Raw genomic sequence first — 71579 nt, forward strand, 5'->3', positions numbered from 1 at the left:
AGAACATTCATACAGTGATAGAAGATACTTCTCATGAAAAATTAAATAGTACACAAACAGGAATGCAGCACACCCATGTGTATTTAGCAACCTTTTTCAAAAGCTGTTCAGCTTGTGATTTTGACTTTTAGAAATGAAAGGCTTAGTCTGTGTGATTTAAATTGTTAGCCAACAGTGTATATGCCTTCCTGTATTCATGTAGTATTGCCTACTTCTTCAACCCATTAGGCAGCCAGAGGCATATAGTATAGTGTCCTTTTTCAGCATTTACAGTCTGTAACAAGACTGTCCTCTGAGGTTTGTATGACTAAGCTTAAAAAATGAGTTTGTCAGAAAATACTCTTCAACCTAATGAGGCCTTTGTACCTACTGCAGAGAACGTACGACAATGTGAGAGAAATGCTATGGAAACATTTGCTGTCTACTGAATGTATTGTAGTTAGGAGTACACAGCAACATCACTACACTTCTTCCATTACACTGAAACAGTCGTTTCAACAGAGTAGTCCTTTCCTTTGGTACAACGCCCTGCCTTGCTCCTTATGGTCCTCTTAAGCATATAAACTAACAGAGCGTAATTGACTGCTTTTGCTTTTAACAATTCACTCTCCATACAGCCAGCAAACACACTGCGTTCTAAGGTGCAACATCCGATTCCCTTTCAGTCAGATGCTTGAAGATAGCTGCAAAGCTGAGGAACTACAGAACAGGAGACCTGGGACATCCAGGAGACAGAAAGGAGGCTTCAGCTGTATGTGTGGGCATGCAGTCACCAGTGAAACACTACGGGTGTGGAGCTTCAGGAGAGCATCTGCTTGGATAAAATGAGTATGTTCAGATTACCCACGCAACCTTCCTATGAGTGACGCACAGGGGCAGAAAGGATCTAACCGAATACAGGACAGTAATCAAAGTACAAAATCAAAAAGTTGGTAAGAAAATATCTGTTTACTTATCATTCAGATGCTGGAAAAAGCACTGGTTATACACTTAGCTAAATTATAATGTTCTCATGTCTTTTATAGGTAATTTCTCAGTACTTACACAGAACAACGTCCACTGTATGTAGCTGAAGTCAGATTAGATTATTTCCTTTCTTTGCTTGCCTTACACTTCTCTGAAGCTGTCTTCTGTGCCTCTCTGCCTCAATCAGATAAACTTCTTAACCTATTCCTATTAACGAGACAGTAGGGTGAGCTTCAAAACGGAACTTTTGCTGCCTGCTGATTAGATTGCTTTTAGCAAGGGTAGCATGTTGTGTAACTGAAAAAGCTGGCAGATGACTTGGAAAACAGAACCTTCACTTGAATTCTTAGTGAATGTTTGGGCTCACTGTGTTTGGAAAGCCTTCCTGTTTGTCATTAGTCCTGTGGTTGCCTAAATACTGGAAGATAGTTAATTGTGCATTTCGATGCCGTTGACTACTGTCTTAGCCTTTTGTGTTTTACTTCAAGCTCAGGCTCTGAACACCCAGAGATGCTTAAGAATCTCAGTTTTCATTACGAGGAAATGTTTTTGATCCTTGTGACTGCAGAGGAAAAGCTGAAAAGAAACAAAGAGGAGCAAAGCAGAGAGAGTAAGTAAACAAAACTCCGGGTTTCCCCACTTTCTGACTGTATAGCACCAAAAAACCCCGACAAACCAAAGCCAGGGAGTTTGGTGACCAATTTTCTTGAATTCAATTGCAATTTTGCAAATTTTGCAACTTGCAATTTGCAAATTTTCCAAATTTCAGAGCAGAGGTTATGTAGCACCTGTTCAAAACACGAAGGCTATTAAAAGGCTATTAAAAGGCTAGCTCTATCCTGAAATTTTTTTTTTCCCACAGTGGACATTTGGGCAGCCTGATGGATCACTATTCAAAGTCTGCATGAGAGATCCTTGGTCTTGTACGCACTTCTAGGCTCGTTGTAATACTAACTACATGGGCAATTACCTAAAGGCTATGTACCTCAGGTATCTCAGGGACATCTCAGGTACCTCAGAGAAGTAGGACATGAACTTGATGTCGGGGCCAACACACACAGGGCTGTTTACATTTCCCTGGGACTGCAGAACATTTCTGGAGAGTCTTAACCTGCTCTTTAACTGACTGAATGCTTCTTGTGTTCTTTCTCTCTCCAGGACTTCCCCTGCCTCCCTGCCTTCAGGGAAAGTACACCAGAGTCTACCGACTCATTGGAACAAGTAAGTTTATTTCTGACCACGCAGAGATACAAATCTGGATACACGTGCAGCAAAATGCCCCTTTGTGAATCCTGGTGAAAAGAACGCAAAGGAGACGTAACACAGTCACATTGCAAGCAGTTACCTCTTACTTTGACAGAGGGCCTTGGCAAAAAAACCCCAAACCAAACCATGCCAAAACTTGACCGTTAGTCGATACTGTAAGAAGAATACAAAGGCTTTGCTGAGACTGCCAATTAAGCATGCACTGGGTAAGATGGGGAACAACTGAGTTGTATGCATTTACAGCTAAATCCCAAGTTATTCATCAGTGTATGAATAATTATTTTCTCCAGCGTGCCTTGAGTTTGTCTAGATTTAAGAAAATGCTTCGCTGTCCTGAGCAGCTCCTTCTTATGGAGTGTTTTATAAATTCCTGGGCACGTAGCCTTTGTGAATGTTTTGGAGAATCCTGAAGTCCAGTAATCAGAAGCAAGCGAGGTGGTACCGCCAGGATACTGCAGCCAAAAGCAGGTATCAAGCTTGTCATTCCAGGCATAGGGGAGGTCATGGCAGTATGGCTTCTGGACTGCAGCTGACTGTATGCCTGTAGTCTCACTCAGAGAGACGCATACTCTTTCTTAGGAGTCACTCTTTCCTAATATTCCCTCCTTTTCTTCTCCATCTATATATCCTACGTTTTTCCTTTCATCTCCTCTCTTTAGCTTGTATTTAATGTTTCTGCCCCATAGACAGTACCTCGCTCAAACAATTCTGAAACAAGGAATTGGTGGGCCTTCCTGTGCACATTCAAGTGTGAAAAGGGTGAACCTAAATTAATCCTGAAACAACTCTGAAGACCAAAACTCTTTCATGTAGCCTGCTTTAGTCTTTTGTCTGTTTTAGAACAGGGAGTTTTACTGACTACAATGAAATCCACAAGATAAATAGAGGGAGATTAAACCATGATTTTTTTTTTCCACTGTCGAATAGATGGGTTAGTTCTGCTGTACGCAGGTTCACTGTACGCAGCAGTAGTGTCTATCATTCCAATGCAGCTTATCGGGTCTGTAGTTGTTCTTATTTTAATAATAAGCATATAAATTCTTTAACTTGGCAGATTGTTTGGGATCAACAGAGAAAGACTTTCTTTTTCATCTCTTGGAAAATAATGTTGCTGTCTGGCTGATGAGCACTAGCTCTCCTTTCCAGCATCTTCACACTACGCCAGACAAATTAGACAAGGTGCCAGATCACCCCGTTCCATCTCACCGTAAAGTTTTCAGTAACACAAGAAACACTGCTTCGTGTATCTTCACATCGGGAAGTACAGGTGAGGATGTGTACTAACAAAGTACAACTGCAGCTCTCTGAAAATTTAGCTGGTATAAATTTAGCAACAAAACAGGCGCACAAAAAGACAGAACTTGAATTTTTAAGCCAAGATAGGGAGGAATTCATTTAGTTAAAAGCATAGTACACTTTAAACCATTTTTGTCTTGGCATAACAAGGGCGTAATTCCAGTTAGTGACCTTTCACATAGCTATTCCATGGCTGAACTTTATTTCTTAAACATAAGGCCAATAAAGTCAGTCTCTAACAGCTGCTCAGATTCCATAGTGACAGAATTTCACAGGTCTATACTAAAAAGAAATATGGGCAGTACAAGTGCTTGGGCCTTGGGAGAAAAGTGTTCCCCTGAGACTGACCTGAATAATGAAGCTTCACCTTACTTCCCTGGGAAGCAAAGGGGAATCCTTCCTCTTGTCAAGCCAATCAACTTTGTAAAAGTTTTTCCTATTGCAAATAGCAGCCGAGCAGCACAGCGGCTCTTCAGAAGCTTTCCCATTCTCGCTTTGTGGCGAGGGAACACTGTGTGCGTGGTCGGTCTGCACTCGCCTGTGAAGGGTATGGACTTTCTCCCACAGACACAGCAGATGAGAGGATTTAATAGCCTTACAGGCAGAAAGACTAAAGAAGCTGAGAGACTAAGGAGATGTACTCATGAGGTAAAGACTAAAGGACGGGACAGACAAAGACTCAGAAGAAAAGACAATTCTCCCTCTACCTTCCAAACATAATTCTGTTTGCAGCAAAATTATTAATGCAAGCAGTACATTTATAATTATTTGCTTTTCTCCCATTGACAGGTTTCCCAAAAGCCGCTATCATCACTCATCTAAGAGCTCTATCTGCCTGCTTAGCATTTACTCAGTGTGATGCAGTTTCTCAGCATATTCTGAAGCTCACTCTTCCCTTGTACCACATGAGTGCTTCTCGGCATCAGTGGATGCACTGAATTAGGCAATCTTTGCCTTCTAGTGAATTTTCATTAACTTGAGAATGCTGTAACATTCTGTTGTTTGGCAAGTATCTCCGTTTGGTGAGTAACTCAAATATTATGTCTACCAATAGACTTGTGTCATTTTCTCATTTTTATCACCTTCTACGGTCTGCAAACAATATCTAAGATACATGCCTAGTTTTTGAAGCTTAGAACAGATGCCAATCGTTACATAGATCCACCATAACATGACTTGAGGTCTGCGTATTGCTCATACCACTGCGTATGTTCTGCAGGTTTAACTTAGAATCATATTTGTATCCTGTACCAAAAGTCTAAAAGGGCATTCACATAGGCATCTCGGCAGTCAGGCTTGATTTTTAGTGTCAGAAGGGACAAATGCATTGCGGAAGCTTTAACTAACCTTCAGAAGAAGGTCAACTAAATCTGTGTTGGAGCTTTTTGAGTCACATATTTGAGTAACACCTACAGAATTGGATTCTTTATATTAAAGGGAAGGAAAGGAAGAACGACGGAGCCTCCCCTTTTGATTCTGATAAGGGGGGTTATTTGTAGAGAGCTAGCAACCAGGTGTTTTTTCAGGTATGTCCTCCTGTCCTGTCCTTAGAGTCTTGCCCAGATGCTGGTTTTTGGTATGCTAAGTATACACCTGGACTGTTTTAAAAGCCATTTCAGTGCTTTGTTTCTTAGGGAACAGCATGGGCAGGCATGCTGGGCTACAGCAACTGATCCCAAGACTGCTGCTGCCTAACCAAAACACAAAAGGGATAGGAAAAGGCACCTTAAAAGTGCAAGGAATACACCCCTCGTGTACTCCCCACAGGATGACCTTCTGCAACAGGACATGAGAGCATCATCTGCAAAGAGCAGGAAAGGGCCCCACATTACATCTTCTGAAAGTTTGAGCAGACTGTTTTGTGCTGTTAGGGGATGCCGAGAGGCATTCGGCAGTTTTGCCTCTCCCTAAATACTGACAAATTGCCTGAAAGGCACAAATTTGACTGCGAACAAGATGGGAACCTAACGGAGAAAGCACACAGAGAGAGTATACATTTAGAGAGAAGTGCAATTTTGAGAGAGTTTAAAGAATTGAGGAAAGCTATTTTTTCACTAATAGGTTACTGTACTAAGTAAATGTATCTTCAAATGCAGTTAGCATAGGTTATCTACGGTGCCTCAGGACAGCAGTGCCCTCTTCTCGGAAAAACCTTTGGAACAGACTTGTCTTTATGGTTCCATTAGATGGAGAAAATCTATATGGAGCTCTAGGGTCTATATATGTGGAAGCGATTAAACCTGTTTGCATTTATGTGTTCTCTGACTAAAGCTTTTTTTAGCTAGCTTACTACCAAAGATACTATCAGTACTAACTGATGAACATCTACACATGTGTAAATTCTTATTAAAGCAGATAAAAACAATCTTAGAAAAAACCCTCAAAATTACAAAAAAACATATCGTTACTTTAAAAAACATCTTAGGGGAGGATAATAGGATGAATGCTGAACTCACAATTTTCTGAGTGGACAGATAATTCAGTCCCTTCTGAAAAAACCAGATGTGTCTTGAGAAAGAGTTCATCCTAATCAAGAGTGACAAACAAAAATATGAAATTCTCATGCAAAATTGGATTTAAGATCAAATCAATCTTGAAAATTTTTCAGCAGTCCATATGTAGGCTCTTTCTAATATAACTTGCAACCATGGTTGACTGATTTTGTGAAAACCAGACAGGCTGAGAGTTGTTCTTCTCAACCTCCCTGACTTGACTCTAGAAGAAGAGCAGGGGCCCAGGGACAATGATGCATAGAACCAGTGTACTCCGAGGCTCTGAGATAGTAGGTTTTTCACTTGACTTTTGCTAGCTTTATTTCTTGTTTGCAGAAGGATATTAGGAAGAGGTTTCTAAGAGCATGCAGGGAGTGATTTCAGTTTTGCATTATTTGTGCTCTGGTTTGGTTTGAGGTTTTTAGGGGTTTTTTGGTTTTGTTTTTTTTTTTTTTTTCTCCAAAACTCGTCTTTCCTTGTAGAAAAATCTGACTTTATTAAAATAACATCAAGGGATCATTTAAACAGAAAATCTCAGCAATCTGTATTCATAACACACATTTAAAATATTTAGTACCTGTCTTTATTGAACTTTTAATCTTATCATTACAACTTTTTAAATAATTACCAAGACAAATTCATGCTAGCTATTCAGTTTGAAGCAATCCCACCTGGTAATGACTGAACATTATTACCATCTGGCAGCTATTCGGTGCCTGTGTGAAATGACTTGGTGGTCTAAGCGTGGATCCTGTCCTAAGTGCTGCCAAAAGAGAGAAGGAGCTGGCAAACTTATTAGCAGTCTCAGCTCAGAAGCCAAAGACTAAATGATCTGGGAGCTGTGGAAATGGAGTAGCAGTGTGAAGAGGAAATCAGGCATGTTACAGATCATGTTACAGATCAAGACGGAAAAACAAGAACTGAAAAGTGGCCTGTTTCAGCAAGAGAAGTGAAAGAAAATGTTGGCTACATTGAAAACACCGTACAAGTAATAACAGTGCTTGAAAACAGTGTGTTTTGAGCTTTTCCCTTCATGTAAGCCACCTTTTAAATGAGATTATTTTATATACCACTTCTGCTCTCGTACACTGACTATCGTGTGTAGACCAACTTGTTCATGAATTGGCATTTGAGTCACTGCTGTATAGCAAATGCTTACACAGAAAAATAACACAGGAAGGCATTTAGCGTATTTGTATTTAATGTCTTAAATGAAGTTTAACAGCTGGAAATGAGAGGAGAGCCAGTACCATAAAATCAGCCAGCTCTCTGCAGAGCATCGCCAAGTGTCCCATGAACTAGAGATTTTGTGATCAGCTGCACCAATGAAAGTTAAAGAAAATTCTTATTTTGAAACAGAAACTTCCAAGCTCGCATGTGGCTTTGATAGAGAAATGAGTAAGAAATAAATGCTGCATTTAGACTGAGATTTCACTGTACCTGTGAATCAGATCATTCTGTCTAACTGAAGACATTCCATAGTAAAATGGTATGATTCATTTTACTCAGTAATTGCATCCAATTTTCACTGACACAGGCTGAAATGGAACATTGCATTTTACTTGAATTACTTCTTTGTTAGGATGTTATGCAAATCACTGCAACTTTCAAGCATCAGAAAATGCATCTGGTGAATGAAGGATTTAATCCAGAAATTATAGCTGAACCTCTGTACTTCATGCATCAGCCTGCACATTCTGATATTCCTTGGACAAGAGAGCTATACAAGAATGGGGTTTCCGGTGAAATACGTTTATAAAGCATACAAATAAAACTACAATACAGAAAGTAAATGTCAAGTATACTCCTGCAATCATTTCAACAAAAGCCAGGATGCACTATTTGTTCTAAAAACACAAGATAATTTGTTCTAAAAACACAAGATAATCAAATTAGTCTTAATGTGATAGAATTTACCTCTTCATAAGACAGAGCCACAATAGTTACGTGCATTGTGTAAGCTGCGCTGCATCTACTCATATTACTTCCAGTGCTCACACATGCAAATTTTTATTTTACACTTCTCACTGATTCAAATTATTTTTGCCTAAGCCACCAGTATCTTACCTTGGCTGAATATTTCACTCCTTTAGATCATCATACTGATTCTGCTTTGAGAACGCATAAATGAGTAGATGAATAATGTCATAGGCAATAATAAAATATAAAATGGGCAGTCAGAAACAGAAGCAAAATACTGCGCAAGCACTGCATGTAGACTTCAGTTCAATGTCTGTTAATTATATTATGTAATATTTAATCGCAATATTTTATGTGATGCTCAATTTCAGATTTTTATGGAAAATAAACATTCTATGTCAAAATACAGTTGTAGTATTTAGTGGTCGTGATTTTTCACAACTTACACCACAACTAACACAGATTAAACTCTCCCCAAAAATTCATCCCCGCTGACACATGACCTCTTCCTTTACTTGCTGATTGTCATATTCCTGAAATAGAGTTCTCATGAAAACAGGGCAGAAATGACTATAACTTCCAGCTTTTGCTGGAAGTGAACACCCAGAACCTGTTACAAGGTGAGGTGACCCCTGAGGCCTCTCCTGCCCACGCCCCTGGGGGGTCCCTCACCCTGGAGCCAGGCCTTGGGCTGACCCATGGCCTTGTGAGGAGTGGGGCCCGGCTGTTCCCCCCGCGCTGAGTTACCGGGGTGCCTCTGCCCGCCAGTGCTTCGCTGCTTTTTGTTTGTGCAGATTAGCCTTTAATCACGTCACCTAACATTCTAGGGAGTTCCCAGGCGTGCCTGTAGATTTTATAGGATGATAGAAAAGCCATAGTCATACCAGCTGTAGGAATACTATTGAGTGTGTTTGCAGGTAAGAGAACATCATTATTTCTTGGTCTAGGTTTTTTTTTCTAGTTGTCTCAGTGATGAACGCTGAACGTATTGGTTTAAGTCTTTATATGCTCCTGTGTGTGAGTGTGCACAAAACCCTGCCTTCTTCAAATAAACCTAGGGCTCTGTCAAATTGAAAAATAGTTGAAAGGCTTTCTGTTATGATTTCTTTCTTAAACCTTTGAGAGGAAAAATGTTAAGGGTGACTCTGACATATCCGACTGCCTCTTGTTAAGCTTTAGGTCTTGTTACAACCATCTGTGCTGGATCTGAGAAGCAGAAAATGTCTTCAGGGGTTTCATCTCAGATGCCCCAATTCAAAAGCCAGTTACGGGAGGCGTCTCATGAGGCCTTGCTCCACCAGCCCAGAGGACTGCTGGAAGGGAGGTGCTCCTTAAAACGAGCCATGAAGGAAAGGTGATGGAAATCCTCCTCGTGCAAAAGGTCTGTCTTATCATGAGAAGTTGTCAGGTGAACGGTGGGGATGACTTGTTCAAGGTTGACTGAGGAGAATACCGTCAGACAGTTACAGGATTGCCCAGCTCTGTGGCTCAGGGCTGACCCCTCAGCAGCAGGTGGCCACAGCTCTCATTGCATGGCCCTGCATGGGCCTTACGCATGCATCACTGCCCTCCTGTAGTGACATTCTTCACGCTTCTGTCACCATCTCCATCAACTGCTAATGGAAGTACCTCTTGGTAAAGTTAGTGTCAAGAAGTAGAAGAATCTGGTCGTTTTTCTGCCTTTTTCAGTGTGAGATGTAGTTTGGGGTATTCCTAATGAAACCTTGGGTTGTAAATTGAACAAGCCACCTCTCATGGTCATCACAGCTTTCCTCACATAGTAGAAGTGATAGTACTCATCCTCCTTGCAGAAATACCAATGTGAACAAGATCAATGGTAATAAAAGAAGTGTATCTTGAGTTCCCTTTGGCTTCCTGTGGATAAATGCCATCCTCCTGAAGGAAATCTTTTAATATCCCTCCAAATGAGGTCACAAATGGAACGGAAAGAGGAGAAAAACTCTCCTAACTAGATTTTAATCCCAGGACATGCAAGGTCAAGCTTGGCTGCTTCTCTGAACCAATGTTGAAATAAAAGGTGGGGGTTTTTTCATGAAACTCTAAGTTTATCTGAAAGGTTTTGCTGCAATAATTTTTTCAAAGGCTATTAAGCTCAAGTTGTCCACAAGAAAAGTGTGGCGGAGAGGAGCTTTAGCTTTGAAAGCTGGTTGGCTGGGTTTTTTTTCTGAGGGCTACTTCTTGGTGCCGAAGTGGTTCAAGGCTTACCTGCCATGAGTTGCACCACTATCAAGTCATGAGACTTACAGAATAAACTTGCCTAAAGGAGGGAGAATTCCCTTCTTAGCTCAACATACATGGTTCAGATTAATATGTTCTTATTTCCTTCTTTCTTTCCCTAGGAATTTTCCTCTGGCAAAATTGAATGCTTCAGTGGACACTGTTTGAAATCAATGAGAAAAAACATGCCGCCCTGTTCAGACTCTAGCTTTGACAAAAGCATGGAAATATTAAGTGAAAATGTCAATTGAAGACACTTTACGAGGTATTGTATTTCTAGATGTCCAATCTCTGTTCAATTCATAGTATTAAAAGGAAAAGTGAAAGCATGCACAATGAGTCATGTCATGATAAATCTACAGCTAAAAATCTGCGGGGCAGTATGATTATGTTAATGTCAGTGTCAGTGTCTTAGAATGAGAATCACTCTTCTTAGTAAAAGTCTTCTGCTTGTATAAAAAACGTGCATCTTTTCCCAACTCCTTTGAGATCTCTGCTCCGCTTTGGTTACTGAGATGTTATTTGCACTATTGAGACTTCAAGATTAGCCGGTTAGGAAAGTTGTGTCCCTACCGAACTGTCTGCATATGGTACGCAGCAGACTTGGGACCTGAATCCTCAGTGTGGTCCACAGGCTTTTCTTTGCATGATGTGGAGCACTGGATTACAAACTTGGTCAGGTTCCCTAGTCTTGATGGGGAACAGTACAATACAAGGCTTCTATGCAATATTCTAATACAATAATTCTTTTCTTCTTTCTCTCCTCTGTTCTCTTTCTTAATGTAGGCGGTTGGCAAAGCCAAAGTCAGACCAAAAAAAAATAAGAATATAAAGAAGGTAAGTAGTGGTAACTCCCTAGGATTCCTTTTTAGTCTGGTTTCTGAGAAGGATTGTGTTTGGTCACTCCATCTATTTAACTTGGCCACAAAAACTGCTGAACTTATCAACCCAAAGCAGCTGAAGTTGTGAAAATAGATAGTGAAAAGATAGTGAATTTCCTACGAGTTTTAGGAAAGAGGTAGGTGAGAATAGAAGGATATGCTATTAATTCCTGTCAGGCTAGGGGAGAACACAGCTTGAATTCCAGCCTGCTCTTAGGCACTAGTGCCTGAGAATCTGTTCCTTAGCTCAGGTTTCTTTGTGACACGGATTTTCTGGAGTCTGCAGGACACAAATTAATTGAAAATCGTTCTTGCAAATAGGAGGTAATATTTGAGTTAAAAAGTAATTCAGTCATTAGGCGCACAAACCCGCTGATGTGGGGAAGGTGTCACTGAAGTTCAGTGATTCACCTTGGAACTGAATCACTGTGCTGAGTACACAAGCAGGCTTGGTGCTGTGAGGCTGCTTGCTGGCAGCTGGGAAAATGCGTTATTTCCAGCCAGCGTCCTGCCAGCCATGGATGGGCTGAACGCAGGAAGGGGCCTGAAATGCGCTTTGTGTGTAGTAATTCAAGTTCTAATTGTGCACTACTTCCTCACTGACCTCTCTTAACTGTTTTAATGATAGTGCAAGTAACAGACCCGTGGCAAAGGATGCTGTGTGGTAAATACTGGGCAGATCGTTTTTAAAGCAGGCAAGCGTTTGAGTTCTTTGCTATTTGGGAGTTTATCTTGAGACGTTTCTTATCTTCTAGAGCTTTTGTGTCAGGATGCAGAAAATGAGTGATGCATGCTTAAACAATGGACTAAAACCACGCATCTTAAGAAGAGACTTCCCACATAAATATTTTTTTAAAAAAACTATTCGATACAATTTGACATGGATGGAGTAAAAACACCTTAGAGAGAGGTATTTGTTGCTTTCACTTTTCCAGAAAGAAGTAACTGGAATGAACTTGCTTCCTGCATGGAACAAAAGCTGCGTGTTTGTTTTCATCAGATTGGCTTCCCAGTCTATTAAAAAGTTGCTATACAAGTCATGCTTTTAGGTAGGTAGTTTAAACATAATTAATTAAAGTTGAATGCTGTGGTGATGACAATAACTTCCAATTCAGTATTTAAAGAAAAAATCAAGCCACTGCAGATTTTTTTTTCATTTTACTAGAGCAACGGTGAAATAAAGGGAATAACGTATTTTCTGTCTCAAAATATTTTATACATTAACGCATTGTAGTCACCAGAATACTGAAGACCGGAGCTGATGCAAAAGCTGCACAACAAGTCCATGAAGAAAACGGGGATTTGGAGGTCCGCTGAAGCTGCAGACTTCAACAAAGTCATTACACCATTACAAATCAATCTGTTTTGTTCGACAAACTTATAACAAAGTAAGTGGGTTTTTTTCATGATCTTACAAAGCTACTAAAATGAGCCTTACTAGCAAGCCTTTCTGCTATGGCATCGTATTGGCTAGGGACTTTCTCCTTCTTTTGACAACAGAAAAAGGTATTGTTATTGCTGGCAGCAAGAGCTAAATGTATTCCGTGCTCAGGCTGAGACTTCCCTACGTGCCCTTACGTATACGGTACATCCGTGTGACAACTGCTGGGCTGCAGGTGCCTTCCATAGTAGAGTTCCAACAGGGTGGTGCAGCTTGGAACTTCTGGGTTGTTACTGGCAACCTCTGCTAACATTCCGTGGTCATTGATCAGGTAGGGTCTCCTCCTCGTCCTCTGCCTGCACTGGTATGTCCTGTAATTATTGTTAATACATTGATTTGTGTAAGGTGTGGGCCTTTGTACTTCGCAGCAAAACTGTTTAACCTGTTTTTTGGAAATAGGTGCTTGTGGCTGCTTAAGACTTCCAGGTCTGAGAGCATGTGCGGGAGGATGTATTTGGAAGGTGTTTCATGTGTAAAGAATTTGGGCACAGCCAATGTTGAAATTTGCCACTGGTGTCTCTGTTTTGGGATTGCCAGTTGCAGAGAGGTCTTCATACGAGAGCATCTTTTATGTACTTGCCCTCTAAATGAATTTTCTTAGCATCAGAACTGCCTTCATTTTTAATTAACTTTTCTTCCATGCTTATGAATGTTCTTATAATGCTTGGTTGAGTTAAGATACTGAGGAAAGTTGGATAAAGCCAAAGTGAAGTAGTCCCAGTGTTTCTGCCTGTCTGTCCATGGCTTAATTCTCTTTGTGAAGCCCAAATGGACATTGTTTTCAGAAAGGTTTGCCAAGTGTAACAGCAGTGGGATGTTTTTTCCAGCATGTATAGTCATGGAAAACCAGTACAAAACTTAGATTACAGTTAAGAGAAGAACAAGCAGCCTGTTGTCTGAGGAAGGCTGTGAACTGAAAATTACTTAATGCTATCATGCAGAACAACTTAAGTGCTATTATAAACTGCCATAATTTCTTTCTGTTGTCTTACTATGATCTTTAGAATTCTTATTTTTCTCTTGCTTAAATGGATTTTTTTTACTGTGCTCACCGAGAGGGAAAATAAACCTGAAAACAGTGTATTTTTGCAAATCTCAAACGCTTGTTCTTAAATCTATAAAAACCTTGAACATTTGATCTAATTTTTAAGTAGTGAGAGCTTGCATTCATGTATGTGCTGTGTTGACTGGTGTGGCTATTCGTAAGTGCTAAGAGTTGTTAAAGTAAACCCAGTTTAATGCCTGCTGTGACCTTTTTCCTTTATTTACTCACAGACATTAAATAGAAAACAATTTGAACACGTATTTAACTATTTAGGAAGTTTAAGCTCATTTGTAAGGTTTTCTGCATTCACTTGCCATTGTTATAAAAGCAAAAACCTTCTAGCTGCATCCTAAGTTAGAAAGCGCTTTTCTCTTTCTCCTTAATTCAAATCAGGTGTCTTCCACTAAACTTTCGGAAAGACGATTTGAAGGGAATTCACAAGGATCGAATGAAAATTGGAGCAAGTCTGGCTGACGTTGATCCAATGCAAACAGATTGTTCAGTAAGTATTTTTAGTTCATTGTGTCAGTGAGATGTTTCCAGTGTTTATGAAAGCTTTCAATAACGTGCTGTCTACAGCTACCTTGGTTTACAGTTTTCTCTCAAGCAGTTTGAAAATTGCCCAGAGCATTTCCTTTGTGCTGACATACAATTTCTGATGGAACCTTATCAAGGTTGCAGCTTTCTTTAACATACAAAATGTGTTCTTTTGAATTTCTCTTTAGGTACGGTTTGATGGTGTGGGTGGTCTTTCTGACCACATTTCAGCTTTAAAAGAGATGGTCGTTTTTCCTTTGCTTTACCCAGAAGTCTTTGAGAGATTCAAAATTCAACCTCCAAGGTAACAGACATTGTTTCATAGAATCATAGAATGGTTTGGGTTGGAAGGGACCTTAAAGATCATCCAGTTCCAACCCTCTTCCATGGGCAGGGACACCTTCCACTAGAGCAGGTTGCTCAAAGCCCCATACAACCTGGCCTTGAACACTTCCAGGGTTGGGGCGTCCACAGCTTCTCTGGGCAACCTGTTCCAGTGCCTCACCACCCACATGGTGAAGAATTTCTTCCTTATAGCTGATCTCAATCCACCCTCTTTCAGTTTTAAAGCCATTACCCCTTGTCCTGTCACTACATGCCCTTGCAAAAAGTCCCTCTCCAGCTTTCCTGTAGGCCCCTTTTGGGTACTGGAAGGCTGCTCTAAGGTCTCCCCGGAGCCTTCACTTCTCCAGGCTGAACAATGCCAACTCTCTCAGCCTGTCTTCATGGGAGAGGTGCTCCAGCCCTCTGATCATCTTTGTGGCCCTCCTCTGGACTTGCGCCAACAGGTCCCTGTCCTTACGTGGGGGGCCCCAGAGCTGAACGCAGTACTCCAGGTGGGGTCTCATGAGAGTGAAGTAGAGGGGAAGAATCACCTCCCTCGACCTGCTGGTCCCCCATTTTCATGAGAATATTCAACTGAGGTATCAATATGTTTCCATGCTTCAAAATTTTCAGGAGTGTTGATGGGGTTTTTTAGCAGTAGTCAAAAGTAATTTCTTAAAACTGGATAGAATCCAGAATATATGTAGGTTCAAAGATGTACTGTGTGGGGAGAATATACTTTGAAAGTGTCTTGCCTTTAAAAGGCAGGGTTGGAGTGTTTTTGTTTTGAGTTCTACGTACAAGTCAACTTCATTAGTTTATAAGCAGGAAGAAGGAATTACCTACTGGTAGTCAACTGTAATTTGTTTCTTGGAAGTCCAGTTGTCTCTCCCACCGACTCTCTTTTTTTTCAAGTGCTCAAGTATCAAGTTTACAATTGATAGGACTTGCAACTAGAACCTTGCAGCGTTTGTTGCACTCAGTTATGAAATGAAATTATTAGAGATTTAATTGTTAGCTTTACATATTCTTGGTCAGCAAAACTCAATCATGGTATATTGAAATACGACTTTTAATCCTTTGCTTTCAGTAACTTTAAAAGTATTACAAAGAATGACAACAAAATCTGTGTTTTGCTTCTTTATTCATTTAAATTCTTTTTGAAACAGCAGTGTATTGGCTTTTCTAGCTGATGGCTATATTTATCTGGAAATGCAGAATACCATCCCAGCTTTAGACTTCCTCCTCGTTTATCATCAGCAATGGGAGACCAAGTCCACTAACTTAAAGCCTTTTACGGGAGAATTAAATGCTTTACTATCAAATCTTGCCTTTTGTGAAAACAAGAATGCATGTGCCGTGTATCATTGAAGAATGAACTGGTGATTCATAAGTTAGCCCAGTCTTAGATTCTGTGCTGAAGTTTGTTCTTGTTTGGCTCCACTGTGCTGTAACCACCCCTGTTAGTTTGTCAGCAGTTTTGGAAGTGTTGTTCTGGGACACTACAATCATTTCTCAAGGTTCTGTACATCTGCATGATCCTCTTTATTCATGTTGTTTACTGCCTTGTTGAGTTGTGTAGGAACACAAAACTTCCATCTGGTTTGACTTTTCTCACGCTTCAGCTGTTACCGCTCTCTTACACGTGAAGTGTAAGCTAGAGAGAAGAGTTGTGTGTTGTAGGGATGAGGGTTGTAATAGGTACTTTGCCATGATGTTTTTTTCTTATGTGAATCTTTGGTATTTTTAATTGCAGAGGCTGTCTCTTCTATGGCCCTCCAGGGACTGGGAAGACACTGGTTGCTCGTGCACTTGCTAATGAATGTAGCCAAGGTGACAGGAGAATAGCCTTTTTTATGAGAAAAGGTGCTGACTGCCTGAGTAAATGGGCGGGGGAATCTGAACGACAGCTTCGTTTATTGTTTGATCAGGTAAAGTGGAAATGTGCCACGTGCTCTGTCCGAGTTGTAACTGTAGTTTTCTGTGGTCAATATTTTTAAGAACTCACTCTTTTTTGGGTTTTGTCAGTTCCTTCCACTGAAACGGGATTGTCAGTGTTTCTTTTTTCAGTGGGTTTTTTAGGGGCTTGAAATCTTGAGATGTATTGGGAAAGATTAATAAAACAAATGAGAGAACCTCGCAAAGCAACACACCCCCCCTCAAAAAAACATCAAACAGCCACAAAAAAGGTTTCAAGAGGCAAGAGACGGTGGCTTTAGATCAGAGGGAAACAGATACAGGCTGCAAGCATGGTCATTTAAATTCATAACAGAAGCTTGCTTCCAGAACCTCTAATTGAATTAAGTCCTGGCTCTGTTCTCGGTGGTTGCCAAATAGCTGTAAAAACTACTGGTATGATTTGTTTCCTGTCACCCAGTCTCAGTGGGTTGACATAGCTGCTGTCTTCTGTTACTCGTGCCACTTACTCCGTTAGCTCCATTAGTAGAGATCCCTGATGCTAGCTGGAAAAATCTAGCTCCAGTGACTTTCCAACCATGACGTTTTTCACGCATTTTCTCTTTAAAATTGTGCTGGTTTACTTATGTCAGTATTGCTGTGTTTTCGTTCTAGGCCTACCAGATGCGACCTTCAATTATTTTCTTTGATGAGATAGATGGTCTTGCTCCTGTGCGGTCCTGTGAACAAGACGAAATCCATAGGTAGTACATTTTTGTACCTACATAGAAGCTGCTTGATCTTTGTGAAAAGAAGACCACAACCTATTTAACTTCATGTGACACATTCATTTGTCCTGAAAACTAGTAATTCAATGCTACTAAACTTCAGATGGTTTTTAAACAATAATTGAAAACAATTCACTAAGCTTGATAGCAGCACAAGACCTGTGTTACCTTGTCTGGTTTTTTATGTCTTAAAACGAGTCTTTCAGTAAGGAGCATCTCATCAATAAAAGCTTGTCCTTTTTGAGTGGTCATTGGAGAAGGTCATGTAAAACGTAACAAAATTTACTAACCCAGTGAATGAAAATTATATTTTTCTGTTAGCTCTATTGTATCAACACTTCTGGCACTTATGGATGGGTTAGACAGCAGAGGAGAGATTGTGGTAATTGGAGCCACCAACAGGCTGGATTCTATAGATCCTGCTTTACGAAGACCCGGACGGTTTGATCGAGAGTTCCTCTTCAGCCTGCCAAATAAAGAGGTCAGAACTTAAACTCAACCCTAATGCTAATGTGGCAAAGTCCCTCTTTGTAACAAAATCACATAACAGTGCAGTATCACGGAGCAGTTAAAGTCGAAATCAGTGTTGTACAACTTGGACAAAAGAGTGATGTCTGGAGAGAGCTGCGTTGTGCTGTGGAGGGCAGACCTGGTACTGAATATATATGACTAAGATGATTTCAACAAGTAGGTAGTTCTAGAATTAATTTTGGTTTCACTGTGACCAGCCAAGAAAAGGGGATGCTGCTAGTCACCGAAATGTTTAAGTAAGGATCAATGCCTGAATTAGCTATAAATTACTGCTATCTCATCTGGAAAATGAAAGAAATGGTGTGCACGCAAGAATTCCTTTCTGCTAACAACAACTTTTACCAAGGCTGGTGCTGGAGCAACTTAAGATTTTTCATTCCCAAAGCGGTTCATGTTTGCTTACTTATTTAATCCAATTAGGCACTTTCACCCTGAAGCGCTCTTGCTCTCAGTTCTTGGTTTATGAATGGATAGTGGACGTACCTGTGTTGGACTGTTCCCAGGCTGGGTATCCTGGGCGTTACCTATAAGTATTTGGGGATCTGACATTCTTACTGGTACTCGTTAACAGCGACTTGGACAAAGATGTGAAGTACACTGCACAGGTGCAGGGCTTGGGAAGCTTCTAGTTCAATGGCAATAGCTAAGCAATGAAAAAATAGGTATATAGCAACAAAAACATATTGGGGGGACGATCGTGTGCAAAACTGGAACCCTGTTTTTGTGGTTTTTCTCTGGCTACCGCTGATACTGCTTTTTCTTTTAGTAGCACTTTTTGGAAAAAGGATAAAATGCTTATTGGAGTGAAGGCTAATAAAAGTGCACTGAGCAGTGTAGTTAACACACACATTTGCCTCCAGTTTCTATCTGCTTTCAGGAACAGGAGAGGAGGTGCCATGAAATGGATATAATACACAGTTCCCTACTGTGGAAGAATTCTAGAAATCTGCCATAATTAATCTGTGTACCAGGAAATACTTAAATGAAAGTCTTGCTAAGATCAGACACGAAGACAGGCAACATTTGACATTTTCTGGATCAATGACAGGAGTTTGAGTCATAATTATTGTTCTTCGTAGTAACTGTAGCAATTTGAAAGGTAGTGCTAGGACTGTCTTCCTTGAATGAACTGGCAGAAAACCAAATTTGATGAACTAATGAGCCTGTCAGCATGAGATTTTGCTGAATTGGAGAGAAAAAGTATTTTTATTAATGTGAGGTGGTTTTGTGTTTTGTTTTTTATTTTTAAGAGAAAACTTAGGACAAACCAAAATGCAACCATTTTGTTTCCAGGCTAGAAAAGATATTTTCAAGATTCACACACGAGACTGGACCCCTAAGCCACTGGACATGTTTCTTGAAGAGCTAGCTGAAAAATGTGTTGGTAAGTTTGAAAACAAAGTCAGTCCCTGCATGTGACTGAGTCCTAAGGAATCTGAGCTTGTACCAGGCAGCACCCGAGCTCTTGTGCCTTGCTGCAGCGTGAGGCAGCTGACAGGCCTTGGGAGCAAACAAAGTTAGATGCTTCTTTTCTTGTCATTTTCTTCTTGTCTCTCAGAACATTAAAGAGCTTTGGGGCCTCTTCCTCAGGACTAAAGTTCTGATTAGGAGGCCGCTTCATAAGCGCAGGGTATCAGGCTGCGAGCCACGTAACAAAACTTCTCTGCAGTTCGGTAACGCTTTGGATTATCTCTTAGCCTGTTAATTTTTAGCTGCATACAAAGTCTTTCAGTGTTGCACTTTGGAAACCTTGGCCTTGACTTCTGTGTTGCCTGAGACTGACATAACATTTGATTCTTGTTTTGTTTATTAGGATACTGTGGTGCTGATATTAAATGCTTATGTGCTGAAGCTGCCCTCTGTGCTCTGCGCCGCCGCTATCCTCAAATATACAAAAGCAGTGAGAAACTGCAGTTAGATATTGCTTCTATTAAAATAACAGCGAAGGATTTTGTCATGGCTATGCAGAAGACTGTTCCAGCTTCACGGAGGGCTGTGGCTTCACCTGGGCGAGCACTATCACCTATTTCAAAACCACTGCTTGAAAACACACTAGCAAGAATTTTACAAGCCTTGCAGAGAGTATTTCCCCACGCAGAGCTTGCTCTAAAGAAGGACCAACAGCAAGGTATAACAACAGTAGCCGCTTCTTTAAACTTCTGCCAAAGCAAAAACTTCCGATTTGTGCAATCAACACACAGAAACCTCTCAGCCATAATGACAGTAGGATTTTATAATACGCACATGCACGCCTTTATTTCAGGAATATCGTGCATAGTTTTTATTCTGGATTCTAAACTGAAGTGCTGGATGGGAGCTGTGAATGACTCGCAATACATAGGAGAGAACTATGCATTCTCTCCTAGAGCACCCTGTTTCTCACAGTAGCTAATATCGTGTTTATCATTCATAGAGATGGATTTAAGGTTTAATGTGTGAGGCACCTCTTTCAAAATAAATGTTTAAATGGGGGGAGAGGGCATTTTTACATGAATGCTTCTAATTCCTGTGAAGAATGTCAGAACCACAATACAACTATAAGTGGTTTAAGCTAAATAGTGTTACAGCTATCGTGATTTTTAACCATAGTCTCTTAATTTGAATGTTTGTGGATCACACTGTACGCCTGCACATGAGATCAGAATGTTTCAGTAACGTATACTCTGGGGCTTGGCTTGCATAGCATATGTGAGCTCACACTCCTGACTGCATCAACCCTGACCAAGTTGTCTGTCGGTTGGTGACAGCAAATAAATTGATAAACTCGCTGCACTCCTGATTAACGGAGATCCATGAATAGTTAGTTATTATCCTAATCCCTGGAGAATATCCTATCAGTATTACTCCCAGTAGAGCTGGTAGATTGTTTGCATTGGTGAAAGAGGCAGAAACCCACCAACAATATAAAAGCAGAGAGGCTAAGGGATTGGTAATTGCATCCCGCCTCCGTTGTCGGCCTTTCATGATCTCTTCCTTCGGGGATCTTTGAGGAGCCTTATTTAGAAGATGTGTTGGTCTGTATATTCTGACTCACTAGTCCTAGACAAAGGGAAGTCTGTGGCCACCACGTTCACTTAATTTCCCCACATCCAGTGGGGGAACCTGCTCCAGAAGGAAGTGGCCTTGTTGGGTTCTTCAGGTGCCTAGGAACTACAGAAGTTCCTAATCATCTTTATTCTAAGGAAGAAACCTCCTGTTGTTTTCACCAACAGAGAGAGAATACCTTATGCAAATCATGCGATGTAGGACAGCTTTGTAGAGACTTGTGCAATCTCCTTAGATCTGTGGTAGGATAAACTCTTCAGAAAATAACATTCGGCATGTGCCCTCAAATGAAGAAATACAATATAAGGGGTCTCCAGCACTGATTTAGAAGCTGTATTAATGTGAGAGCAAGATATGGACTATTCAGGAAAGTTAACAAACCTCTCTTGTCTTTCAGACAGTTTAAATCATATTTTAAGAAATTATGCTATTGACAGTGATGAGGAATCACCATCAATCTTTGAAGATAAGCCAACTCCTGAAATGCCTGGTAGACAAAAGGAAAAATTCCTCAATTTTAGCAGGTACATATTTGTCCCTTTATGTTTGCATTATTCAGATGGCCGTGTCTGTAAACAGTTTTGGTGTGAGGGGTGGTAGATGAAGTAGTAGAGGGGAGGGGTGTGGGGGGGTGATCAATATTTGCAAGAAGTAAGCGTGAAGATCCAGCTGGGTACTGAGGTTCTAATGGAGTACACTGCCATAACCCATCAAACTGAATGGCCCAGCCCTCTTTTCCTAAGTCAAAGTGGTCCACAGACTATTAGAATGTGTTGATTTAATCCATGGCATTCCTTGAAAGACTCAAGACCAAAGAAACGTGCTGCCTGTCCTTTTAGCTAAAAAAACCCTACAGATTCATGTAGACATCTTTTGCCCTTCTAATTTCCAAGATTGTTAAACCAGTAGCGAATTATGTAGCAGAAACAGAACTGAGAAATGGTTTGTTAAAACACTGTGAGAAAAACTTAAACAATGTCTGCATTTTGTACCTTTAACTGACTAAGTTTATGTTAATTTTTTAACATTTTAATGTGGAAGTCATATAAGCTGACAGTTGAAAAAACAGATTATTGTCGTCACTGGTGGGTCAGTTATTTTTCTCACTTCCTATTGCTGCGCTGTCCAGAAAATCTTCTGACCTGCTGAGCTTGGTTAGGTCTCTAGATCTTTGACTTCAGCCAGCAAAGGTACAATAGTATTGTGGTGGAAAAAAACGAATGCTCTTCACAAATGTGTTTCATGCTAGTAAAGCAGGATTACTAGGAAATTAATAGACAATTCAAAGATGAAACATTAGAATGACTGAATAAAATGAATATACATCTTAATACATATTTAGTGTACTGCTGTAATTTAACCAGTCCATTTGTGTACTTCTTCAGATACAGCTAATGTGTTTCAGTGCCCACGTTAATTTTTTTCTAGAAATGTTGTTCTACTCCTTCCTTCCCACTATCTCCAGTAACTATGGCCAAATTTCAGCTAAACTAGACAGATGTAGAGATCTCACAGCTACTTAAACTCAAGACCTACTGAAAATCAGTGTCTACGGGCAGTGAGGAGATCCAGATTGGCATGTGCTGAGAGAGAGAGTTGTTATTCTCCCCCATATCGGGTTACTGATGAGTTGTCACATGTGTATTTAGCTGGACAGCCCCCCTGTATGATTTAAGAGCCGTTACTTAACCCAGCCAAAGGAACAGCAGACATGCTGGGGATTGGTAGGATTTCTTAAGGGAGGTATGGTACAAGTTTTTTAAAAAGAAAATGGGCTTTGACAGTGTTCCTGATCACAGACCAGCTTATTATTTGCTGGAACATGGAGAGTATTTACTGAAAGGGAAAAAAAAAAAGAAAGAAAGGTGTATAGGAAAAAACCTTATCCTCTGTGTGCCTATTCATCACCTCATTTTTAAACTTGTTTTCTTCTTCCTGTTCTAGAAATGCTTATTACCAGCCAACATCTTGCAGGCCACGGTTCTTACTAGTTGGAGAGCCAGGATACGGGCAAGCTTCTCATTTGGCACCTGCAGTAATACATGCCCTGGAAAAGTTTCCAGTCTATACACTAGACCTATCTGTTCTGTTTGTTAGCATCACATCATCGGAAGAAACATGTGCACAGGTACCTTTTTTTCTCTTTAATCTCATAGGATTCATGAACTGTATATAAACTAGTAAAGTAAGCAAAATTCATTGTTAATGGAGGTGGCCTGGTTTGAATGTGCTGTTAGGTTTACTTCTGTCTGAAAAGCCACTTTTCTGCTAGATCAAATGATACCAAATGAGGATGTTACATGTGGCCGTATCTTTCATTCCAAAGGAATGGAAAGTGAGGATGTTGCTAGCAGCTCGGGAAGCCGGGAGGTGCTGCTAATAAACCCCTCTTTATAGCAAGAAGTCCTCCCCATCTCGGTGGGATCCAGAAAGTTGTTTTCATTGCTGCTTAAGAATCTGTGCTCCCAGTAGATGGCTCTGCAGCAGCCTGACTGCCTGTCATGCACTTTTTGTAACCTTCATTTTCATTATATTTGTAAGGCAATCAAGCTTTTGGGGAAAAGAAGTGTTTCTTTTTTTATATATACCTATACAGCTTGTACTGCTGCAGTATATGCAGTAAAAGCGTTAAAATTCATGGAACGCTTACGTTTGTTTTTCTTATACTAGAAATTAAATATAAGCAGATTTAGTGCTGTTTTCCTTTTTACTTTTAGGCAGGAAATCCGTTTCGTTGTTTGACATCACTGTATTAAAATATTTTCACATTTAGTAGCAGCATTTGAGAGCTCTACAAGTAAGGATGGACATGTTACATGACTGGAGACTCATTTGTCACATAAGAGGAACAATTCCTTTTGTGTTATGTGATGGTTGCACCTGCGGTCATATAACTAGCATGTCTAGTCACTGCCCGGATATACCACGTGCACTTCCCATCTTGTGACAGGAACTCCCTGAATATTGATAATCTGAAAGGGTGCACGGAGAAATTTGTCATGTGAAAGGACTGTTGCCGCTTCCCTCATGTGGTAGATGCATGTCCTCTTCTGTGATCGAGGTACCATCTGTAGGCAATGGCTTGTGGTCTTCCAAAGCACGTAATCTGGTCTGATTGATAATGAGAGGCTGTGAGTGATTTAGCTATTCAGGCAGCTATTCAGACTGGTCACCTCTTATAAAATGTACGTGAAGTTATGAATTGTAACCAGGCTTCTTTCACAGTGTCAGCCCTCATCTTTTCACATAGGTCTTTGCTTGTTCAAACTGTGCTTCAGAGTGACTTGGATATGTGCGCACTCTGAATTGAAAATGGTGCAGTCAGAGTCGTGTAGTGATTTACCCAGGCTAATACATCTTGCTCAAGGGTTAGTCTTGTTTTTTCAGGCACACCACCACAGCAGCTGAGTTGTAAGGCTCTTTAGGCATTACCTTACACCTAAGTAGTTTTGAAATCAGGCAGAGATTCAGGTCAGTTTCTGTCTGTGTAGCAATGTCCATATTTGAGTAAAGTGAAAATTTTGCCTTATTGTTAAGGAGTTGTTTTTTGTTGGATTGTTTTGATGTTTTGGCTGCATGTGCTCCTATTTCATAAGACAGTTTGACTGACACGTAGTTATTTATTAGCCTGTTCTACATGGTTTAGTTTTCTTATCCAAGCTTTCATTTTACCAGTTGATGCGAGAAGCACAAAGAACAGCACCAAGTATCATTTATATTCCACATATCCATTTGTGGTGGGAGGCTGCTGGAGCTACATTGAGAGCTACTTTTACAACACTACTGCAGAACATTCCAGCATTTGCTCCAGTTTTGCTGCTTGCAACATCTGATGTGTGTCATGCAGATCTCCCAGAAGAGGTATTTCTGTTGATACTCTTCTTACTTTTTTTAGTCAGTTTTTTGTTAATTTATAAATCCTTTAAACATTGGAGTACTGTGCACTCTTAAGCAAATTCATACTGTTATTACTCAGGCACCCTAACCAGGTCTCTTAAAATTTGCTTAGACAAAACAATGCTTGAAAGCATTTGCCTAAAGTGTTTTCTGAGTAAAGAGATTGACTTTGACCCAACTTTTTTCCCCCTTCGCACACACTCATGCTCATTAGACAGACATAAACATTTACTTCAGACAATAATTCCAGTGACTTCAAGATTGCCAGGTATGTACTTAGTCAAGAATATACGGTGCTTGAAATGTACATGGGAAAAAGATACTTTTACTGAAAAGTGAAAGGTAGTTTTACAGAGAAAGTACGATGGTCACACTCTTAATGATGGAATGTAATTTCAAATTTAAATTCTTTATTAAAAATTTCAATTTCTTTCTTCATATCGGTGAAAGCTTTACAAATCAGAAAGCTAAGTTCCAACTTCTGTTTAAGTAACTTGGAAATCTATTTTTAGTTGTATTTCTTAACAAAATTCAGTAAGAGTATGTGCTTAGCTTTCTAGGTATCTGAGAGTGTGCATTAAAGGAAGGTGTTCAAAATGTGAATATGCTGCTCTGATTATTTTGTCTCATTTACTGGGGGGGAGAGAGGGGGTTGCCTAGATGTGTTTATCATCAAACGCTTTCAAAGGGCTTAACTTTCTACAGAAATTCTTCTACGGTTAATAAATTCTTTCTAAAATAAGTATTGAAATTCCTTCCATACTTTCTGGTAGTAGAGATTGAAAAATGGAGTAAAACTTGGAAGTGTGCAGCTTTAGACACCTCATTTAAATTAATTTAAAAAAAACCCACAGCACCTTACCAAAAAAGCCCACACTTGTCTCCTGAATCCTGCCTGTTCCTTCGATAGCTGCCATAAAGATTCAAACTAAAGGACAGCAAGGCAGGTAAATACAAAATAAGCAGTCTAGGAGGTGCTGAATGTCAGCACTTTATCAGTGTATCATAGGGTCCCTTCATTGAGCTTTAACTCTAGAGGTGTTCCTTAGAGAAGATACTTTAATTTGCCATGCTAACCTATGAAAATCCAGCCTTTTAAGGCCAAGAAGATACCTTTTCACAGTTTGTCTTATCAAGGTGATTATTCAGTTTAATCTGGAAAGGCACTCATCTTTTTGGAACAGAACATGAATTTGTGTGACCTTACATCTGAAATATCTTTTCTCCTCGTGCTTTAGATAAAAGAAGTGTTTATTAATGATGATGAAGTGTTCAAAATCCAGTTGCCTAATGAGGAAGAAAGAAGAACATTTTTTGAGGACTTAATTGTAAATCAAACTGCTAAACCTCCTGCATCAAAAACTAAGACAGGTGAGGATATTCTACATAGAAAACTTTGCTAACTGTAAGTTAACAGCTCTACAGCATTTGCTTTGGTGGTAATTTTCTATCAATAATTTTTCATAGGCTTGTATTTGAGTACCGTAAATTGACTAAAAGTTTCTGATTCTTTTAAGCTTGGCAGACATTGGAAGTACTGCCTGTAGCACCACTGCCTAAGCCTCCACAGCTGACAGAGGAAGAAATAAGACAGCTGGAGGAGCAGGAGGAGGATATATTGCGTGAACTTAGGATTTTCTTAAGGGATGTGACTCGTAGACTTGCCGGTGACAGACGTTTCAGAGCATTTACAAAGCCTGTCGACCCAGAGGAGGTAAATTAGTGTTGATCTGTAATACCATTTTATCTGGGTGTATTCGTAATTTCTGCGTGTTTATATTTCTCAGAGTTTGTGTGCTCTTTATAGGAAGGTTTGTCTTTGTTTTTAGGACCGTACTATTGTGATTTTTCAAGAAGCAGGAAGTTTTCTTTTACTTTTGCTGACTCCTTGAGGCCCTCAAATGTCTGTTATTTGAGTTTCACTGAAAGCCCCGGGTTCCTTCTGCAATGCCTTCAGAACTTTAGAATATTTCAGTTGGAAGGGACCTATAACGACCATCTAGAGCGACTGCCAGTTAGACCAACTGCCAGTTAGACCAACTGCCAACACAGTTCACTCATGAAAAGGCTTTGACATGTAGGCATGTTACAGCACTGAAAAGCAGAGAGATCTCTTTCTTTATAATTATAAACAGTATCTATAGGACTGTTTTAATAAAGCCTAAAGCTCTTTAATTGACTCGCAGTAGTTTCTGTGAGAACAGGAGTAAGAACAGCAGTTTTTAAAATAAATTCTAAGATTCTATTCTCTGTTTCGTCTGGGGCTCCTCCGTATAAGATCAACCATAAGGGCTGTGTGGTTTCTTCTTCCTCCCATACGCTTTCTTTTTTTTTTCTCATGTAATGTATTGAATAAGTCTAAGCCAGGGGCATATACTTGGAAGTCAGCTGTCGTTTTAATAGAGCTTTGCATTTCAGCAAAGTCCTGTTCCCCTAAACATCCACTGACTTGTCTTTCCCTTTACTTCTAGTTTCTGAGATGTAAATAACCTAAACAAACCTAGATGTCCTCATCTCTACTAGTCATTAGGCTCCTTTTATGGTCTGAGTAAAGAAATCGGCACCTCTCGGTCCAGTTATCTCATGCAAAAGTAGGTGCCTAGGACAGATACTTCAAAGGTGCATTCCTGCACCTTTTTCTTCCCGCCAACAACAAAGAGAATCTCGGGTGACTCTACTGAGAAAGCTTTCTTTGCTGTGATTTTCTGAAGCAAAGTGAAATGAATCCCACTCTGGGTGTCTGCTCCCTTCTCTGCCCCACACGTGCTTCTGACCTCCCTGCTTCTTGTTTTTCCCTCTTCTGGTCTGTCTCTTCAAAGCCAGTTGAAATAGCCCTTCTATTTTCAAGCAACTAACTGGTTAATTTCCATATCTTTGGATGTGTCATAAATATTTGGGGTTTTGAAGAAGTCCTTTATTTTACGTTATTAAAATAATTAATTTTGGTAGATACTCTGTTAAATCTCTGAACACGCATATTTCATTTGTAGGTACCTGATTATGACGCAGTCATTAAACAGCCCATGGACCTTTCGGCAGTTCTCTCGAAGATTGACTTGCACCAGTACCTAACAGCAGGAGATTTTCTAAAAGACATCGATCTAATCTGCAGCAATGCTTTACAGTACAACCCAGATAAAGACCCTGGAGGTAAGAATGTGTTTTGATCCCTAATTTGGAAAAATTAAAAATGTATAAATTGATAAACGTCATCTGTGGACAGTAGACTTGGGATTAGATCATTTTAAACATCCACAGAGAGCATTTCTTGCCAGGTTGTAAATGTTGGAGCATTAAACTACTTGGACAAGAAATTGTGATAGAAGTGTTGATCAGTAACTAGTGCTTTTGCTTTAATGATTAACTTTTATGTTGTTATGCTGAAAATATTCACTGAGATAACCCTTCAGAACCTATCTATGAAAAGAGCAAAATCTTTCGATAAGTAATCAAAAGAAAGGATTTCATCGGCTGGTAGAAAAGACTCAGTTCTGACTGTAAAATTTCAGATCGTCTCATTAGGCACAGAGCTTGTGCTTTGAGAGATACTGCATATGCCATCGTGAGAGAGGAAATGGATGAAGATTTTGAACAACGCTGTGAAGAAATTCAAGAATCTCGCAAGAAAAGAGGTATGGTTTTTGACGCTAATGATTTTAAGACTTGTCTCAGTATTTGTAACCAACAATGCAAGACACAATTCTTTGCTATCTGTTCTTTATTGCAAGGTTGTAGCTCTTCAAAGTATGCTCCGCCTTACTACCGTGTAATGCCAAAGCAGAACTATGTTCCTGGCTGTGAGAAAACAGACCCAAAGTGTAACGAAAAGATGAAGATGCCAGCAGTGCCTGTAGATTCCAGTACACCGTGCTCTGAAGGCAAGTTGCATTTTATTCAGACTTTCCTGGAGAAGGTGCTAAAGTCACTGATACCTTCTCTGGTTTTGTGACATAACAGGTTTCTGTGATGCCTGGTTCTTCGTGCCGGAGGCGTTCAGTGTTTTTAATTTGCTTCAAAACGTGAGATAAATCCAGAGGTCATTCATTCGATAGAGTTATGAAGTTCAAGTACAGTGGATGGTTTACATTGTAAGACACTGGACTTGATGACCCAACTGACATTTAACGGCTCCTAAATTGCTCTCTCTTGAAGTCAAAAATGTTGTACATGGCAGTTTCTGAATACTCAACTAGCTTTTAGTTACGAGAAACAGTATTTTTCCCTTCCCTGCCCTCAAATGCTAAAATCTATGCCACCTCTTAGTGTGATTTCCAACTGAAGGGGGAAAGGGCAGAAAAATAGGGGAGCAATAATAATAGATATGTAAAGGAAAGACAATTATTTCCTCACTTTTCCTGTGAAAAGGACATGAAGGAACAAAGGGACTTGGGTCTCTTTCGGCTAAAACGCATGACATGGTGTGAACTTTCCTGGTCTCCATAACAGGACTAGGAATTTTGCCATTGACTTCACCCATGCGCTTTGTGCAGTACTCCGTCGATACAAAGAACGGTGGGTTTTTCTGGAAGGCAAAAATGCTAAGTTTGTTTTAAACAAGGTTAACAGAAAGCGTGTGAGGTGTAAGTCTTCACAGGCAAATTTTTCTCCAGCAAATATTCCCTTAAAATTGTCTCTTTAACTCTGCCCAACATGTGTTTAGCTTCTGAAGTTTACAGCTTTATAACCGATTTGAAGAAGGGCTCATCTCCAAATGCTTTTCTGTTCATCTATATTAGTTCACGTAGTAAGACAGTAAGCAACTTCACCTAATAACTTTGCTTTCTGGTAATACTTCCTATATAAAGTAAGAATTTTCTGCTCATAAAATCTTGAAGCTGATGGTTTTGTGAGTGAAATTCTGTAGCTGGCTTTTTAAAATCTAATAGCAAATTGACCTCATTAACTTGCAACTCTTTCTCTAGACATATGTAGGGAGACAGACAATGTTACCTGAGCTCCTTTGATAATTTTCCTTGTAAGTCAAGTAAGATGAGGATGCTGGATTTTGAAGGAAGAACTGTTCTGGTAATGTTTTGGCTTACTTTTTCTGATATCTCTTTGTAGAGATGTCAAAAAGGAAACGCAGAAAGAACAAAGCGTCTTCAAGTATCGCAGCAAAGAGGAGGAAATTTTAGTTCAATAAAGAGAATAAAGTTCCAGAAGACCAAAATGAAGCAGAGAGTGCGGAAGAGTCTCCAGAAGAACATGTTTCTAACATGGATTGCACGGAAGTTGAGTCCACACAGGATTCTTCTATGGAAGAAAATGGAAGCGTACTTCAAGAACGACAGAAAAATGGGCATGAAAATAAATCTGGGTCAGAAAACGAAAGAGAGAGGGTTCTCCTTGTGGCTAAATCTGCTTCTGAAAAGAAAAGTGTCATGCTTTCTGAACATTCAGACCTAAGAGAGGACAGTGAAATGCCAGATTGCCAAATAGCAGCAAGTTCTGAAGACGGAGATTCAAATGGTAAGTGAAAGGTCAAACAGGTCCTTTAGCTCCTTTTTCTTCCTGAGGAGGATTACACTATTTATTAGGAGGGGGGAGGGGGGGGGGGGAGAAGGGGAGGGGAGGGGAGGGGAGGGGAGAGGAAATATTTCCAGTCGGAAGGGACCTACAATGATCATCTAGTCCAACTGCCCAACCAGTCGAGGGCTGACCCAAAGTTAAAGCATGTGGAGGGCACTGTCCAAATGCCTTTTTTTGGGGCACTGACAGGCAGGGGGCATCGACTACTGCTCTAAGAAGGACTGTTCCAGTGTTTGACCACCCAGGAAATGGTGGGCATAGCCCCAGGAAAAGGGGGAGAAAGCAGCACGGGTGGGGATAGCAACGCCACCTGCACTGTGAGAAACACCAAGACTTTTTTGGCAATTTTCAAGCCTTTATTTTCTTTTACTGCCTGATAATTAGACTTAGAGGGCTGGCAGCCCTTGAGGGCCGGCACATGCCCCAGCTGCTGGCCCACCCCGGTTTCGGCAGTGCCTGGGGCATTCTTCTAGTGCTGCCGGCGGGGTGGCCTCTTCTTGGCTAGAGAGGAAGCCTCGGGGCTGCCAGCCCTCCTCTTCGGGGGTCGCCGTGGCCCCCCAGGGGAGTGGTCCCTGCCCCGGCTGGGAGTAGATGGATGTGCCATGGCCTCCTCGGGATCCTCCGGGGCCTCTTCTTGCTCCCCAGGAATAGGAACGGGGACAGAGGGAGGGCTGCCAGGACCCCCACGAAGGGCAGCTGCTGAGGTGCTGGGGAGGTCGTCCACATTGGTTCCCTCGGAGCTGCTGGAGGGGGCCGGGACAGGTGTGGGAGACCCTCCTCGGGAGGCAGCGGGGCTGGGGGCAGCCACGGGGCTGCCCTCCCGCTCCCCGGCAGCATGGCCATCCTCCAGACCCAGCAGACGGTGGGCTTCCCCACTGCACCGTCGCACAGCAACATTAATAAGTTGGTGCACAAATGTTGCCGCACGGTTTTGGAGGGAGGCCCCCAGCAGCTGGACCAGTAGGTCTTCATCCAGCCCAAAGAGGACCAGGAGGGGCATGACGAGGTCCTCCACGATGGCCACCAGCGAACGCCGGTTCCCAAAGATCCGTCCCAGCTCCTGACGCACCCACGTCAGAAGGGGCTGGAGGAGAGCTGGGTGGTCCCGGAAAAGGGATGCCCAGGTGTTGGGCTGGAGGCCACCCAGAGAAGCCCTGGACACCATCCCCACAGGCTGTGGTAGTGTCGCTGCAGGGCTGTGGGCAGCTGGATGGCCAGGAACTCCTCCTGCCTGGTGGCTGACGACGGATGAAGCCACAGGTGGGACAACATGCTCCTCAAAGTTGTCGTCTGCCCGCACCGAGTGCACGATGGAGAGGATCCTCCTCTTGCAGAGGGGGCACTCGGGCTTGCTCTCAGCCCACCGCAGGATGCACCCGTAACAGAATTGGTGGAGGCATGGCATCACATAGGCGGCATTGTCCCAGCTGTCCAGGCATATTGGACAGCAGTTCTCCAGCTCCGTGGCCATGCTCTCTATGTGCTGCGGTGGGCTGGGGGGAGCTGGCGATGTCAAGAGGCTCCCTCGCACCGGTGCTGCAGCAGCGGGTGTCACACTAGAAAAGGAAGAGAGGCCACGGTCATTGGGTGGCCTGGCGAGGGGTGGAAGAAATGCCCAGGTCCCTCAAGAAGGAAACCCTCCCAGCTCCCCAGGGTGAGGTGTCCCCGCACAGCTCACCTCTGCTGCTGTGAGGGTGCCTCCTGGGTGCCCCGGCTGCCTGAAGCTGGCAGGGCCGGGAAAATCCTTTGACGGCTCTGGGGTTGGACACGAGAGCTGCAACAAACAACTCCCTGAGCACGACACCAGCACCAAAGGTCTCGCTTAACACTCCAAACCTCGCGAACTCACTCAGCTGGAGTGCTGGCACGAGCTGGCTGGGTGCGACTCGGCGCCCAGATATAAGCAGTGGGGGACGCCTGGTCACAATCCATCGCTTGGGAATATCACAGTCCGTCACTAGGTGACATCACAGTCTGTCTCTCCGGGACGTCTCAGTCCATCCCTTGGTGACAACAGAACCCATCGGTTGAATCGGGGATTCAGTGACATCAGAATCCATATCTTGTTGATGACACTGTCCCAACGGGCCATCCTCGCCCAAGGCGCTCACCCTGGCAGCGCTGCAGCCCCAGTACACACATCTGGGGTTACGGCAACACCAGTGCCCACTCCGTCCCCCCACCTCTTATCTTGTGCTCGGCATCGGTGTTTCACACCAGTTACCGAGGTCTCAGCCATGTCTTCCCAGAGCCCTGTCAGGTCGCTCTGGCCATGGCAGATGTCTCCAGGCACATACGACAAGAGGGTTCATTGGGTAACACCCCGTGCCTCCCTGGGAGGCTGCGGGACAAAGTCCCACAGGCTCTTCCCACACCCCAGCATGCTGGCCAGCCCTCGGGGCTCCCCTGCTTCCTCCCACAGGGATCAAGGGCAGCACTTGGCTCGCTCTCACAGTTTTTCTCCTGTCTTTCTCCCGTAGCCAGAAGGCACAAGGGTGATGCCCTCTGCTCAGCACCCATCAGGCCTCATGCCGGTGCTATGTCCCATGTGGGATCCTGGACAGGAGGGAGGCCGACATAGCAGAGGGGCTCAGGGGAGGCAAGGAGGGTCTGTGGGGCTGGGGCTGGTTCAGCATGGACCAGAGAAGGTGTTGGGGCACCTCACAGCACATGCTGGTGCCTATGGGGAAGGTATCAAGGGGATGGGGACAGGCTCTTCCCAGCACTGCCTGGTGGGAGGGTGAGGGACGGTGGCATTGCCTGAAACTAGAGAGGTTCAGGCTGGAGGTAAGGGATCAAAACCAAAATCCCTGTGAGGATCATGAAGCACTGGAGTGGGATGCCCAGAGATGAGGTAGGATCCCTGAGCCTGGAGGTCTTCAAGACCTGAGTGGCCACAACCCAGAGCACGGCGGTCACAAGCCCGTGAAGGGGGACTCGCCAAAGTCCCAGAAGAGAAAGCACTGCCTGTAGGAAATACAGCAAAGGTTTCCAAAGGTGCAACAGCTTCCAGAAGCTGCAGTGTCAGAAGCCACTTTCTGGTTTCCTTCGATTCAGCAGCTTTCACAAACATTGATTAAAAATAGAATAGAACAGAACAGAACAGAACAGAACAGAATAGTTCCAGCTGGAAGGGACCTGCAACTATCACCTAGTCAGACTGCCTGACCACGCCAGGGCTGACCAGAAGTTAAAGCATTAAGGGCATTGTCCAAATGCCTCTGAAACAGTGACAGGCATGGGGCATCGACCACCTCCCTAGAAAGCCTGTTCCATTGTTTGACCACCCTCTTGGTAAAGGAATGCTTCCTAACATCAAGTCTGAACCTCCCCTGATGCAGCTTTGAACCCTCCCCACGCATCCTGTCGCTCCCTCTCCACTTCCCCTCCTCAGGAAGCTGTAGAGAGCAATGAGGTCGCCCCTCAGCCTCCTTTTCTCCAAACTAGACAAACCCAGAGTCCTCAGCCGCTCCTCATAGCACATGCTTTCCAGCCCTTCCACCAGCTTTCTTGCCCTCCTCTGGATGCATTCAGGGACCTTAACATCCTTTTTCAACTGTGGGGCCCAGAACTGCACACAGTACTCAAAGTGAGGCCGCACCAACGCTAAATACAGCAGGATAAACCCCTCTTTTGACCGGCTGGTTATGCTGTGTTTAACGCACCCCAAGATGCAGTTTGCCCTCTTAGTGGCCAGGGCACACTGCTGACTCATACTGAGCTTCGTGTCAACCAGCACCCCCAGATCCCTTTCTGCAGGGCTGCTCTCCAGACACTCTGCTCCCGAGCTATACTTGTGCCCGGCGTTCCTCCATACAAGGTGCAGATTGCCCAATGCTCCAATCTATCCAGGTCCCTCTGCAAGGCCTCTTGTCGCTCGAGAGAGTCAACAGCACCTCCCAGTTTGGTATCATCAGCAAACTTGCTAATGGTGCGTTCAACTCCTGCCTCCAGACCATTGGTAAGAATATGGAACAGAACTGGCTCTAGGACTGAGCCCTGAGGAACACCACTGGTGACTGGCCACCAGCCAGATGTAGCCCCATTCACTACAACCCCTTGAACCCTGCCGTTCAGGGCCATTATTTGAACTTAGTATTTTAACAAGATCACAAAAGTTATCTGTCTCTCCCATCTTCTCCCACGTCCAGTTAAACAAGTGTCCTCTAACTCTCAAAGAAAGGACATAAAAGTAGCAAACTTCCAATAAAGGAAAGAACACATAACTAACGTGAAATAAACAAGGAATGGAGAAATATGACAGGGAATTAAGTAATACATCACAAATACAAATAAGCTTAAAAATGTTGACATAAAAAATGTTCTTTTTTCAATAGCTATTGCTCGAGCAAGGCACTCGAAATTTCTTGCCAATTATGTTTTATTCCTCTGTCTTAAATATACATGTATAGTTCTAACTTTTCACTGACTGTTTTTGAATGTTTTACTTTTTTATATTATCTCTCATATTTTTCCCCTCCATTACTCTGCTTCCTCAATAATTTATTTAATTGATTCTTTTCGTTCAGTTTTCCTTCCTTCATTTCTTTTCATTCTCCTTCCTCTGGGTTCTGGATAATCTAGATCATCTGTGTTTCTAGTCTTTTTTTTTTCCTCTGCATCCATTTGGTGATGAGTCAATGCCCTAGCTGGAGCAAAAGGAAATAGGCTATCCCAGGCATATTCTTACGGAAGTTGTCTAAGAGAAAGCATAGGTAACTACAGTTCTACATTTTTAAGCCTGTGCTTTGTAAGTGTCCAACTTACGTATATTTAATTTAATGTTACAAGTAACCTATTGCTACTAGAAAGTAGTGCTCAGAAACAATTTAAAGTCCGTTTATGGAAAAGCTTTACAAGGCAGCAGCTATTCAACAGAGTCATCGAATCTATCAGATATATTTAAGTAATACTTTCCTGTCACATTCTGATTATCTATTCTCAGGCATGCAACTTTTTGCATCTTAATCCCGTAAGATTAAGGTGGGCAATCTTATTTGCTTACCTTACTATAATCATCTACTTATAAAAATGCACTTATCATTGGACCCTTTAAAAGGCAGGATTTCACTATTTTGACACTCACCTGCACCCTCACACACCCGCCTCCCCTCCATTTTCAGCCAAGATCATCAACCACTGCTTCAAGAGGAGTCAGTTAAACCCTGCCACTGAGGCTGAAAGCAAGCTGCCTAGGACCTTCCAGGAGATCTCCAAGAAAATGCATTAATAAAAAGAAAGAGGAGGACCTTTGCACTGCTGTTTTGAGTTTCTCCCTCAAATGACACTGGGCTTCCCGGAAAGAACATGTTAACAGTTTTAGGAGATTGTATGTCTTCTCTGTGTCAAACGCATGGGAAAACCATAGGCAAAGCCATGTACTTTTTTAGTGTCACCTACCATAGTTTCTTCTGTAGGTTTTATTAGATCCAACAGCAGTAAGATTCAGATTTTTTGGAATGATTCTGATAGCCTTTGATAATTATTTTCTCTAATTGTAGATAGTAAGAAAGAACCTAGCAAATTACAGAATGATTCCCTGATTGTTAGCCCACCTGTGGTAAGGAATGGCAAGCCCTGAAATCACATGAACAAAGCTAACGAGAAACCTTTAAGGACATGGGAGGCATGAAGTAGATCCTGGAAATCTTGGCAATCTGCTGCCTGTGGGCTGAGGGGTGCTGAGGATTCTCAGGGCTCAATGAGGAGAGTGGCAAGCTAGTAGAAACAAATGTGAGGGGTTGCTTTTTTGGGGTGTTGGTGGTTTGGTTTGGTTGGTTTTTGCCTTGCTTTTGCTGCTCTCTACGTTTTAGTCTAGGTTTATGTAAAATTCTGTTGCTAAGCCAGGATAAGTCTCCTGGGTCCAGGACCCTTCAAAACACCTGTCTTGCCCCGCAATGTGTTGCTTTCAGCATCTAGCTGTTGTTTTATTCTGTTAATATGATAAGACACAGATGAGATTGATAGAAATACAGAGGAAATGGGCAGTACGTAATATGAATTGGATGTTTAAGAGGAAATACTTAATGGCAAAAGCTACAGATAACAGGGGGAAAATTACATGTCATCAGTAATTAGAAAAATCCTGGCAATATTATAGACATGACTGTCCTTTAGGGGGAGAAAAAGTAGAGATGATATGCAGTGACAGGGTATTGTTCACTCAAACAAAACCTAAAGAGATAGATATTAAATATCACCTGCTAAAGTAGTTTTTCAAATCAGACGTCTCAGACAAGATGTACCTTAAAGTTTCAAGGTGGTTAGCCCTGGTAATTTCTGCTACACTGAAAGAGTGGGGAAAGCCCAGGTATGTGGGAAAAAAATGAAGTCAATACTGCTAAAAGCTCGTCAGAGCACACAATCCAGTGGATTACAGGTTTAACCTGAGAGTTAACTGAAAGTAAGCAATGTAAGAGATGATATAGGTTTCAAATAATGACGACTTTCTCAGTGACATGGTTAATAGTTAATATATATTACATATACTCTACGTAATTAATTCTAATTGAAGTATTTATGTGGAAAAGTTACTTTGTCGAGCCCCATATCTTGCAGAACTGATGGATAAAAGTAACTGCATGTGTCATATTTCAGCACCTATAAGGCATCTAATGTCACACTGTGTAATCAAAAAGATCAAAAGATTTAACAAAATGTAGTATCCATGAAGCATAGTACATGGATTAAAGCTGGCCAACTGAAGGATCTCAAATTCCGTGTTAATGGGACTTTTTTACTGAATGTTACTCTGAAGTTTATTTTTCCTAATGAAGCCCTGCAAAGACCGGTACCTCCTAAGGACTGGTACTGATACTGTCACAGCTCATCAGGTAACAGCCTGGATTTCACGGGATCAGAAGCTGCGTAACATCTAGATACAAAGCATCTATGCCATACAGCAGGATGAGAATTGTACTTGGGAGAGCACAAATCAAAAAGACGGCGGGAGGTAATCATATCAATATACAATTTCTGTGTGAGCCTGCACACAAAACTGTGGCGACAACATGGAGATTCCAGCACTGTTCAAGTGGCCCAGCTGAGGTTCCTGAAGATATAGCTTACAATTTAAGCAGCCTAGCAAATGGAAAGCTGGGAGAGAGAGGAGTCCTGTCAGTATAGTACTGACTAATTTCATTTTAAAAAGGGCATAGGGTCTTGAATGAGACTAAAAGTTTGATGATACCTGTAATCAACTCGAAGAATGTTACAAATGTGGGGTAGAAATATTCCAGGATACAGACTACAAGTTCCCTTTTTTGAGGTGACAATGCAAGTTATAATGTACTTATTTAAACTGTCCATGAGCTGATGTTTATGTCCTTTGGACTATTTACTTTATTCTCTGGACACTTTTTTTAGTTAATGTCTTTACTTCGCCTTAGTCATTCTAATCTGGTATAGCTGCAGTTTTTTGATGGGCTTAATTAGGAGAAAAGAAGATTTCTTTTTCTTTAAAAAGAGATAGTATTGTAAAGTGACCAAAAAAAAAAAAAAGAGTACAGATTCAGGAATAGTTCTAATGTCTGAAATTAAATACATTTTTGGAAAGTGTATTAGATCTCAATGTGATAAAAGAATACAACCACCAAAATAGTTTAGTATAGACAAAGTGCGAGGAGAACAGGTAGAGAGTGAAAGATGCATCACATAAAAAGCCAGGGTCTGAACACGAATAGATTTGTATTTCCTCAGAAGACGTTATTTCTTTGTCACACTTGGAATATGGCTCTGGATTCATCTAGCAGCTGACCAGCAGCATCCCTGTAGTCCTTAAGAAAGTCTTGCCGACCTAAAGGGACCTTGCCTTCCCCAGTAAATGAAGTTTCCTTCCTGTAAAATATTGCAGGTCGTTGTTAGGTGAGTGATAGGTAAATAAAAAAAGTGATTGCCCTGTCTTACTACCAAAAAAAGTTTCTCCTCCACTGCAGGAGGTAAAGCAAAGGTAAAAATCGCCAAATTAACTTTACATTTGTGTATAACAAACTCAGAGCTATGTTAGCTCTATGAACTTCGACTAAAAGGATGAAAAGATTGCTCTGAATACACCCAAACAGGGATGAAGTCTGTCCTCCCTGGACTGTATAAAAGAGAGACCATTGGGTATAAGGATATGCTATCAAAAAAGCGCTATTAAAATCATTAACTTGAAGACACAGAAAAAAAACCCCAAAACCTAGCATTTAAGTTATTTACTAAAGCAACAACAATAACGCTTTAATACAAACTAGCTATCATTTCTTTATGTACTGCCTGTAGAATCATAGAATGGCTCAGCTTGGGTAGGAGCTCAGGAGGTCTCCAGCCCAACGTGCTACTCACAGCACAGTCAGCTCTGAGGTCAGACCTGCTTGCTCAAGGCATCCCCCATCCAGGCCTGAAGCCTCAAAGGATGGAGCCTGCACAACCTCGCTGGACAACGTGCTCCACTGCTCGGCTGTTCTTACGGGAAAAATGTTGTCCTCATATCCGTATCAGGGATCAAAGCAACATTATGCTAATAATCTGCATGCAAATAATCTCTGATCTGGAAAGCGCTTACAGCCTGCTACTGTAATTCTCACAGCGAGTTTAACACACGTTGTCTCTGAACGCAGAGGACCAAAGCTGCTTATGCTGGTTTGGACAGAAAAGGATCATGGCAGCAGACTCCGTGAGTCTGAAGCTACAGTTCGCAGGTGCAACGGCAGCACAATCCTTCCGGTAAGAGCTGAAGTCCACGTCCGGGATCGAAGCACCGGTGTACAAATCAACTGAAGAAAGACAGTCTCTGGTCTGGAGAGTTCCTGGGGGCTGTTACTACAAATGAGAAGAGGGAAGGATGCTTAAACTGAATGTGGGCCCTCACGGGAAGCCAACAGTAGTAGGGAACCGTACCTTTTAAAAGGATACGGTGTGACTGGAGAGTCGGTTCCTCCCTTTCCTTTTGTGGAGAAACCCAGTCTTGCAGGAAGCAGGTAGCTATGGGCATCCTTACTTCTGAGGGACTTCTGAAGAGCACGATTTATCAGAAGTAGCCCCTGCCCACCTCTTTTGTTAATGCCTGTTGTGTCTTGTTCCGCTACTGCACAGGCCTCTTTCTTTAAGAGGTCAATACGGACTCTTGTCTTTCCCTTTACAGTCAAAATTTTCAGTGCTGCTCTCTCGATTAATGCAAAGACATTTTCTACCCAGATATTACTATTTGTTACTCATAAACCGAGAAGACTGTGATTTGATTTGTCCTGACCCACCTAAAAGATACTTAGGTTTATGTAATGATCATTTATTGAGAACTTTAACCAAATTTCCTCTTCAGTTTTATTTTGATTAGTGTAATAAAGATGACCAAAAGAGCTGGCCAGACTTTTTCAAATACTGAATTGGGAGTCCATTAGAGCACCTCTTACTGCCCTATTTTTTTACTTCTTTCTGTGCATGATGAACAGCCTCCTCGCCATCACTGTGTTTTTAGGTGCCAGAGTTTCCTTACAAGTAAATTTAGTAGACTGACTTCAAACTCTCTACAAAGGAGGAAACTACGAATTCAAAATATTAAATGTATAATTCCAATTAGAAATAGTGATTCCACATTGTCAGAAAAAAGATGGTATTACCCAAGGGGAAAACTGAGGAAAAGATTGGACACATGGGTGTTCTTACATTGTTAGAAAAGCAAGACTGAACTAGTTTGTAATAGCTGCTAATTAAATTTGCAGTGCTTAGAAAAACATTTTAATTTGCTTGTTGAAGCATAGCCATCACAGCCGAGATCCAGTACACAGCACGGAAGGATGAATGTTTTGAACAAAGAAACGATGTTGAAATCTGCCTCCTTTCAGAATTGGACTGTGATACGCAGAGGTGACTTTTCAGTTTGAAAAGTTTATAACAGGTTCACGCAAACAAGCACATTCTGCCCTTCCTCTATTATTCTAGTCATTCCCATCTCTGGCTGCGTCTATGAATTTTCTCAGCCTGCGAAGATGGATATTGGATGTTTTCTACTGTCACATTCACATATATCTGCCACTACCAAAAGTCTCTTTGAGGCCTGTGCCAACGGAAATCAGTGGAGAACGTGGCTTAGTTTTAGCTGCTGGTCAGACAAGCTCTGTCACGGTAGTCTTACAAGTCTTTGCTCTTATTGTGTGCAAAGTACTTTCTAGGCTAAGGTAAATATCGTCACATTTTCTTTGTTTTGTTTTCTTTGCTCTAGCTGGGAAGTTGATACCAAGTCCTTCTAAAAAATATTTACATTTTACATATATAAAACCATACTTGCATATTTGCACATAGCTAAAAATATAAATATACTTTCTTCCTTAGCAAAGGAGAACATCTAAGAGAATAAAGGTGTTCACATTTTCATGTGTGCATGTTGAAAAAAAATCTGAGACCCAAAGGCTAGGCTTCCTATATTGTTAAAAAATATATAGCTCATAGATATGATGCTTGAATTAGCAAACACAGGGTTTTGATTTTAAAACGTCAATGACAAGTTAAAAACAGAGTCTCTGGTCAAAGAGATCTAGGACTAGTTTCCTCTGAATGCAAAACACATAAGCAATCTGTGAAATGTTCTACTGTAGGCTGAAGGGGAAAGGGGTGTAACTAGCATTTCCTTTTCAGCCTGAAAATTTACAGGAATGCAACAGCACATCTGTATGGAATTAGCATGGCTTCTCTCCCTAATACGTTGAGATTCATGTGACTGCAACCCTAGAGCCTACGATCTTGAGTCCAGATTTGTTTTACCTAATAAAAACAGCAGGGCTGACTGTACCTTAGGGTCTAATATTTAAAAAGACTAAAATTATATTTTTAAGAAAACAAAAATAAAAGCAGGCCATTTCATAGCATTTTTAAGCCCTTACATCTTTAGATAGCTGTTTAAGAGGCTGTGTGTAGCAGGCTATATACCAAACCATGTATCTAGAGTTGCTGGCACTACAGCTGGATTGGAGACCATCAGTACACTCAGAGAAATCCTCCTTTTTGGAAAGCCACATTACAAACATCTCTGCTGACTGCCAGTTTTCTTATGGAATTTGCATCGGTACATGACCCATTCTTTTTCCTTCCATTAGTCTATGTGAAGGGCATGCTGTATATAACATGCCATAATTACAATATGCTGGCATCGTGCTGCTGAAATAAGTCAATGCAAAGTTTTGAATTGTTCTTAGTATATGTAGTGCCATCACAGATTTTTCACAGAATCACAAAGGTTGGAAAAGACCTATAAGATCATCACGTCCAACCATTAACCCAACACCACCGTGCCACAATGATAATATATATTGTAGATATAATATTCTATATACTACTATATATTTTACTTCTATCATAGAATATATAATAGATATTTATTTCTCTATGTGTTTTGAGCATGGACCTTTTTGAAATCTCCTGCGTAATGATCAGAGTCTTATATATCAAGATTCTGCTGAGTGGAACCTTACATAGATTTGGCACCCATCTGTTTCAATTTGCAGTCGAGTGAAAATTACCAGCTTTGCATTTCATAGGTGTGTGCCTATATAAAGGAACGGCCATGACAGCAGTTTAGCAGCTTCACATTTGCACGTGTCTTACAGCATGCAACGAATCAAAGTCCACCTCTATTTACATTCCAAAACCCTATTTTAATTTGGTAAAAATGAAGTTTGGTTCTAGTATGCAAAACCAATGATGTCATGTCCATCAGAGAGGAAGAACACAAAAAAACGCAGCAGAAAATTGTTGTTAATTTCTCGTTAAGAATTCTTTTTGATTCGATAACGCCACTGCTTAGTTTGGGGCTTATCAGAGGTTCTTGGGACTGCAGTCAAGGTCGCTTTACTTCGGTGATTCCACAGGTGAAGTAATACTTCCTACGAAGAGAGAACAAAGGCTTTAAGCAGTGACACAGCCAGAGTATCACCCGGTACAAAACTGCACCATTGACGAGAATGGTGGAATGCAGGTGAAACTTGGCTGCAACTCTTAAACACCCTCCCAGCTCACCCTTTTAGTCTGTAGTTGACACTTTATCTCCATGTGGGCATGCAGAAGCTTTGACATGTAGAACAGACCGTGTTAAACTTGACCCCAGTTGTTCAGATTCCTCATTTCCCGACTCCCGCCGGGCCCGACGCAGGCGGCAGCGGGGGCTGGCGCCGGGACAGCGGGAGAGCCGCCCCCGAGGAGGGGCCCCGCCGCGGAGCGCCGGTCCCGCCGCAGCCCCCCGGAGCCCCCCGGAGCCCCCCGGCCCGCGCTGAGGGCGGCGGGGCGGAGCGGAATGGCGGCGGGGGGCGGGCGGTGCGTCTGCGCGGCGGGCGCGGGCGGGAGCCCTTCTTCGCGCGGGAGGGGCGGGCGCGGCTCAGCGCCGGTGCCGGCGCTCACCCGGGGCGGTCCGGGCCGGGCCGGAGCGGCGGGGAAGGCGGCCTCGTTCACTTCGCGCCCCGGAGCCGGAGGGAACCTCTCAAGCCCCCCGGTCCAGCCGCTGCCGCGGGCAGGGACATGAGCCGCTCGGGCGGGCCACGTCCCCTCGCCCCCCGCGGGGAGCTGAGCTCCGCGCTGCCCTCCGCCCTGCCCGGGGCGAGCGGGCCTGAGGGGCTGCGGGGCTGCGGGCAGCGCTCGCCCGGAACGCCTTCCCGCGGGGGTTCGGCTCCGCTTCTTCCCCGGGTGGACGGCGTCGGGGAAAGGTCTTCTCCGGCACGGAGCGGGGCGGGGGGGGGCGGGCGGAGCAGACGCGGGCCCGGGGAGCGGCTGTTTCTGCTGCGGAAGAACCCCCCCTCCCCGGCAGTGCCTCGGCCCAGGTACGGCCCTGCGCCTCCCTCGGGTCACCCGCCGGTTCGCTCGGGGGGGTGTGCGCAGGAGCGGGAAGCCCCAGTTCGAGTCCTGTTCATACAGTCACCGTTTGATTATTTTATTTCGTTTCTGACGGCTGTGGTTCTCATTGGCAGTCATAGATTCTGAAGTATCCTTCAGCCAGATATGTTTTCAATGCTTTTCTTTGTGCCATTTTTAAAATGGCTTTAAAATTGTTTTAAATAGGTGTTCTGCTGGCACTGTGCATAGATGTGTATGTGCACCACCACCCGCCCCAAAAAAACCCCACCCCACAGGCACTTCTGTGTTCCAGACCGTCGGTATCACAGCCTCATCCACTTCTTGTGGTATCTGTCCCCTGCGCCTGCGCTTTCTCTTGTGTCAGTAATACTTCTGCTGTCTTTGATTCAGGTATTTTCAAAACAATATCCCCTTCCTCGAAAGCTATTTGTGCACTCGGTTTGGATAACAAATCCCGTCCTAACAAGGGTATTGGACATTCTGGCATATACAAAAATTCATGTGTAATAATTTTGTTTCCAAATTCCAGATCTAGGGGTTGAAGGAGCGTCCTGTTTTCCTGCTTCCCGGTTGCTCCAATTATATTAGCAGTTTTATTTCCCAATCTTCCCTTACAGGTATTTAATACTGAATACGTTGCCCCGGTATCTAGCAAAAACTCAACTTTAGAATCTCCCAGCCTGATTGTAACCAGAGGCTCAGCTGGGTTCCCCTCCGGTTCCCTTCATTCATCCAAAATCATCATTCTCACAGCTTCCTGCTGGTTTGCCTTTAGTTTAGGGCAATTCTTCTTCCAATGCCCCTCTTCCCTGCAGTATGCACGCTGATTTATCCCTAGTGGCGTGTTGAATTCTCTTCCTCCAAAATTCCTAAAAGCTCCTCTTCCCCTTGCTTGTCCTCTCCCTATTCCCCTTCCAGAATTTCCCATTAAACCAGCTATCAGGCGATTCTCCCTAACTTTTTCCTTCTTCTCCTTCTTCTGTTCTTCTCTTTCCCGATTATTGTAAACTTTCTGTGTTACTTGAAGCATCTTACTTAGGTTCCTTGAATCCTCTCCTTCTAATTTTTGAAGTTTCCTCCTGATATCTGGTGCTGCTTGTCCCATAAAAATCGAAGCTGACTGTTGCTGCTCTGCTTGTGTTTCCGATTTCCTATCAGTATATTTTCTAGCCATCTCTTTTAATCTTTCTAGAAATACCGAGGGGGATTCATTTTTATCCTGTCTCACCTCATATAACTTTGACCAATTGATAGCTTTTGGCATTGCACGTCTAACTCTATACCATACCCATCTTTGGTAATGAGTCAGCTTCTGCCTGTGGTCCACAACATTTGGATCCCACTGGGGGTCCCCCGAAGGGAAGTTCTTTTCTATAGTTCCTGTAAGTATACCATTTGCACCTGCCGCCTCTGCCTGTGTTTTCGCCACTTTTAACACCATCTTTTTTTCCGTGCAATCTAAGAAATTGTCTAATACCACTTGCAAATCATTCCAGGCAGGGTCCTGAGTCCTAATAATCGTTTCCACAACTCTAGCTACTCTTGTTACCAAAAATCGTAACGAAGAAAACTCTCCAGACCAAATGATAGTTTAGAAAGCCAGCATTGGTTTATTGCAGCTGGGGGCATGGGGGATTTCTCCTAACATGCACAGCCAGTTAAGATCATGACAGGTATTTAAAACAGTTAACAAAGTTAGTTATGCCTACTGGTGCTACCCCTTAATTAACTCTTGGTTAATACTTTTCTTACTTCATCTTAAAGCTACAGTTCTCTTTGAATTCACTACGCATGCTCAGAGAGTAGGGGGCTTAGTTGGGTTGGGGGCTTTTCTAGCTAGGAGGTGTGCTCTTTAACATTATAATGAGATTATAATGAGACAGGTTAACTCTAGCGCACTATTTTGGCATTCCATTCTATTTTTCTACGATTCGTCCTTGTGTTAATCATTATTGCTAGTTAGTAGAGAGTTAGTGGAGACAGTTTTTATCTTTAATATGTCTAAGTGCCAGGTGCGTTTGTTATGAAGTGTCTTCTTTCCATTCTTCTCATTCTTCTCACTTGTTTTTGACCTTGTTTTTCAAGATGTTCTGTAACACTCTCCGGATCTTCTCTATACGTTCCTGCGGCCTGTTTCCACGCCATTAAGTCAGTAACAGAAAACGGAACTTTCACATATAGCGGTCCGTACTGACCAACCCCTTGTCGCAAAGGAGCTAACAATTGTGTCTGGTGTCTGATTCTCCGCGATACCGGTGTATGAACCACTACTTCAGGTGGTCCCGCCACATCCTCTTCCATTCCACTACTGCTACCTGGTTCCACCCTTTCTCCTGGTCTAATACCTCCCTCTTGCGCCTGATACGGGGAAGAATTTCGCTCACGCGACGGTGGGGCTATATTTAATTCTAGCTCCATTTCATCCTCTCTTGGAGTTGTGCATTTTATGCATCTCTTTCCAATAACACAAGCTGAGCAACAACTTTTAGATTTCCTGTTTTCAGAGGTTAAAGCCATCACTAAATGACCTCGACTTATCAATTTACACTCCTCCTGCCAGTCAGTTCACTGTCTCAAGTAAAAGAACAAATCCACGTAAGGTACCTCATTCCATTTGCCATCCCTCCTACAGGACAACATCAATTGCAAAATAGTATTATAATTTAAAGTCCCATTAGTTGGCCATTTCTCTTGATCATCTAAAACATATAAAGGCCACCAATTATTACAATACTCAGTCATTTGACTTTTATGCAAATCATCATGCAACTCATTCCAGTGTGTCAATAAACGTCCCAAGGGTGACGTCTTTGGTATCTTCTCGTCAATGGCTAAATTCCCCGCGCTCTTACTCTTAAACAATTTTGTTAACGCCATTATGTTTATTATTCTTATATAATTATATTATAAAATATCAAATTACCAAATGACAACTGTCTCAAATACACAAATGTCCAACCCAGCAATAGCTTTCGCTTATGACTTAGGGGCAGATGCCTAGGCTTCCAATGCAAACAAAGCCCCAACCCTGCGAAGCTTTCACTGCACCTTACGGGCAGGCTATCCAAACAAATTCCCAAGAAGTGCCTTACCCTTTTCCAGGGAACGTTGCGAGGAGCTCGTATGGGTCGAGGGCGATGGTCCTCGCCGAGAATCCCTCGGTGCCGGCTGGAGTCTGATCAGCACTCGATCCCTTCCAGTCTCACTCGCAAGGTCCCATCTGGGTCGCCAAAACTGTTACCGTAAGTCAGCAAAACCAAGAACTTTCTAAGACTTAATTTGAAGTTTAGAAAGCAGGCACTTCTTTATTGCAGCGCTGGACGCACGGGGGATCACTCTGCCTAGTGTTGTGCCGAGTTACTCTGCTACAAAAGTTATATACAATCAAAGTATACATATTCATCATATTTCCAGGAAACAATTAACATATCCATACAAATTCTGAGAACTCATTAATATATGTAAATGTTCATAACGCATGCGCCTTCAGGTACACTGGTGGTTGTCCAAACTCCTCTGGTGGTCATCCATAGTCTCCCTCATTGTGTCCGCTAGTTGAACCCAATCTTTGCGCATGCTCAGCTTAGTTGCAAAATTCCGTTCCCCTTTAATCTTGGAGCCTCCAGAAGATTTTCTGGGTTTACTAACCAGGCCTACAACTTACCATTCTCTTGACAGGAATATCCTCCTTATCGACAAAGCTACATTGTTTAACAATTAGTTCATAATCAAATCATAGATAAATCATACCTAGTTGCCATTACACAAATTATTTAGCACAAAATATATCATGGTTTTTAATTTTCGTTGATTAGTCTCTTGATTATACAATTCGATCAATATCCATACCCAAAATAATCAATGGTTATTTCTCTTAATGTCTATTGATTGGCGTTCTTGATATTCAAATCCAGATGGGAAGGGTAAGGGGATTTCCAAGCAGCATCACTGGTGCATACCAGGTCCCCATAGTTAAGGGACTCAAATGAAACTTCTCTATTTGATTCTTCATTGTTCCATCTCATTGCGATTAGTTTCTTAATACAAAATAGTGACTCCCTGGTGAGGTTCCTATGGTTACGAGTCTCAAAACACACCAATATTCTAACATTCTGTTTCTACTTACAACTAAATTCAGTGATTTTACAACAGCCCCACCTGAAACTGAAGTCCAGTTCTGGACCCGTTGGGTGCATTTGAAGGATGAGTCATTTTCTTGTAGGTGAAGTGGATCCAGATGTGTATCTTGTGTCACTTAAGTGTTCAGTGCACAGATTTCTTGTGAATCTCAGCTACTCAGGTCACGTTCTCTGTCAGTGCTGGAATAAGAATTTTAAGTAAGATGGACCGATATCTGCATGCTGGTGGATTCTTATTTGGGAGATCGCAAATGGCCTTCAGCTTTAGGGTCCAATTTAACCATGATTCTAAATGAGAAATAGAAATACCTTTTTTATTTTCCTCCCCTTGACCGGCTGCAAGGTTTTTAAGTGAATTGGCCTCTGTATTCCTCGTAATCAGAGTAATGCCTCGGTCTCTGCTGGTGGGGTATGTGGGTGTTGAGAGCTCAGCTGTGCCTGTGATGTCTGCTGCTGCTGTGGTTCCTGGATTCACACGTGGATGAAATCTGAACACAGTCTCTGTTAACAGCTGTTCTCAGTCGGCAGGAAAATTAAATGCTGAGACTGAACTACTTAATCTGAACCCGCTTTTTCTTCCAGGGAAAATGCTGCATGAGATGAAAAGCCTTGTCCTCGAGGAGCCAAAGTGTTGGCTGGATGTTATCTGTATTTGGAGAAAGCTTCATGGGCATGAGGGGAAAAAAGACAATGTCTCTCAAGAAAACCCATCGCTTCTCAAGAGCAAGTCAGAAGAAGAGACAAATACTGCAACCGACAGGCAGAAACCAGAACCAGTGAGAGAGACCGTGTCCGAGCAATGTCAGGCTGGAGAGAGGTGTGTGGTACTAGAGAGGCAGAGATCCTGTTCCTGCCACCCTCTTCCTCACGTGCAGACTCTCACCGCACTTTCCCTTTATTTTCTTCAGACTAAGCAGCCCCCAGCGCTTCAGGCCCGAGGGTGGCTGTGGGGCCACCAGCCCTGCAGCAGAGATGCTCGCCTGTGGGGGGAAGCTGCTGGCTCCCAGTGTTGTCCCAGAAGTTGGGTTCTTTACCCACTGTGCAAGAGGCTGATGCACACGCAGAGTGGAGATCCTTGTTTATTTCATGTCTGCGCAGAGGTGGGTGCTAGGTGGTAACTCCACAAAGCTAGCACCCCTCGGTAAACACATGGTTAAGCATTTCTACGTTCCGAGCAACAGTTACAAGTACTTTTTACAGTTGAGCTTAGTTGCCCTCGTTCCCATTGCCTCTTAGGTGCCTCATCTTCACTTGAAGTCACAGGATCCTCTCTTTTTCCTGCGCATATCCTGTGAGGAAGGGGCTTTTTTCTTTCCTGAGTTGTGGTTATCATTAGGGGTGAGGATCGTGACATTACAGCCCGAACAATTATACTCTCGATACATCCAAAAACGATACAAACTACTACAATCAGTATTATAAACATAATCAGAGTTTGAAGTAAGCTCTGTGACCAACCTGTTAAGGAGAATCCCATCCCGTGAAGTATTTTATTTAACCATCCACTTTTCACACTGTTCCTCATTAAAGCAATTGGTAAAACATCCACCCACGAAAGTCGAGTTTCTCGGCATAATTTTGAGATGTGCCTCTTAAGAGTCTGGTTCATTTTTTTGTTTTTTACTTTCCCACTCGGCTGTGGCCTCCATGCGGTATGTAAATCCCATTTAAATTGGAGAAATTTTGACACTCCCTGGACCACCTCTGAAATGAAATGAGGCCCATTGTCAGAACATAGCCCTTCAGGAATCCCAAATCTAGGGATTATTTCCTTTAATACAATGCTTTAACAACCTCTCTAGCCTGATTGGTGTGGCAAGGGAAAGCTTCTGGCGATCCTGGAAACGTATCTACTAACACTAGTAGATACTGTCTACATTTTGGTAACTCAGAGAAATCTATTTGCCAGCGTTCCCCGGGGGTTATTCCTCTTTTCACATCACGCGCAGGAGGTTTTCTTTGTATTTTGGGATTGTTTACACAAAAAGTTCAGTATCTTCTTACTATTGCATCTGCATTTGTTTGCATCTTTGGTCCTAGAGCGTATCTTTTCACGCTGCTTATCGTAGCATCTGCTCCCATTTGCATTTCCCCATGGAAGTTTTTGAGGAGGGCTTCCATCCTTTTGGCTGTGGTGAGAAACTGTTGACTTGGTATTACCTGCCATCCTTCTGAATTTTTCGAACACTAACGTCTCTGCTGATCGGTCTTCTTTTTCAGAATATTGAGGGGGTTTCCTATCAATTTCTGGGTATCAAGGCTCCACTTACACATGCACATAAGGCAGCTTTCTTTGCTGTTAAATCAGCTTTTCTGTTTCCTTCAATTATTTCTCCTTGTCCTCTATTATGACTACTTCTTGTGGTTAATTTCCTGTAAACTTGTTCAATGGTGGCTGTGCAGTCATGCTGTAAATGTTTTTGTTCCGCAGTGGGCGGCTGTCCCAGGGTCAGTTTTCGAGCTCCCTGGATCAAGGAGGTGGTTGCAGCTACAGCTCGTAAGCATGCTGGCCACCCTTTGCTTACTTCATCCAATTGCTTTGAGAAGTCAGCAACGGGTCTTTCCCAGCTTCCAAGAACTTGGGTCATCACTGCTAGGGCCATGTGCTGCCTTTCACGCACATACAAGCGAAAAGGTTTTGTCCTATCTGGCAATCCCAATACTGGGGCATCCATCAGACTTTTCTTTATCATTTCAAAACTTTTCCGACATCCAGAAGTCCATTCTAGCAATTCTCCTCGTCCTTTCACCGCCTCATATAACGGTTTGGCCATCGATCCAAAGTTAGGAATCCATGCTCGACAGAATCCAGCCATCCCCAGAAACCCTCTCAATTGTTTTCTTTTTGATTTTGGTTCTGCAGTTTTACAGCTTGCTTCTTTTCTCTCTATTCCCAAGTCTCTTGATATTTCGAAGCGCGGGTATCGAACCTTTTCCTTTGCAACTTGAGCCTTTTTCTGGGAAACTCTGTATCCTGCTAATCCCAAATAATTCAGCAAACTAACCGTGGCTTCCAAGCAGCTTTCTTTAGTGTCAGCTCCTGTTAGTATGTCATCAACATATTGTAACAGGGTTATTTACGTTGTCATATTTACCTTGCCACTGTTCCAATTCCTTTGCCAGTACGTTACCAAACAGAGTAGGGCTGTTGTTAAATCCGTGAGGGAGCAGAGTCCGGCACAGCTGCGCCTTTCTTCCTGTTGTGGGATTTTCCCATTCGAAAGCGAAGATTGTCTGCCTTTGTTCGTCCACTGGGATACAAAAAAAGGCATGTTGGCTACGGCCCGTGCAAAAATCCTTGTCACAACCTGAAGCACGCCACAGATGTGACATGGACGGTCCCTTAGCTCCTTTTCAAGACAGGCATGGCGGTAAGTGCAGGAGACAGCTGAAGCCAGAAAACACTGACAGGAATGGCATGAAGGTTTAAAGAAAAAGAAATACTGGGCACTGTTGCGAATGAGTGGTTTAGGCTGCTTAAAGAATCGCCGTTCAAGGTATTGGCAAAAGTGATTTTAATAGAAGTTTATAAATATGCGACTTAATAGAATGAGTGGGATGCCCGTGGAGCCGTGCTAGCCACCGTTGTTGACTTGCATTAATGATTTTAGTGTTCATTTCATCTTGACTGAATTTTTAAATAATTGCTTCATTTTCCCCCTATGCTTTTCTTTTCTTACTTTTATTTGAAGTGAAACTGCTAGAGAAAGTCATAAAAGGCTAAGAAGAAAAGAAACACATAATTCTGGTTAGCACTTTTTTGTGTGATCACAGTGAACCCAATTACAGAGTTTCCTTCAGGCAAGCAAAACTCTCCTCTGTAGGGCTGTTGAGAAAATTGGCAAGTGGCCCATGCCAACCGAGGAGCGATGCTGGGACACAAAGTATAGAACTACAAGGGTAACTATTTATTCCTGTGCATGAGGTGTCCCAGCCAAATGGGGGCACCCCAAATGGGGTTGGACGCAGGGTTCTTCTCATCTTGGAGCGTTCATGTACAACACGATTTGAGTAATCACCAGCACCCAGATGATGCTGGGAGAGTTTCAGAGATGTGCTAGAGGGGCTGGGATGCTGGCATTGTTTTGGTTGCCCAGGGGTGTCTTTTATCCTGCTTAGTTTGATGGTGTTGATTAATTCCTTTTCAAATTCTCCAGAGCCTTGCATGCTACTGATGTCAAACCCGTTAGGCTATAGCTGCGCAGCTGCCTGACTCCAGTTCTTTGGGGAAATGTTTTCTGTAGCTCAGTAACAAACCTGCTAAGTCAGAGGTGGATGATGTCAGAAGTTCTTGCTCTGAGAGAGGGCTTCAGTTTCATGGGTGAGTTCTTTCTGAATTCTGAAAGAAGTTCCCTGACTGCTTTGATCCAGCCTGCTGAACTCAGTCCTTGCTTCCTCGCCCCACCTGCTCGAGATCATAATTTTTGTGAAAATGGAGACAAAGGATTTGTTTGAAGATCCTCTACGTACAACTCAAAACGGGAAATCTCCCTGCCTGCCTCCTGACTTGCCTCCTCCTCTCCATTCTTTTTGTCTTTCTGAGGCTGAAGACTGCTCTAGTTTGGTTTCCCTGGCTGTTTGTGGTTCTAACGCTTGTCATTCTATTCCTGCAGTTCTCCCTGTGACACGGCTAACTCGTCCCCATTCCCAACTGCCTTCCTCTCCACCCGCTGGAGTTGCTTAAAGAAGACTTTGGTTCGGAGATCTTCCCCCCAAAATCTGAACCAGGTGAGGGTAAAAATGCATCTGTGTCGTGGTTTAAGCCCATCTGGCAACCAAGCACCACACAGCCGCTCGCTCACTCCCCCCAGGTGGGATGGGGGAGAGAATCGGAAGAGTAAAAGTGAGAAAGCTCGTGGGTTGAGATAAAGACAGTTTAATAGGTAAAGCAAAAGCCGCACATGCAAGCAAAGCAAAACAAGGAATTCATTCACCACTTCCCATCGGCAGGCAGGTGTTCAGCCATCTCCAGGAAAGCAGGGCTCCATCACGCGTAACGGTTACTTGGGAAGACAAACGCCATTACTCCAAATGTCCCCCCCTTCCTTCTTCTTTCCCCAGCTTTATATGCTGAGCATGATGTCATATGGTATGGAATATCCCTTTGGTCAGTTGGGGTCAGCTGTCCCGGCTGTGTCCCCTCCCAACTTCTTGTGCACCCCCAGCCTACTCGCTGGTGGTGAGAAGCAGAAAAGGCCTTGACTCTGTGTAAGCACTGCTCAGCAGTAAGTAAAACATCCCTGCTTTATCAACACTGTTTCCAGCACAAATCCAAAACACAGCCCCATACTAGCTGCTATGAAGAAAGTTAACTCTACCCCAGCCAAAACCAGCACAGTCTGCCAGACGGCCAGTTGCTGCTTCCAGAATTGCCCCCGGTATCTTTTGTTTTGTTCTCTGCTCCCTTTGCACGTGGGACTGTGGCCTCTCCCCGTTTGTCTTTCTGTTGCTGAATTTGACTAGAAATCATCTGGTAGCACTGAGCAGAGCTTTTCAGTGCCCAGTGTGTGCAGACCTTCCAGAACACTTCAGCTCCAGCCTTAAGTACCAGACTGGCCAGCATGGGCCTGTATGTCAGGGGAAGGATCCATACGGGAGATGTCTCTGGATCTGGCAGCCTTACATACTGCTGGACTCTGCCTCTCTTGAAAATGGAGATTGCCTGAGCCGTTAGGCAGCTCCTTCAGGCTCTGTAGGGGAAGAGAGCGAGCAGCAAGGTCGTGTTCTCGAGGATCTCGGCTTGAGAATGCCGTTTATGGAAGAGCCTCCTCCTAGACCTTGTCTCTTACAAACGGCTTGCTTAAGCAACCCTCTATGGTGCAGGCTGCCTGGAGACCTTGGGAAGGACCCATTGCTCGTGACCAGCTGTTTCTCCATCCCACTGCTTGGCGTATGGAAGCTGCTCTCAGCGCTGATGCTGGGAGGTCTGAGGCCTTCTGTAAAAGCTCTCAGTTCATCTGCTGGCTCTGGTTTTCCCAGACTGTGCATCAAATACAGCTTTGTTGAGCCTCAGGTGGGGCTCTTGTTCTTGTCCAGACTTTTGCTCTGACACCATCAAGTGCGGAGGACTGGGATTTTTCAAAAGCATCATGTTTCTCTTTGGGCTTCCTGGGGAGGGGTTGCAGTTGTGCAAGGCGTGTTGGGGAGCTCAGTCTTCCTTTGGGATGCTCTCTGTGGGACAGGACAATTGCTTTGAGCTGCCTGTATTTCTGGAAGGCTTACCCACATTTGCCTTCCATCGGAAATACTGCTTAGTGGCACTTGTTTTTAATTAATAAAAAAAAAAGGGCGGGGAGGGAGGGGTGTGTGAATAGCAGAGTGCGAGTGTACAGTGGATGATCTTCTCCTGCTTGGAGTAAATGGTTTTATAATGAAAAATATCCCTTCAGTGTTCCAAAATCAGTTCCCTTAAAGATTGAAGTGCTTGCTGATGGATTCCTGGCTGACAAAATCCCCTCCCAGCTTGCTTCAATATGAAATCCTCTTTAAAGTGGCATTGAGATTATCTGGCGTGATTTCCTTCAATTAATCATACTTGTCTAAAGCCTGTATTTTTGTTCCTAAATACTAGGATCAGAAGTTCATAGAAACATCTTCTGTGTCTGCTTTAAATGAGTTAAAGCTATTGTCGTGTCGGGTTGAGGGTTTCTAAAGTCATTTTTTCCTCTTTCAGAGGGAGATGAACATGCACATCTCGCCCTCCAGGAGCGAGGACGCCATGTCCGGGTTCAAGCCCGTGCTATCCTCAAAGCTTGCGTCCTGGAGTTGGGCATGGAGGGGCATCACCCTGGGAAGGTGTGGTGTGCTGTAGCAGTTGGAGCTGTGAGGTCTGGAAGGCACCAGCGCTGTGAAGTCTGGTGGGTGGTGGGGGGTGGATGCGGCTGTTGGGGGTCCGTCATTTGCATAGCCCCGCCCTCCCCCGCACGCTTCAGAACGTTTGGGTTCCGGTGGCAGTTTGTGAGTGGTCCCTCCCAGTTGGCTCAACGGACCCGGCACAGCCAGTAGATCCCGCTGGAGCTCCTCTCTCTGGCATGAATCCCTCGGTGTTGGAGATTTAGAAGAGGTGACATTTGAATCTCCAGGTCTCCTCAGATGACCTTCAGGAGCTGTGGGCTGTGGGTGGGGACTGGCTCTCTTTCCACTTCCTAAGTGGAACAGCTTTAAGAGGTGAATCTGCCATTTCCCTTCTTCTGGGGGTTACGGGAGCTGTTTGGGAGGTGAGGGAGATGTACATTCACGGTCTTGAGCCAAATTGGATAGAGCAGAGATGGACTGTCATTTGTCTGACCTCAGCTGTGTATCTGTAATGTAGCTGTAATTGTCTCCGCCTGCAGAAGTGGACTGAGGTCCTATTTTGTTTTAAAGGAGATATAACAAATAAAATCAGTGACTCTAGTGTGCGGTCTTTCTGCCCAAATATGTAAGCATTTACTTTAGGATAAGGTAAGCAGTGCCTTGAACTCACTGGTTCTACTGAGTAACTCTCCGTTGTCTAAAAATGGGACCGATGTTGGCTCAGACGCGGGTGTCTACGTTAGAGACATTCATGTTTAGTCAGATGAATCCCACCCCAGTCTCCTGTGGTCCTCATCAGGTCTCTGACAGCTCTGCTGTTAGCCCTTATGGAAGCCAAGTACCGTCTCTGTCTCTTTTATCTCTCCTTTTTTGTTTGTTTAGGGTTTTTGGTTTTTTTTTGTTTAACAGAAAGGAAAGTCAGTCTTGGACATTCAGCTGCAGAAGAAAGTTGGTGTTTGAAGATCACGCTTGGATCTTTCAAGTAGGTCTAATTAGATGCCTTTTCCTCTTCTGTTCATCCCTGATAAGCTTAGGCACTCTCTGTTTGTCCTGTTTCTGAGGACCGCTGCCCAAGGCGCCTAGCATTGCACAGGGAAATTTCTGTATCTCATTTCGCACCATGAATTTTGTTAGTCAGCAGGCATGAAGTATTTTTAGAACATAAGCTAACTAAATTGCACTGAAGTGAAAAAGGTGCTCTGTAACATCCGAGAGATAATTCTGGAATGTAATCGGAATATAAATATTTTGAGCAAAAGATGCTTTAAGAGTTAGATAAAAATTATTAGCATAGCGCTATTTTCTTTAGTTTGGATTTTTATAGTTCTTCGATTTAAAGTTTGAATTTAAACAAATTTAGTTGAATTGATGTGGAAAACATGTTCAAATAGCCAAGCATTTCTTTCAAAGGAGAATAAGCTAAGTAGCACTTACAGTTTTGGCTTTGAAGTGTTTTGTATGTTTGAATGCAAATCTACAAGTTTCTGTTGAATTCAAGTGGCCTAGAAAAGTGATCTTTTAATTCTGTGTCGCAAATTTTATGAGCCACCCCCTTCTAAAAAATGATGGTTGCCGTTGCTTAGTGGAGATGTAGACAATTAGTGGTTGGGCTGTGGCCTCTCAAGACACGTCTCTCCTTTTGTTCAGAAGACTCTTAGGCTGTAGCAAGCGCCCAGACGTCACAGCGAAAATGGAGGATGCAAAAAAGAAGTCAGCAAGTTACAAAGGAGGAATGGGCAAGTAAAAGGCAAAAGCCTGAGTCCCATCTGTCCTAAATAATGAACTGCTCAGCCCTGGGCTGGTGGCACAGGCCACCTGCAATTCAGTGTGTCGAGCACAAATATTCTGCAGTAAGGTACTTATCTCCTTCCTCACAGAAGGGGAAAAAAAAAAAAAAAAAAAAGGAGATGCCTGTTACTTAATTCAGTAAAGGGAACTTGAGGACAGAGAAGAAGGGCACCCTAATAGCAGTCTGCTGGGTAGACTGAGGTGATGCGGGGAGTCTGCTCCCAGGGAAGCTGTTCCCCTTCGTAGAATTCAGTAACTGTTTTGTTGGGGGTTTGAAGCCGAGTTCCCAGCAGGCACACCATAACTCCTTTCTCTCTCTCTCTCTCTCTGGCCCGTTAATTGTCTCGATACTGCTCCAGATTTACAGAGAGTGGGATGCCCACCGTTAAAGGGAGGTTCTCGCCTCAGGATGCCTGACACCTCGAGCATAGCCTTGCGCTTGGTCCCTGAGAAAGCCACGGCTCTGACTGCAAAGCTGAGTGAGTAGGGGATGCAGAGATGGGACTTTTGCAGGGAGCGCCTGAGCCGCCGGGCTGCTGGACAGGGTGAGACCCATGCCAGCCAATTCATCTTTTAGCTCCACATGCCTTTTGGCAGAGATGCAGGTCTCGTGGGGATTGTGGGGACGTGCTCCTGCACCTGGAAAAGATGGCTGAGTTCTGGCGTAAGAAGGGCCCTGGGGTTTCAAGGTCAGAATTGAGGCAGGTATGGAAGATGGCAATAGCTGTTATCTTTAGTCAAAAAAATTCTTTTTTGTATATTCAAGCAGTCTGGAAGATGAGTCAAAAAAGAGAAGCCGATGCTACACACACTGCACACTCTTAAGTATTTGTTTTAAATAGGCGTGAGGTCAAGCTAGAACATGTTTTGCAATTTGGGTATTTACTGCAGCAAATTTTCTGCTCTTTCTGACTGTTTTCTGTGACTTTTAGCTCGTTTCACCTCCACAGAAAGAAATACTGTGCATATGAAAGAGGCCGTTATGAATCTTCCCTTGGGAGATATTTTTTTTGTGCTCTGCTTTTAAATTACAATCTTTATTATTTATGCCAACGTTTAAAATAGCTTTCTGATTCCCTGGTTAAAGTATTCTGAACCTACTCCAGCTACATTTTACTATGCACAACTCCCACCAACCATCAGATTTTATTTCAAGTCATTTTTCATGAAATAACATGCATTGCAGCCAGAATCCTGTGTTGCTGTTACCTGGTTTTCTCTACAGTTTCTCTACAGTTTTCCAGCTGTGTTCCTCCTCCCTGTGTTGCCAGTATTTCTTTTTATCTTAGAACACACAAGTTCCCATCATCTCCCTTCCTAAACAGTGCCCTGTAATCGTGTTACCATTTTTGTTGACCTTTTTTGGGATTCCTGCAGGTTATTAACGCCTTTTTAATGAGAATCCTGGGATTGGAACTGTTTTCTGAGCAATGTTTACTCAGGAATTGGTAGATTATTCCCTGTTCTCTTTTCCTTTACATCCCCTATTTCTTTTTTTGTCTGACACCCTGTTATGTTCAAAGTGGAGCTATGGGAATAACTGATTTGGGGCTTTGCTGCCAAATCAATACATTAAAGAAAACCTGTGTTTCAGACTGAACAGAGATGATACTCAACCTAAAATCTTTAGAATGACTGGGGAGATTTTTTAATGTTTTCACCCCTTTTTAAAAGAAGAAAGAAATTTGACAGTTTTCAAAATGAAAGCATCATTTCAGACAGAAAATAGAAAACTCTGGTTTTCCATTTTCTGGCCATGTTTGACTTCAAATCATAAACAGCTTCAGTGTTCGCTGACCTTTGTTCTTTGGTGGCCAAATTACTTCCCTAAAAGTATTTGTTTCCCTCAGAGTGATTCCTTTTAACACTTTTTGAGCAGTATTGAGTGCATATGTCTATATGTTCCTTCTGTTTATGTATCTCTATTTATGTGTAGGCATAGAAAGCGAAGCGAATGTCTTTATCTTAGTCATGCAAATCTCACTTATTTGATTCCACTGTGGTATAAGAGCATGGGGTAAGCGGTGGTTACTGGGCTCAAAAGTGGAAGCTCGACCATAAAGACCTCAGCAGGTCTTTGCAGAGAGATAGTGGTGGCATTTCGAACATTTGGCCCCTTTAAACACTGGGATTTTACTTGCATTTATGTACCTAGATATCTAAATCCTGGGGAGGTTGTGTTTTAGATGCCTTCACTCTATTTTTGGTTCTCATTTGACATCACAATTGTGTGTTCCGAATCACTGGGCTTCTGACGGAGCCACGTGAGCAGCCTCATTCACGTGCTGATGGCTGTGAGAAAGCAAACAGGTTGTCACAACAAATGTTCCTGGCCGCGTCCTACAATGGCTTCTGTAGCATGAGGGTTTTGTGTTCAAATGTTTTTTCTGCTCTTGTTGAAGTGCCGGTTCTGAAGACACGTTGAAAATCTGGAACAAGCCCAGCGCTTGTCCTCAGGGATGTTTGAAAATTCATGCGACTTCTAAAATGCACACAGGACGGACAAAGGAAGGATGCTTGGGATTCATTGTTATTTTGAAAACAGACTTTGAGTTATCATCATGTTTTTACTCTTCCCTTTTCCTTGCCAGGGAGTGAAGCCGATTTCAGCTCTTCAAGCAGCATGGGCGGTATTTCAGCGCCTGAAGTCCACGTGTCTGCTGCTGGAAGCAAAAGATCTTCTTTTTCTCTCAAGTAAGCAAAGCAATCTTTCGTGAATAGTGCAGGTGTCACTAGTGCAGAGGTAGACTACTCTGTAAGGTCTTGCAACTAATACAGACAATAGCAGTATTGTGAGTTTTAAAACAATTTGGGTGATGCTGTGCTCTTGGGCAGTACTTATGTTGATGAGACCTGTGATATGAGAAAGAAGAAAAAAAAAATACAAATGCTGTGTTTGGAGACCAAAACCAAAGAGTTCAAACTGACAGGACTGGTTTCCTGCCCTTTGTGGAAGAGCTGGCAGGCAGGCTGGGACTGGCAGTGGGATAGCCCTGTGCTTAAGGCACACACGTCTCCAAGGTTGCAGCTTGCCCCAGTGTACAGAGGTTGGCAGAATGATGCTTAATGAGCAGTTTCCTGTCTGTGTCATGAGACTGTTGGAAAAATAAATGTTACTGAAGTGCTCTCTAGGTTAAACCTAATAAGTAAAGGTACTGGCTGGGGGAAAAAGCAATACTAGATATAATATGAAGCCCTAAAATCACCTTACTTGCAGTAAGATGATGTATCATTTCATAGATTATTGTGCATTTAAATGTAACTTTACGTTAGAGCATACTGACCTACTTAATTGGACAGAAGTCCTCTGTAAGAATGCTCCTTCAAATGCGTGGCTGTGTTACGCACAGTCTGGGCAAATTCTGCCTCACACAAGAGTTGATGCTGTACTGTACCGAGTGGAAAGAGATGTCTCCTTTGCAATATGTTCTCTTTTAACTGTTTGGCTTAAGTCGCTGTGAAACGTTTCCACGTTGTCACAAGCCACAGTCTTGCACTTCATTGTGAAATGGTTATAAAATGACCCAAACAGCAGCAGTGCGATGAAGGTCTGCGGCAGCCACTCAACCACCTGTTCCTTATAAACGGTTCCATTTTCGGACAAGGGAGGAAACCAAGTCAGATGGTTTTGAGAAGAGAGCTTGCTTCATAATTCTGTGGTATTTCAATTTTTATGCTTAAGGTTTCTCTTTTGCTGACTGGATTTGCCTTTTACCATATTTTTTTGAAACCAGCCCTTCCGTTACAGTTTAGAAGAACAACTGGCATGAGAGGACGAAGTTAGCAGCGTAGTAGGGCAGAAGGCAAAGCAAGTGAGGAATGCCCCTCGAGAAGCTGTCCTCAGAGCACCCCAGCCCTTTGGCGGCTGTCAGGCAATGCAGATACCAATTGCTGTCAAGCACACAGTTGACAGTCCGATTATTTAGTAAAGAGTGGGAAAAGAAAGGTAGATATGTATGAGGGGAAACTGGAAGGAAGAAAGAAAAGGCTGTGCTTTTTTAATACTCTTTCAGACTGCTCACAGTGGGTTTCAAACTATATCTAAGCAAGTGAATAGCTGACAATGGCAGCTGAAGCAGCCGGTATGCCAAAGGCAGGAAAGAACAGTGGCTCAACCAAAATCTGTTTTCACTGCACGCTGTGATCCTTCAGGCCGCTTGCTGAGGAGCTTGAAAGCAGTCTTACAGCAGACCTCCGTGGACAGGCATCTCTATGCAGACCTGGCTGGGAAAGGCTGAAGTGTGGTTCTTTTGGCACTAGTCCAGGCTGCAGTTCTCTCATTACTTAATGGAGTCAGAGGTTCAGGGAACGTGGATGATCTGATGGAGTCACTGGGAATCGTGCTATCCACTGAGAAATGTGAAAATGGCTGAGGTTTTCCTAGATCACGTAATTCAGACTGAGTGCCCCACAGTCAGTGAAAGAACGTGCAGTGGCTGATGACTTTGGGACTGACTTTCTTCACGGCCACTCACAGTTACCTGTCTGTTTTAGTGTTTAGACAACTTTGTGTGTAAAATAAGACACATAATGGGTTGCGTGATGAGGATAATCCAATATGCCTTAACCGTGTTGCTTCCCCTGCAGTCGTGGCCCTTATGGTCGGAATAATGGATCCTTATCCTACAAGTCCAGAGCCAGCCCACCTGCTTCTCGTGAAAAGGACCCTTTGACAAGACTGGGCAAAAGCCAGCTGTGTCCTGCTAACGTCCACCAGAATTACGGGGCTTCTTCAGCCAGCAGGAGCAAGCCAGGCTCATGCAAAGGAAGCGACAGCAGCTCAGTGATGAGGCAAGTCTTTATTTCAGCATGCCAGTGTTCAGCGCACTGACTTACCGTCTCTGCACGGTAATGTGGCATTGGCTGTCTGGGTTGCCGTGCAGGTCAACTTGCTCCTCAGCATAGGTGTGACTCCTCATATTGGTGGCTCGCCAGTCAACAGGGTGCTCCATCCCCTGTAAAAGCTTTATTGTTTCAGCACTGTAAAATTCAAGGTTACTTTTAGTCAAAGCCCCTTATAGTTGTTTTTCACTCCAAGGCAGGCTCCTTCATGTGGTTTCATGGCATCAATTCCCATGTGGATTTACTGGTTCTTTTGTATAAGGGTCCTTTCGCTTTGGAGAGTCTTGGATGGGGTAGTATAGAAAATATGATACACTCAGGTGAAAATTCACCCTGCCCAGCCTTAGGCACCTCTCTGTGCAGTTTCCCGTACAGGAAAGAAAACAGATACCTGTCAGAGCATGCAACACGTATTGCAGAGAAGAAATTGCCACCACGCTGCTGCTGTTGCCCTCTCTCTCTCTCTCTCTCTCTCAGGCGACTCAACAGCCAAGCATGTCAGATATGCACCTAAAGCCAGACAGGATGAATCTAGGTTTCAGGGTGCTCAGCTTCCTACCTCACATGTGGAGCTGAACGCAGTCCCTACACTACCTCACCTGACCGTGTCTGCAGCTGGGTGCCTTTGCCGGTGGCCCGGCTGCCTGCCCTTGGGCACACCACCTGTTTAGGGTGAGGGGTTGGCTGCGTGTTTTAAAGTTAAGTGTCTCCCTGCACTGAAGACAAGTATAACAAATACCAAATTTTGCACATAGCCACAAATCAGCCATTTCCTCAAGTACTTTGATTTGCCGGAGGGAGTCACTTGTGCAGGCGGTGAGGAGCCCCAAATGAGTCAAGCTTTGTATTAGTGTATGGGATGTTTTTCTTTTTGCCAGGACTTAAGAACTGTAGGAGTGATGTTATGTGATGGTTTCATTTTTCTTTTCTTGTCACCATTTCTTGTGGTGACAATCACAGTGTGAAGCCAGAAAATCCAGAGCAGTGCTTGACTCCTCTGCAGCAGAAGGAACTTACAGTGCGGCATTCGAAAACAAAGCTGAAGGAATCTGAGAGCAAACTTAAAGAAAGGTATATTTCACTTCAGAAATCAGAATTAGAAAGACTAATTCAGGAGCATTTAGGGGTGGGAATCCTGAATGTTTTTACTCATTTCTGGACCACATAAAGTCTTCATTAAGAAATTTGAAATATGATCAATCTGATTAGGTTCGTTTCAGGTATTTCAGGTTTCATAGCGTGCTCCGTGAATACGTACCATGCAGTTTAGTTATGAATATGGCTGCCTCTTTTCCCTTTTCTGAACTTCCCTAGCAGAATATTTTTAAAGGGTCATTTTTTACCAGTCTGATTTAGCATTGAGACCTTTTCTACATAAGAGTTTCGACTTGCAAGCATGTTATTGCCTTAGTCTCCTGTTCTGCTTGATTCAGTGAAAGATGACTACAGCTGTCCCCCTTCTCCCCTAATGAAAGAAAAGCTCTTACACCAACCAGTGTGCCCGCTTGTGGTTTTGTCGCTTAGATACTGAATTTTTCGCAAGAGCCCTTTGTATGGATGCTGAGCAAAAAAGCGACAATGTGCATTCCACAGCAACAGACGTCATCTCTGTCATCTCTTTTACTAAAGCTGCACTCTGAGAGCTGGCTCTCCAGCACACACAGCCCAAGCGGGCACAAAGGGGTGTTTGAGTGGAGCCCCAAGGCAGAGTCCCAGGGACCCCTTGGACCAGCTCGGGATAGCCCGACCTCTGCATCTGGGAGGGCTGGATCTCAGTAAGGGCCCCCTCTCCCCACTTGCTTGCAAGTCAAGGCAGCAGCCTCTGGCTCCACGCTGGGCTGGGTGGGTGCGAAGCAAGCCAGATGCCTGCAGCCCCGAGCCCTCCTGCTGTCTGAGGCCAGTGTTGGCTCTGGCTGTACGTGACGAGCTGCTGGCAGGCACAGGGGACGCATCCAGGCAGCAGTTCCTCATTTCACAGAATCACAGAATCATTAAGGTTGGAAATGACCTGTGAGATAAGCTAGGCAAACCATCAACCCCACACCACCATGCCCACTAAACCGTGTCCCACAATGCCACGTCCACACATTCCTTGAACACCTCCAGCGATGGTGACTCCACCACCTCCCTGGGCAGCCTGTCCCAATGCTTCACCACTTTCTCAGTATAGAAGTTTTTCCTAATATCCAACCTGAACCTCCCCTGGCACAACATGAGGCCATTTCCTCTTGTCCTGTCACTAGTCACCTGGGAGAAGAGACCAACACCCACCTCTTCGCAACCCCCTTTCAGGTAGCTGTAGAGAGTGATGAGGTCTCCCCACAGCCTCCTCTTCTCCAGACTGAACATCCCCAGTTCCCTCAGCCGCTCCTCATCAGACTTGTGTTCCAGACCCCTCACCAGCTTCCTTGCCCTTCCTCCTCTGGACATGCTCCAGCACCTCAATGTCTTTCTTGTAGTGAGGGGCCCAAAACCGAACACATCATTCGAGGTGCGGCCTCACCAGCGCCGAGTACAGAGGCACGATCACCTCCCTGCTCCTGCTGGCCACACCATTTCTGATACAGGCCAGGATGCTGTTGGACACCTTGGCAACCTGGGCACATTGCTGGCTCATCTTCAGCCGGCTGTCAATCAACAGCCCCAGGTCCTTTTCTGCCGGGCAGCTTTCCAGCCTCCAGCTTTCCATTTCCTCCAGGGTGAGGCAGTAGGTGAGATGTTAAGCGCTGCACTGGTTGGACCTTACCTAGAGCCAGCACTTGCACCTCAGAATGTCCAGGATCAGAGCACAGTCCACAAGGCTGCTGGCTGTGTGGCGAGGTCGGTGACTCTAGTTAGCAATCAGCTGGCGTGTCTGGGCAGCCGACTGACATCTCTGCCAGCTCCGTTCAAGGCAGCAGCAAGTGCTGCATGGAAAAGCTTGCTTCTTTCTTGGAGCATCTCCGCAGCATAGCCATCCCAGTGCAGTGGAGCCTCACGTTGACTCTTTAACTGACCGGTCAGCAGAAGCTTTATAACTTTTTTATTTTGCTACAGGGAAACAGAAATAGAAGAACTCAAAGCTCAGCTGGGACGGATGAAGGAAGACTGGGTTGAGGAAGAGTGTCATCGTGTGGAGGCAGAGCTGGCCGCCTTGGAAGCAAGAAGGGAAGTTAAACAACTCAAGCAGGTTATTGAAAGCATGAAAAACAGCTTGGCTGAGAAAGACAAAAAAATGCAGCAATACTTCATAGACATTAGCATTGAAAACAAGAAACTGGAATCTTTGCTGCAGAGCATGGAGATGGCTCAGAGCAGCTCTGTGAGAGATGAGCAGTGCCTGGAGTACAGGTGTGACTCAGAGGGGAAGCCGTTGGTGTTGTGTACCACAATGCCAGACAGCCTCACCACAGAGGACCAAGCTCTGGAGGAGGTGGCTTCTTCCCGGGAGGAGGAGAAAGTCAGCCATGTGATGGTGGAGCAGGCCATCCAGACTGACATGGTGGCATCTAGCCTAGATGTGGAGCAGCTCATTCAAAACATCTTCAGAGCTCAAGATGCCTGTCCTCTAAGCCCACCGTCTTCACTGAAGGAACTGGGTGAATTTTCTCCTGGAAGGTTCAGTGACTCTGGTATCATAGTGGACTTAACTCCAAGTCATCCAAACTCTGCCATCCTTTTGTCACCTATGGAGTCTCCATGCAGGAAGGTGGAGCACGGAGTTAAGGAAAACCATTTTATGAAGGAACGTGATTTTGCAGAACCTCATGACGATGAAGCCTTTGGGTATGTCAAGACAGGAATAAAGAAGAGATACTGTAGCAGCCCCTGTTGTACCAACTATCCTGTGGGCTTTCCGTACTCGGAGAGGAGGAACAGATCCCATTTACAGTATTGGAGCATTGCTTTGTGTTTGCGGCCTGGTGGCCCTGCACTCTTTGCACCATACACCCTTCGAGATGAAAACCTGAAGTCCGCTCCACCCCTGGGCACCGGCTGGCTGAGGCAGAGAGAAAGAGGGGTGAGAGAGATCATAAAAAGTTATTGTCTATTCTGATAGTCCACTATTTTGCTCCTGACTATTTGATCGGCATTATAAATTGTTTCGAAAACACGTTTCTTGTTTCAAAATGAAAAAGCTGAACCCTGTAGTTCCACAAGATGGTTTTAACTGGTGTTTTTAACAGTACTGCTGCCTACAGAAATAGTCTTCCTGCTCCCAGGCACTGTGTCTCTCCCCTGTGCTGATGTCTTTCTGGTGCCAGCACATCTGCACAGCGAACATGACCAGGGAAATCAAGGAGAATTACAGCTAGCGCTCTGCCATGTTTCTTTGCTGAATTAGCTTGAAGCTCAATCAGTTTCCCTGGCCGGTTCACTGAGCAAACGTACAAGTGCTTTGCACTGGCTCAAGGGTAGCACGAGATGTGCATGGGAACAGATGGCTGGAGAAAGGTGGGGTATGTCTTTAGGCAGCACTAACCTGAAACATTTGTGAAACTACAGTGTTAAGTGAGGGACGTGGAGACTGGTTCCCACTAAGGGTATCACTCATGTACTCCAGAAAGGCTGCTAGTGTTTACAATTTGTTGTCCAAAGAGTGAATTCAATTTAGAGGTAAAACCCATATTTCCCAGGAAGCTTCAAGCACATCATTCATGCCTGTCTCGTGCAGTGCTCTTAATCGTTGATGGGAGTCTTCAAACATGTTACAATGCTAAGTATAGGTGTGGATACACTTTGAAGATTGATGTTGTTTTAAAGGCTTAATGAGTTGGAACCTGATAGTCATTTGAGCCCTTTGAAATACTTTGTATAAATGTATGGTGTTTTAACTTATTGTTTATTTAATTGCTTTATTGTAAATTGCCTTTATAATTACAAGTTCAGTAAAGCATGTTAAAAATATTAAACATGTGTGAGTGTTTTCTTGTAGCAAAGCTATACAAAATAGACCGACTCAGCTGAGCTATCAGGCAGAGGCAGAGCTGGAGGGGGCACTGTGTCAGGGCATAAGGAACCATCAGGACCCGGAGAACACCTCATTTCAGCTCCAAGCGTAAGCACTCAGCCAGAGAAAAAGGCTCCAGCCGGTCTGTGACACGCAGGCCACCCGCTCTGCCGCATCCACGCTGCACTAAAGATGCAAGTGACCTCATCTTTAACCCAATGCAATCTTCCAGAAGCTTGCAGCTTCTCATTTCTGCACTGCCAGGAGAGTATCAGTCTTCCTGGCATTTAACAGAAGTCCAGAAGGCCTCGTTTAACCCGGCCGAGAGGCATGCAGTCTCCGTGTGCCCAATGAGATGTCACTGTGACCATCAAACCACAAATTCTCCGTGTCCCAAACTTGAGATCTGTGCCTAGGTCAGATGAGGGCAATGCTATCCAACAGATGAAATAGTGGAGTTTGTCTGGCTCCACCCAACCTTTCATCAACACCTTACAAAGAAGGTAATTCTTACTGTCTTGCTTGCTCAGTTACTTCTCTTTTAAACAAAACTTGTGTCAGAACCTACTTATGACTTAGTTAAAATTTCTGGTTTTCTAGGCAGAGATGATCTAGGCCGATAGCTCCCCCCACCCCTTCCCATTCTTTTACAACTTCACTGTTCCCTGTGTTACAAATCTGTAATATAAAAACTCACCTACACAATGTACGTAGCTGAGCAGACACTTCTTTATTGCAGCGCTGGACGCACAGGGGATCGCTCCACCTTGTGTGCGTGCTTAGTTTCTCTGCTACAAAAGTTATATACAATCAAAGTATACATATTCATCACATTTCCAAGAAACAATTAACATATTCATACAATTTCTGAGAACTCATTAATATATGTAAATGCTCGTGAGGCATGCGCCTTCAGGTACACAGGTGGTCGTCTAAGGTCCTCTGGTGGTCGTCCATAGTCTTCCTCATGGTGTCCTTTAGTTGAACCCAATCTTTGTGCATGCTGAGCTTGGTTGTAAAATCCCATTCTTGGAATCTTTCTAAGTTTTCCTCGGTTTACTGACCAGGCCTATAACTTATCCTTCTCTTGACAAGCAAATCCTACCTATTCACAATGCTACATTGTTCAACAGTTAGTTTATGATTAAATCACAGATAATTCATACCTAGTTACCTTCATACAGAATATATATAATTTAATTTTTATTAATCGCTCTCTGGATTATACTATTCTACCAATATCCATCCTTAAAACAATCAATGGTTAGTTCTATTAATATTTATTGATTGGCATTCTTGATATTTGAATCAAGGTGGGAAAGGTAAGGAATTTTCCAAGCAGCATCACTGATGCATATCAGGTCATATTGTCACAGGACTCAAACGAAACTTTTCTATTCAATTCTTCATCGTTGCATCTCATTACTGTTAGTTCCTTGGTATGGAACAGCGACTCCCTGGTGAGGTTCCTATGGTTATTGTTTCAAACTTAACCATCCTAACTTATGCCTTTGTATTTTATTATTTTATTTATTAATCAAATTTAACCTTTCTATATGATCATATTTTGATTATTTTAGAAAATCAGAGTATTTACAACACCTGTATGCACAGGGACTAAGGCTCAGGCACAGAATTTGCTGCCTTCACCCATCTGTCACAAGACAGGAAATCCATACAACCCATGAATTCAGGGATAATAACATCCACACAGCAGAAGATGGAGAAGGTATTCACCGAAGCTCTGAGCGGCACCTAAGAACCACAGGGACTCCCCTCTTCCTACACACTTTTCCTTCCCCCAGACATTAACTTTTCCTCTTCATTAAAGCACTGTTGCCTTCTACTGCATATTTACCTTGCACACTTTTCCGAGAGGAATTCCACTGTAAATACATACAGTAAGTGTACAAAAATTGCATTTGAGAAGTGCTGTTAACTGAACTGAGTTTTCACAGTAGCTTTATGAACAGGAGGATGCAAATTTTTTTCAGTTATACTACCTATGTAACGAGTATAAGGTGGGAGGATTTTTTTCCCTAACTGTAGGAAATAAAAGAATTTCTGCTAGAAATACGAATTTACCAATGGAAGTAAGTGGTTAAATCGCTGCCCTACGTTCACAACATCAACCTTCCTCAGAAAGGAGCGGTGTGCACCACTGTTCTGTGGTGATGCCCCCGCTGGTAACCACTGCAGTGTGGTAAATGGCCATGGTAGCGCAGGAAGCTGCAAGTGACAAAGTGACAAGAAATCCACTTCAGTGTTCGGCTCTAACTTGTGCTCTACCATAGTGGCCTCTACCAGGAGTACATTTAGAGTTGCAGGTCAGCCATAACAAGTCATTTTCTTCCGCAGCGGTCACTATGATCTCCCATGGAAAACGGTGAAGTATTTAGAAAGACTTTGATAAAAAAGCAAAAGCAGACATTCTTCATCAGGCAGGAAGCAAAGGGGTTTTTAAACTCTTTAATGAAATGTTTCAGGTAAGCACAGCTTCTCAGACTAATCTAGTCTTAGGCAGTAATATTTGTTCAAATACTGTACAACCAAAAGCCACTCAGTTCTCAAAGATTCAGAGTAAGTGAGTCAGTGAGAGCACAGGACAGTTACAAGGCCTCGAGCCTAGGCCCCCTCCCAGGACAGACTGGGATCATTCCCAGTTCAAACTGGATCCCTTGGCACCCTCCCAGGACAGACTGGGATCATTCCCAGTTCAAACTGGATCCCCTGGCCCCCTCCCAGGACAGACTGGGATCATTCCCAGTCCAAACTGGATCCCCTGGCCCCCTCCCAGGACAGACTGGGATCATTCCCAGTTCAAACTGGATCCCCTGGCCCCCTCCCAGGACAGACTGGGATCATTCCCAGACCAAACTGGATCCCCTGCCCCCCTCCCAGGACAGACACAGATCATTCCCAGTCCAAACTGGATCGCCTGGCCCCCTCCCAGGACAGACTGGGCCCTGTCCCAGTCCAAACTGGATGCCCGGGCCCTCTCCAAGGACAGACTGGGCCCTGTCCAAGTCAAAACTGGAGCCCCTGGCCCTCTCCCAGGACAGAGTGTGATCATTCCCAGTCCAAACTGGATGCCCTGGCCCCTCCCAAGACTGGGATCATTGACATTCCAAACTAGACCCCCTGGCCCCCTCCCAGGACAGACTGGGCCCTGTCCCAGTCCAAACTGGATCCCCTGGCCCCTCCCAGTACAGAGTGAGATCATTCCCAGTCCAAACTGGATTCCCTGGACCCCTCCCAGGACAGAATGGGCCCTGTCCCAGTCCAAACTGGAGCCCCTGGCCCCCTCCCAGGACAGACTGGGCCCTGTCCCAGTCCAAACTGGATCCCCTGGCCCCTCCCAGGACAGACTGGGATCATTCCCAGTCTAAACTGGATCACCTGGCCCCTATCCCAGGACAGACGGGGATCATTCCCATTTGAAACTGGATCCCCTGGCCCCCTCCCAGTACAGACTGGGATCATTGCCATTCGAAACTGGATCCCTTGGCCCCCTCCCAGTACAGACGGCAATCATTCCGAGTTCCAACTGGATCCCCTGGCCACCTCCCAGGGCAGACTGCGCCCTGTCCCTGTCCAAACTGGATCCCCTGGCACCCTCCCAGGACAGACTGGGCCCTGTCCCAGTCCAAACTGGATCCCCTGGCCCCCTCCCAGGACATCCTGGGATCGTTCCCAGTCCAAACTGGATGCCCTGGTCCCCTTCCAGGACAGACTGGGATCATTCCCAGTCCAAACTGGAGCCCCTGGTCCCGTCCCAGGACAGACTGGGCCCTGTCCCAGTCCAAACTGGATGCCCTGTACCGTCCCAGGACAGAGTGGGATCATTCCCAGTCCAAACTGGATCGCCTGACCCCCTCCCAGGACAAACTGGCATCATTCCCAGTCCAAACTGGATCCCCTGGCACCCACCCAGGACACACTGGGATCATTCTCATTCCTAACTGGATCCCCTGGCCCCCTCCCAGGACAGACTGGGATCATTCCCAGTCCAAACTGGATTCTGTGACCCGCTCCCAGGACAGAATGGGCCCTCTCCCAGTCCAAACTGGGCCCTGTCTCAGTCCAAACTGGATCCCCTGGCCCCCTCCCAGGACAGACTGGGCCCTGTCCCAGTCCAAACTTGATCCCCTGGCCCCCTCCCAGGACAGACTGGGCCCTGTTCCAGTCCAAACTGGATCCCTTGCCCCCCTCCCAGTACAGACTTTGATCACTGACATTCCAAACTGGATCCCCTGGCCCCCTCCCAGGACAGACTGGGATCATTCCCAGTCCAAAATGGATCCCCTGGCCCCCTCCCAGGACAGACTGGGACCTGTCCCAGTCCTAACTGGAGCCCCTGGCCCCTTCCCAGGACAGACTGGGATCATTCCCAGTCCAAACTGGATTCCTTGACCCGCTCCCAGGACAGACTGGGCCCTGTCCCAGTCCAAACTGGATCCCCTGTCACCCTCCCAGTACAGAGTGAGATCATTCCCAGTCCAAACTGGATTCCCTGGACCCCTCCCAGGACAGACTGGGCCCTGTCCCAGTCCAAACTGGATCCCCTGGCCCCCTCCCAGTACAGAGTGGGATCATTCTTAGTCCGAACTGGATCTCAGTCCGAGCTTCACCAGAGGTTGATCCCAGCGACTAGATCCCTTGTTATCCAGGCACTCGTGTGCAGGAACTCTTACTCTCTTCTTTAGGAACTCTCCTTTAATCTGGTGGTTTTTTTCCCCCCCTCCATTCCACCCTGAGCTGAGAGACTGTGGTCAGGCACTGGTCACAGAATTTAATTTTAAAAAGAAACGGAAATCATCCATAGAACACCGAGGAGTTCAGCGCTTGTGAAGTGTGGAGCACGGTGGCGAGCTGAGCTTTTACTGTTTTCTTCTTTGCAGGAAGAACCCGCAGCACAAGCTAGAACACAAGCGCCGTGCACCTCCAGGTAAGCCAAGTTGTTTAACACAGCTCAAAGGTGGGGGGGGAAAGCCAACCCCAACCCAGCAATGGATCGGAAAAAAAGGGAATGAAATGCTTTCAGCTACTGTAAGTGAAGAGCACTGTATTTGCAGCTTGCTGCGTATTACGCTTCGCTCTCGCGAATTAAAGATGGTATAGTGTGGTATTACCGGATCTCTGTATTCTGCTTCCCCCCTTCAGAGCTGGAGTCTCACAGTGAAAACAGGGAATATATTCAGGAGTTACTGAAGGGTTTCTCAGCATTTCCAATGGACACTTTGCCTTTTTTGGTGCTTTTTCTTGATGATTGGAGTTGGAGACTTTTTCCGCTTGAAATCCCGATGCAATAAACAATTGAGAGCGGAGCAGAGCCGTCATGGCAATTTAATGATAATGTGTTTTACTGCAAAGAATCGGGACTATGACATTATTAAGGAGAAATTGCACCCCGGCCGCGCCCGCCCCCCCGCCCCGGCTCCGTCCCCCCCCGCCCCGTTATTCCAAACTGCTGCGAAAGGAGGAAAAGCAAATGCACACGCGGGTGCGCGCGCGCGCTGCCCACCCGGGACGTGGGGGGTCGCCGGCGGCACGCTCCCCACCCCGCTCCCCGCAGCGGGGCTCGGCGGCGGCGGCGGCACCGTCTCCCGGGGGAGCTGCTCCGCGTCCCGGGGCTGGAGCCCGCCGGGCGTCCCCGGCCAGGGCCCCCTCGGCCCGGGAGCTCCTGCGGGGGGGCGCGTGTGGGGTCGGCAGCCGGGGTCCTCTTCCACCCGCTTCGGTGCCGCCGCACGGGTGGGCGTGGGGCAGCAGCCCCGGGACAGCCGCTGCGGACCCCTCTGTCCCGGGAGGGGCGGGGAGGGGCGGGGAGGGGCGGGACCGCCGCGCCTCTGCCCTGCGCCCGCCGGGGTCTCTCGGTCCCGCCGGCTGCCGCCCAGCGAGGGGGGTTCGGCGGAGCTCGGCAGGGGTGTCCCGGGACCCGCCCGAGGAGAGCTCCTGCGTGGGCAGCGCCCGGGCCGGTTCGCCTGCGCGGGGGCTGCGGCACCGGCACCGGGCCCGGCCCAGACCCGCCCCGCCGAGTCCCGCGAGTCCCGCCGAGTCCCGCCGATCCGAGCCGAGCGGAGTCCAGCGGAGCCGAGCCCAGCCGAGCCCAGCCGAGACGAGCGGATCGGAGCGGAGCCGAAAAGACCCGAGCTTAGCCGAGTCCCGCCGAGTGGT

The 71579-nt window shown here is 44.1% G+C and overlaps 2 protein-coding genes across 2 annotated transcripts; both read left to right on the forward strand.

Annotated features, from left to right (window-relative positions):
• The first annotated feature begins 9283 nt into the window (after window positions 1-9283).
• LOC132320860 (ATPase family AAA domain-containing protein 2-like) lies at window positions 9284-35322 on the forward strand. The gene is made up of 16 exons (XM_059834484.1): window positions 9284-9294; window positions 13939-14047; window positions 14271-14386; window positions 16163-16337; window positions 16978-17066; window positions 17412-17571; window positions 18915-19005; window positions 19435-19744; window positions 22611-22794; window positions 24342-24527; window positions 25802-25934; window positions 26081-26277; window positions 27554-27713; window positions 28073-28195; window positions 29010-29075; window positions 35216-35322. The coding sequence occupies exons 1-16, from the start codon at window positions 9284-9286 to the stop codon at window positions 35320-35322; spliced, it is 2217 nt and encodes a 738-aa protein (XP_059690467.1).
• Window positions 35323-56281: 20959 nt separating this feature from the next.
• On the forward strand, window positions 56282-64425 carry LOC132320861 (syntabulin-like). The gene is given in 7 exon segments (XM_059834485.1): window positions 56282-56297; window positions 58225-58327; window positions 60221-60428; window positions 60672-60686; window positions 61416-61546; window positions 63512-64270; window positions 64272-64425. Coding segments are annotated over 7 exon segments (1386 nt in total).
• Window positions 64426-71579: the final 7154 nt, after the last annotated feature.

This window comes from Gavia stellata, unplaced genomic scaffold (assembly GCF_030936135.1).
Source record: "Gavia stellata isolate bGavSte3 unplaced genomic scaffold, bGavSte3.hap2 HAP2_SCAFFOLD_34, whole genome shotgun sequence".
NCBI classification, from domain to species: Eukaryota; Metazoa; Chordata; class Aves; order Gaviiformes; family Gaviidae; genus Gavia; species Gavia stellata.

Coding starts and splice junctions, on each gene's coding strand:
- LOC132320860 (XM_059834484.1), top strand. Junction 24,528..25,801: donor ATGCAGATCTCCCAGAAGAG/GTATTTCTGTTG, acceptor CTCGTGCTTTAG/ATAAAAGAAGTGTTTATTAA. Junction 27,714..28,072: donor CCCAGATAAAGACCCTGGAG/GTAAGAATGTGT, acceptor GTAAAATTTCAG/ATCGTCTCATTAGGCACAGA.